Source organism: Ananas comosus, linkage group 4, assembly GCF_001540865.1.
Source record: "Ananas comosus cultivar F153 linkage group 4, ASM154086v1, whole genome shotgun sequence".
NCBI classification, from domain to species: Eukaryota; Viridiplantae; Streptophyta; class Magnoliopsida; order Poales; family Bromeliaceae; genus Ananas; species Ananas comosus.
The window spans coordinates 11,158,613-11,230,701 of NC_033624.1; the positions used below are offsets into that span (position 1 = coordinate 11,158,613).

The 72,089-nt window shown below is 34.0% G+C and overlaps 1 protein-coding gene, 1 long non-coding RNA gene and 1 pseudogene across 2 annotated transcripts in view; 1 reads left to right on the forward strand and 2 right to left on the reverse strand.

Moving 5' to 3' along the window:
• Positions 1-9,370, forward strand: part of LOC109708956 — a 9,548-nt gene extending 178 nt beyond the window's left edge. The window contains exons 1-4 of the mRNA XM_020230931.1: positions 1-82; positions 7,261-7,876; positions 7,962-8,238; positions 9,085-9,370. The exon at positions 1-82 is cut by the window's left edge and continues 178 nt beyond it. Coding sequence (XP_020086520.1) covers positions 1-82; positions 7,261-7,876; positions 7,962-8,238; positions 9,085-9,126 — 1,017 coding nt within the window. The 3' untranslated portion in view covers positions 9,127-9,370. The remainder of the gene's footprint in view (positions 83-7,260; positions 7,877-7,961; positions 8,239-9,084) is intronic.
• Positions 34,971-36,503, reverse strand: LOC109709097 (annotated as a pseudogene).
• The window catches only part of LOC109708607, a 4,132-nt gene continuing 3,949 nt past the window's right edge, over positions 71,907-72,089 (reverse strand). Inside the window, exon 2 of the long non-coding RNA XR_002215788.1 lies at positions 71,907-72,089. This exon is cut by the window's right edge and continues 387 nt beyond it. This is a non-coding gene — a long non-coding RNA (uncharacterized LOC109708607).

Here is a 72,089-nt window from a genome sequence, read left to right on the forward strand (position 1 = left end):
GGGGAGGAGACGGAGATGGGGCTGAACCCCGTGGATCCATTCCTTGTCGAGGCCCTCGAGAACCCTCGCCATCGCCTCACCGGTAAAATTGCGTGCTTGAGCTTATTTGGTAGCTTAATTGTTGGATTAGATGTTTCATTTGATTGTTCTGATTAGGGATTTACCAAGGTTTGATGCATAGGAGGTGGAATTGGTTTGTATGTTTGGGGAATTTGGGCTTTGGGGGTTTGCTGATTTGTGTTTTGAGGCGAATTTGATGGTTTGAGTCCGTTCCGACCTTGTTATGCTTGCTCATGGTGATTTGTGAAGGTTTATGAGGTTAATTTCCGTTAGGTTATTGATATGACGCTGATGTAAAGGGCAACTTGGTTTAATAGTAGGTTTGAGCTGGATTACAAGCTCTGTGTTACCCAAAAGATCGATTTTGTTGGGTAACATCTAACATGGTACTAAACCCAACCCTAAGCTCCTGCCGTTTTATAATGTCATGGGTCTGATCCCCACCTTCAACATCCATTTGATGCATTTATTTAATGAGTTAAATCTCTACTTGCCTCACCTATGATTTCACGTTCCTTTTGTATCCATCATGCACATGGGTGCGAATTTAATTTTTGGAGGGGCCAAAGAAAAATTTATTATAATATTATTTATTTAAAATTAGTAATTAATAGTTGTTTTTTTGGGAAAAAAATGATGTAAAACAAAGTTGGGAGGGGGGCCATGGCCCCTGCCAGCCCCCCTTCTCTCCGTTCCTGCTTGAGTAAAGGCGGTGTGTGTATATATATATATATATATATATATATGAGCCCGGCCGGGATACTATCGATAACACCAAGGATTTGGTGCTATCGAGTTTTCCATTGTTAGATTTAACTCTTTGATTATTTTTACCCGTTAGATTATATTATTCAACCAACCACTCACTCAACCCTAAGGGGCCCACATCATCCTAACCACACATTTCTCAATTCAAGGATTAAAAAACTAATAGCACCAATAGCTTGATGCTATTGATAGTATTCCAGCCTAGTTCTATACAGCCTAGTTCTNAACCACTCACTCATCCCTAGGGGGCCCACATCATCCTATCCACACATTTCTCAATCCAAGAGCTAAAAAACTAATAGCACCAATAGCTTAGTGCTATTGATAATATTCTTCTATATATATATATATATTTGGGCCTGTATCCTATCATATCGATCTTCTGGGTAACATCATGGAGAAGAGATACTGCAGCTAATACTTAGATCAGCTCAACTCTCATTGCTGTCATTGTATCTTGAGTCTATGGTCAAGAAAGATATTTTCAGATATGTCCGAGGAATCATAATTTCATCCCACCATTTACTTATCTATGTTTTAAGATGCTTCGTAGGCTATTTATTGAGTACCTAAGCTAAAACACAATTTCTTAATGACAAAAGTTACAACAATCACTAATAAATGTAGCTATTGTAATTTTTTTTAAAATAAAAATCTAGTTTTAAAGAGGTTTCAAAGGGGCAGTTTCTTCATCTCTCACTTTCCATTCCATTTCCTCTTTGAGAGAAGTTGTCAAGATTTCTAGAATCATATGTCAGGTCAAAACATATATCTTTCTGAAATTTAGGTCAATTCAAAGGCATTTGTATAAACAAAGATTCTTTTAACTGGTTTGCTCCACTCATGCTTGCTTACAGTGGAATAGAATGACAAAATATTTAGAACTTCCTTAGAAAAGCATACTAGCATAGAATTTACAATGGAGTGAAATAATTTTCTTGCCTTGAATAAGAATTTTCTGTTAAAATCAACTTTCTCCACCTTAGTTGCATGAGACTAATCTATGAAAATAGTGGTAAACAAAACTTTCTTCTGTATATTGAATATCAATGCATTCTTACTCGAATTGTTTTCCTTTCAGGAGAAAAAAATACCCCAAACCTTATTCCCTTAAATTTACCCTTTAATTAGAGTTATCTTGATAGTTCTGAATATAAACAAGAAACCTGTTTTGACCCCAAGGACCAACACTCGACATGACATATTGCCAACTCGAATTGACAAAATTTTATTTTCTGTTGGAGTCTAAATACTAAATATATTTATACATTAGCTATCATCTCCATAAATTCACTTCCAATGTGTTGTTCCCATGCTTGAGATCACTTGGTGAATCTTTTTGTCATGAATCTACTGGTTAACCTTTCTGACCTGATGATGCACCAATATTATCCAATAGGTGTGATAACTTGTTACATCCATCGTAATGCCTTCAATTTGATCTGGTAGAGAATACATGCCCAATTGTTTTTGGATAAGCAATTTACTATCTTCTTCATTCTCTACTTCCTCCTATTTTATCTTTTCATTGCATAGTATGGTTCCACACTGTGCGGCAGATTTTCTATCTTGCTGCTCTTCGATATCATTTACTTCAATTCCATCGCTATCATAATCTTTCTCTTTATTTTAAATGCCGTTAATTTGCTTTGTAAATTTATGAATTTTTGCTATTAGGGGTTTGACAGGCATATCTTGTTTGATGCTTTGGCCAGATTATCTAAACATATCTTTGGTTTCTATTTAGTTTTCTTATAATTCGAGATTTTCTAGGTCAAATGTCAAAAGTAGCGAATCATCCTTTACATGTTTCTTTCACAATATAAGATCCTTCATTACAAGTGATGAAGCTTTATCTCCTGATAAAGAGACCTATGCACGAATAATGAATCTGTAGATTATTTGACTCGGACAATACAATTTCTATTGATGCCAAACTGATGCAACCTGATGTATGCAGGATGCTTGTAAGTCATAGCTTTTTTTTTTTTGTGGNGGGGGGGCGGGGGGGAGGCGGGGTAGAAGATATTAGCAAGACATGAACTTTACCATTACTACCTTTTTGTAAATTAGATTTACTGATGTAGATTACAAAAGAATCAAATAGCTTTATGATGGATTTTGATGTTGTTAGTATAAATCTGTAGTATATAAGGCGTTTTCCCAGGTTTCATATAGATTTCTGCTGCAAAAATTAGATTCAATAAGCTGAAATAAAAAATATCTATGATTAACTGAGTCTAAAGAATCAGCCATGCAACAATGAAACTGCAGCAAGAAAATGATTAAATTAGGTCGACTCGAGTAAAAGTTTAATCAAGAAAAGGAGGAAGAAAAAGAGTTGGAGAGAGAAGCTCCACACCTAGGAAACCATCTATATTGTTACCAAACTCTGTTTCCATGCGTCTCAAAGGATAGAAAACCTTTTCCTCTTCGAGATGGTTACTTCTACTGCCTAGGGCTTCTTTTGACGAGTGCAATGGTTTGAGAATCTCTATTTCTCTATTCCAAGTTATCTGAGCAAAATATAAATTAACTAGGACTACTAAAAAGAAAAATTCCATTTGATCCTTGTATACTAAGAATCTCTTTTTCTCTATTCCAAGTTATCCGAGAAAAATTGAAATTAACTAGGACTACTGAAAAGAAAAATCCCATTTGATCCTTGTATACTGGAGTACAACCTACTGACTTTTAAATTGGAGCATCTGAAACCACCATTTATCTTCAAATGGGAGGATATTAAAAGAAACAAAGAAACTAGGAGCCTAGTGGGTTGTGAACCCCGAGCCTTCTGCTCTAATACTATGTGAAACAATCATTTGTCTATGAACGCCACTGTTCTAAATAGCAGCCGTGGTGGCCACCATGGCGTTGCATGCTCGGGCTATCTCTATGGCGTTTTGGAGCAAAGCATGCCGATATTGCGGGTGTCGCCAGCCATGGTGGCCGCCATATAGCGGGAAAAAAGTGGCCGCCATGTGCCAACAAGTTAAATGTTGGTTTTTAATTGGGTTGTAAGGATCCTATTCATAGTTTTCTCTCTTTTCTTCTTTTTCTTCTTTTTGTTCCTTTACTTTTTTTCTTCTTCTCTCTTCTCCTCATCTAAATTTCTTCTGCTTTTTCATCTTCTCTGGTTTTCTGCTTCTTCTTTGTTGCTGTTGTTGCTACTGTTCTTCTTCTTCTTCTTCTCTGTTTTTCTTATTCTCTATTTTATTACTTCTATTACTTCTATTACTTCTTTTCTCCTCATTTTTGTTTAAAGATGATGCCAATTGAAATGTTGAAGTTTAATTACATACTTATATCTTTATTCTTTAAATTTGCATTTTAATACTATATCGAATTTTTATTTTTTTGTGATCTTCATTTAGTCGGAACCTTTTACTATTGCTATTTTAGATCGTATGTTTTATTATTCTACTTTTACCTACTTGATTGACTAGTAAAGTAGTAATAAATTGATTATATATAATATTAAAAAATCAAGTCTGTCATGGGCATATATCATCCACCAAGGGCATATAGCGTCCGCCATGGGCATATAGCGTCCGCCATGTCGCCCACTACCCGCTATCTGCTGTAAAGAACCCTGTAAAACCCCTATCCGCTACATGCCTGCCATGCACCATTTAGAACATTGGTGAACGCTTAGGCCACTGGAGAAGAGTGTTTTAATCACTTATAATTTAAGATCAGCCATTCATATGAGGCTGTTTGAGTAAACTGATTACCACAATGATCCATGTGCATCCAATTTGGTGAATGGAGGACTGAAATTTGCACCACTTTAAATTGATTAATTCAAATTAAATGAGCTTTATACATAAACTAAGCTGGACTAACGATGATCCGTGTCAAAAAAAGCTCTAGGAATCTTTCTATTGATTTCAACTACTACATTTTGAATGGACAAACACCTAGATCATCATGGTTTAGTAGTCCTGGGAATTTGGAATCATCTGGCTCTAGTAACTCTGAATTCTCAGTTGTGTTGTTGTGTTACTTGATCTTTGCTCTATTTGTCCTGCCATGAGTTGGGCTAATTTGAACTAAATAGGCAGTAGTGACACACAGAATTTGCGTTTCAAATTTAGGTAGATTCATTTAAAGTGAATCCTTTTGGGGGTTTAATTTTGATCAGCTATTTATGTTCTTGCAAAACCTTTTAAGCTTAGTTTAAAAGTCACAAGGCACACCAAGGCTTAGGGGCTTCTGAAGCTAGGAGGCAAGAGTGCAAGGTACTCACTCAAGCAAGATGAGGTGCACATTTACACAAATTTTCAGGGACAGAAAATACTCATTAAATGTCGTATATTACCACTATAAACAAATCATAAGTACGGTTACGAAAGTAATATTTATAAAACTGAATTATCCTTATAACAAATCACTAAGATATATATATATATATATATATATATATATATATATATATATATATATATATATATATATATATAGGATTTCTCAAAGCCTACATAGCTTTCAGGAAATTAAGGAACAGAGTGACGACCTTTATTATAATATTATTTATAAATAAAAAGAATAAGGTAAGAAAAGAGAGGAAATCCAAGTTCAAGAGATGGATAGACTTACTCACTGGAAGGATTGTCGTCGCGTTTGTTGATCACTAGGATAAATGCAGTAACTGGTGACAATATAGTATTCTATAGTTAGAGTAGATTAATACACAATCTGTGCAAGAAGCAATTGCTTCTTAATCGTAAAATACTTGCGCAACTCCTTTATTTGATAATCTTATTGGAAATCATGTAAAGACAATTCCATAGTTATAGTATATTAATACACAATCTGTACAAGAAGCAATTGCTTCTTAATTGTAATATAAACAGCTAAATACCCTGCATCTATGGTTTCTCAACCCCTTTGCACTAACATTCTGATTCCACTTATAAAAGTTGAAGTCCATATCTTAGATAGGCGTGTTTGACTGGCATAAAGCACCTAGATGGAGGTGCACACCAAGGCCTTTGGGTCCCAAGGTTGGTTCTGTGAGTCTAGGCACTGAGTTGTGCACTTGTGGCGTGCCTTTTCAACTATTCCTTTTAAGGTGGATATGTGCCCATATTAGAACTGTAGTGGTCAAAGATTTTCGGTCCAGTGTGAATAAGTAAAGAAGCTAGCCCAAAATGTCTCAATGTCATTTCAACTAAATTCTGTTAAAAAAAGGAAGAAGGGTTTTGTTACATGGTGTATATATTATTGCTTCTTCTGATTCTTTGACCGATCCCTTAGGTCATTACAGACAAGGTTGATCAGAGGATTCTATTGTATGATTTGCTCTCATCATGAAAGCTGTTTTGACCAAAGAAGAGGGAAGATATGATTAATTCATTATATTTCTATCAATCTATCTTTATGAATGAGAGGCCGAGGATGGTTTTGAAATACTTGTCGCTGTTACATTAGGTAAAGTAGTGCCGTAATTGAGCTGGGGTGTGGTAGCATTGGCTTAGAATGAATTTCAAATGCAATGTCAAGCCTGTTTTCCAGCTTTTTTTCAGTCACATACTGAGTCTAATCTGTTAGCCTGATATTCTCAAACAACTCAAATATTTCCATGTGAGAAAAGATCAAGCTGGAATCGTTTCTAAACCACACAGTTCTGGTGTTTCATATGAACAAATGCTGACCATGCTTGCCCACGTCAATATCGTTTTGTTTTCTTTAAGGAAATTGCCCATGCCAATGTTGAGATTTGAAAAATGAACTGTTAGCACTATTACATATGTATATACTATTATATAAATATTACATGTATTTGATATGTGTTCAAATTATTCTTCATCTTATTGTGATATATTGTTGTAGCGTACAGCATACTACTTCAACCTTACAAGACTGAGCTTTATGAAACACTGTTTATTTGGGTTTTAAATTATTAAAGGTCCTAACATAAGGATTTATCAGGTTTGTCGCTGTCAAAGAGAGCTGGCTTGTTGAGACTTGTGGAAAGATGTCATTATTGACTTACTTGATTAGATGCTTTGCTGTCGTGTTTCTTCTTTGTGAGCTGAGATCCTATAGATTTGCTGTTTCTCCTTTTTTTTTCTCTTTTTTTATAGAAACCTGTCATCGAATCCTGATAGAATAATTCAAGAAAAACAAGTTAATTCCTCTTTTCTCCCTTATATGTGGTTAAAAATTCTGATTTCTTATCCTTTTTCTTTTCTTAACCTTAATTAATAGTCCAAAAGTCCTCTTACTCTTTGTGAGACATGTTAGGTGAGTTGAGAGCCGGTGGGCTGGAATTAGGCCATTTTATTTATACGTTGAATCTTGAAGCAAATTATTTTCAAATGTATGCATTGGAATAAATAACCGTCTAAAAGATTTAAAGAGTAAATTTGGCTTGTGAGTTTGTTTTGCTTTGAAGTAATTGCTTCTTCTATTGACTCCACAATGTAGTTCTGCGGATGGAGTTGGATATACAGAAGTTCATGCAGAACCCTAATCTCCAGGAATTTGAATTCCAGCACTTCCCTACATCATACCTTCGGTGTGCTGCTCATCGTATTGCCCAACATTATGGTTTAGAGACTACTGTAGCAGATAGCATACTAGACGGTTCAAGTAGCAGAATAATTGCAAGAAAAACATCTGTAAGCAAAATTCGATCTATCTCTTTATCAGAAATCCCTTGTAAGGTGAATGACACCGAGACGAGAGAAAAGTTTAGGATTGCTATTCGTCAAAGACCTAATAAAGTTTCCCAAAGTGACGCAAATGTTTTAGAAACCAAGAAAAATCTATTGAAAACTGTTGAAGAGAGAAAGGAGGAGTATGATAAAGCACGGGCCCGTATATTCAGTGGTACTAGTGTTACTGACCCTGAGATTCCATTGCCTTCAGCTACAGCTGTTGGAAGAAACTTGTCTTTAGAAAGAGAAGAATCAGTTAATTTCAGGCCCTTGGTTGAAGAACATGATAAGATAACCATAAATGATTGTCCCTCTAGAATTGCCATTTTCAGGGACAGGGAAAAGGATCGCAATGACCCGGATTATGATAGGAGTTATGGAAGGTATTACTTTTGTTATTTCAATAGTTGCATTACAATATGTTTCTGTCGATTAACTGACGCAATAACCATTTCTGAACTTTTATAGGTATTTTCAGGGTCTTGCTCCCAACCCTAACTTCTATATAGGGGCTTTTGGTGCCCTTCACCCTCCACTTTTGCAATATGATGGGAGTTTTCTGCAGTTTGGCAACTTCCCAGGAAACCAAACCTCTTTCAACTGTGGTATGGCAGATTCAACTATGAATGCCTTGCCTGCCGTTGGGTATCAACAATCATTCAGTGGAGCTGCATACCAGCAGTGGCCTTCGTCTACTATGATGTACACAAACTGCTATTACCATCCTAGACAAGCCATTGTTCAGGTTAGTAAATTGTCTTCCGATCTGACTAGTGTCTTCTGGGTTTTTGACTTAGCTCTTGATTTTCTTCCTTGGCGTTCCATTTTCTTGGTTGTGCAAATACGGAAGAACTCGGTTTTTCCTTCTGGCCACCCCAGTTTAGGCAATCTTGGTCTCGAAGGAGAACTTTTGGAATCAAATTATAGCAATGTTTAAGTTATATTTTCTTCACCTACTATCAAATCACTATATCCGTCCTCATATGATAAGCAAGATTTTAAGTGCCTATTGGCACGCGCCGTGCCATACCATGCCAATAACTTATCGGCGTGATATGACCTTCATGCTAATGGCATGGCTCAACATCCTCTTTTCTTTTGAAATTAGCAAATAGTTATCTTAATAAAGTGCAAAAGATTTGATTAATATATATAATGAGCAATTGAAATATATAGATGCCAAAGAAAGTAAATATTTCATGTTGTAGTGTGTCGACACATGTATTTTTGTGGCCGACGCACATCGGTATGTCGGGACACCGTGCCATACTAAGCCAGCAAGTTCTCGGCATGATCCCGTGCTTTCATACTCAAATGCTCGATGATAAGTAATTCGTTGTTTCCTTGTGAATTTTCACTTAGTAAATCTTATTTTAAATTGATTGAAATTTGTTTTGTGGGAAGGCTGTTACCTTGCAGCATTACTCATGTTCTATGGAGTTGAGGTTTGAAAAAAAACCTCAGAAATGGAGTTCCATTTATAAATCTTAGTTTTTTTTTTTTTTTTTTTTTTCTTGCTGCACGTAAGTAGTTTCGGGCATAGTGATGGCTAGCAATCTGGGGATGCCATTTAACACTGGTGTTTGTGCAGGTTCCATCCTACCAAAGCTTTGATCATTCGCACAACAGCTAGAAGTTGGAGGGTGCAGATTGTTCATCAGTTTTTATGTTGCCTAAGCTATGGTAAAGTAGAGAAACTGAGAATGATATACTCATATGTATTCTTTTGATTGTAGCAATTACCTAAACTAAAAATGCTTAACATATTATGCTAGTTTGCTCTTGTACACTATTCTATGTTGAAACTCGTTAGTACATGAAAGACATGACTTCCTTATCCTTGTTTGGTGTGAAGTAGATTCTTTTCTCTCATTTAATTTCCTCTAATAAAAAAACAACTGAATGCTTGTAGCACCACTCTGGGCCAACTATGATGATTGTGCGTTTCTATCTGTGAAATCACTAGTCGATATATAATTAAAATTCTCTTCTGGTTTGCTAGATTCATTTTGTTTAGTAAGATGCTTAGAACAAATGTACTTGTGGTAGTCACTTGCCCTTATATTACTCCTAAAATGCTATGTATGATAATAAAGATGGTCCTGTAGGCCTTCGAAAACCCCAAATAGAGAAAAAAAAAAACAACAAAGAGAGTGAAGAATTTTCTTTTAGAATGATTGGAGACCAACTAGCAATGGTTAGTGACTATAATGAGTTTGGTGAATGGCATTGTTCTGTAAGTTCTTACTTGTCAGGCACATTGTTGTGATCTTGTTAAGGAGTTGTATATGCTGCTGTGAAATGACTTCAGGAGGGGCAGTGCTTGTTTGCTCTAGTCTCATACTATATATAAAAGAAAAGAGTAAATTGCACATTTGGTCCTCAAACTATGAGGCAGGACATTTTAGCTGTTCTCAAACTTTAATTTGTTGTGATTTTTTATTTATATTTTTAGAATTATTGCAAATAAGTCTCACTATTCAATTTAATTAACTAAATTTTAGCGCACCGTTGATGTAAGAGTGGTATAGCATTTTAATTGTTAGCTTATCATCAATTACAGTACTATTACATTACTTCAATATTAGTGATATATTAATGTTCAATCAATTAATGGGATTATAGGATTTGATCGTAATAATTCTGAAAGTTCAAGTAAAAAATTATAACAAATTAAAGTTTTAGGATCGAAGTATCACCAAACTTTTAGGATCGAAGTATCACCAAACTCATAGTTTGAGGACCAAAAATGCAATTTATCCTAAAAGAAAAGGGCTTATTTGATCCCGCTTTTCTTTTCATCTTTAGCACTACTTTTAGGCCTTATTTGGTATTATTGTTGTTTTCTTTATTTTTTCATGAATAGAATTATTTGGTAAAATAGTATAGGAGGGGACTAACAATGTCACGCTTCAGATTATTCGTTTTTCCGAACACGCTAACAGACCTGCTGTATACATAGAAATTTTTCCTGTATACGAAGCGAAACAGTAAAAGTATCTGTAATCAAACAATGCTACAAACAGTAGTATAGAGCTGCTAGAAAGCTAAATCATATATAAAAATAGTGGTTCAATACATATATATCATCCTGGATATATAAATACTCGCTCTGGCGAGATGCAACATCTATATGTAAAGGACCAAAAACTACAACTACCTGTAGCTGGTACTACTCTAGCTTTGCGACTCATCTGGAAGGGCTCTAATTCGCAACGCCCTTGCCACGATCAGAAACAGCAGCAGCAGCAGCAGAAGACGATGGCTCTACAAAAATAGGGGTAACACTGGGCGTGAGAACTACTGCAAAAGTAGTCCTCAGTGGGTACCGTCCTCACACCTACTAAGTCTACAGATGAATGCTCAATGATAGAAAGGAAAGCTGGAACAAATCTACAGCTACATGCCACTATACTATCATGATTCGATACTACTATCTGTAGAGTAAAACAAGTTCAGACCCAAACTCACTAGGGACTGTAAACATACCCGTCACAGGGACTGTGAGCACACTCGTTCCGCCTGTCGAAACTATACAGCTACCTCCACACTAAACAATCCGTAGAGAGTAAGTCCAACCAGGGCACAACGACACCAACGCAAACGCACAAAGCCCGACTCCGGAGTGGCATTCGTGGGCGCTACCCAACAGAGTATGCAAGCGTGTCTCTGCCGAGTTCAATCAAGCTCTCACAGGCTATAATCAAGCAAACATGGTCTAACAGGTCTGACAACCCAACTCACGTGTCCTCGGCACAATCTGATGCAAAAACAGCAATTTAGGTTTACCATCAACCACGACGGCAACCGACAGTCTGAAACAGCTTAAACACCGCTGTAAAAATAAGCTCAGCATCTCAGCATGAGCGTAAGTACATTCTAAACTATCCTGGGTATCCACTGCTCCGAAACAGCAGTGATACAAACAACCACGACTCCTAGAGTTAAATCACGTAGTTTAAGTATATGACGGGGTAGAATCGCTGATTTTCTCCTAAGTCAATTTCCAAGTCCAACATGTATAATTTATCTAAATTACTACAGTATGCTTCAAATTCAGATTTCATTTAATATACTAATCCATGAATTCAAGCTAACACAATATATACAAAAGCTGAAACTATACATGTCTACTATGCGATACTTAGGAGTAAAAATCGATGATTAACCCACCTCTCGCGCAACTCCACAACAGCGAGGAGGTCTTGGAATGCTGGGAATCTCAACCGAACACCCTCACAACCAGCAATCAATCATCTCGAAGATTTAACACCAAAATCCATCAAAATTCATCAATTCACATAATTCCAGCACTTAAGTTTAATTTATTTCAACTCCAATGTCAAAACTCACCTAATAATCCCCAATTCAGGTGAGACAAGTCCCAAATCCAGTGAACAAAGATGGAGTATCAGTCTCAGGTCCAAAATCCTGCTCCTTCTAAGAATCGCATTGAAGAACAACCAAAAAGCTCAAAATCAGCTTCAATGTGACAGTCGTCCAGAAAAACAGGAACTCGACCATACTAACTTTAACCAAAATCTATCAAATTGAGCTCCACGGATTCTTCTTGAAGTCTAGAATCCAACAAACCAAGTTTCACTGCAATCCGACCTCCCTACGTTGTACACGATTCAAAACGCCGAAGGTCGTTGCTGGAAATCTACAGAATCGGCAATCCTCAAGCTTGGAATTGTAGAGTTGGAGCAAATTTGGAGAAATTAGAGGGGTTTGGATGCAAAATGAGGTTTCACTGGAAGAACAGGTGAAAAGAGCTCACTATGGTCGAATACCACCTATTTATAGAGTATTAGAGCGGTCCAAAAAGCCCAGGAACACAAGCTGCTTACCTGGTCACTCAGCAGAAAAGGCCGCTTTCGGGCGCCCAGAACCCCTTTCTGGGCGTCCAAAACATCCAGGTTGCACAAATGTTCCCCATCGGTTCCTCTGCCCACGGTGTGCTGTGCCCATATCTGGCCCCGACGGATCTCACCTACCACCAGCCACGTGTTAGCGCAACCGATACGCACGAGGTGAACTTTCAGACCAACATCCGGGCGCTCGAAATCAGGATCCGAATTGGCTTCCAGTTCTGCTCAGTTCTGCACTCAAGTTCTGGGCGACCTAAAACCTATTTTGGGCGCCCGAATCCGGCAAAACTCCAGTTTTGCCTATTTGAGTGCGTCGAGTCTATTTCTGCATCCATTTCTTGCAGAATTGACTCTGACTCAGTCCGACACTCTTCAGGTATGTCGACCAGTCACTAACACTGTAGCCAATTCTATCCAAACCTCAGGAACACTACAAACAAATTGTTTGCAAGGCTTATGAGGTAGCAACTTTTGTTAGCTTCATTATGTTTTTCAAATAAATTATCATTCATCACTTAATCATTATATATTCTTAGCTAATCAATCACGACACTCAAAGAGTTTTTTTTTTTTTTTTTTTTTTTTTTGGCTAGCATATCAAATTACATAAAATGAGTGCTTACAAAAAAAAAAAAAAGGAGAAGAAGAGCAGCTACACCAAGTGAGTCCTTAATTATTAAATTGTTTAATGAATGAAACTAATTTATAGTTTTTCCAGTTGACAAAGTAGCAGAAATAGAAAGCACACGTATGGTTGAACCAAGAATTTAAGTGTCATGGCACAAGATTATGCTGAAAATTTGCTGACATAGTACAGTACGGTGCGTATTAGGCAGTGCCGATACTTGTCGGTCACAAAAATATGTGTATGCCAATACGTAATGACATGAAATATTTATTTTTTTTAGCAACAAAATATGTTAATTATTTATTATGTATTTTTATCAAATTTTTTGAATTTTATTAAAAAAATTACTTACTAATTTAAAAAATAGAGGGTTTTGAGTTATGTCATCGACATGGGAGCTGTATCGTGCCGTTATTTTGCTGGCATAATACGACACAGTGGATACAGTCCGTGCCAACGGGCACTTTGATCTTGAATCGAACAAACCAAGATGTTGAAAAGAAAGTTTCCATAAAAACTGCTGCACTATTAGGTCATTGGGTGGAAAACTCTCGGGTATAAGCAAGAGCTAGTTATTACAGGAATAGGTACAAGTATGGGGATAAGAAAAATATTGTTTGGATGAAAATTGGGTTATTCCCGGGAATGAGAACAATTATAGATAATTTTATATAAAAAATGAAGGTGTTGGTGGGGATAACCGAGAACTACTATTCTCGGGTAAAAAATTAGCGTTTGGGTATAAAGGGGGGATAAGGGCCTATTCCTATCCCTATCCCCTAATCAAACGCTGCCCTAGCTAGAAGATTGAGACAAGATACTAAAATCTCCTACAGGGATTTTATTTGTTGGCTAAATTTTAAAAAACTTCTCTCAGCACTTTTGACAATGTAAATTTTTATCTTATTTTTACATTAATAGACCTAGTTTAGGAACTTTGTGGCTAAAATTATTCACTTTCATATTTTGAAAGCCTAACAAATTCCAAAAGTACTTTTAGATTTTATTTATTTATTTATTTATTGTTTATTTATTTATTTATTATTTTTATAAGACCGAGTCTTCCATTTAGGGGCATGGTGGCCGGGGTGCATTACTAGCACAGCAGTGAGGGCCACCATAGCATCTGTGTCAGTGCTTAGATGCTATGGTGGCGTAATTATTTTATTTTTAGGTATCATTGATATTTGAGATTTTAAGTTTGAAGCATAATTATTTTATTTTTAAGCTAAGTTCATTTTTTTTTAAAAAACAAACAGACAGTATGCTACTGTTCTCTCTCTCTCTCTCTCTCTCTCAAAAAAAAAGAGAAGGTTAAGCAGTCGTTCAGCACATCAAGTAATGAAATCAACTGGTAAAAATGTACATAACTCACTTAAATTATGGATTATTTTGAGTTGACTATCCAATCTTCAAAATTTTGATTTTACTATCCAGCCTTTCAATTTTTTTTGATTTGAATCAGTCAACAGTATTTTGACTTTAAAATTTAAGCTAATTATTTATTTTTAATAAAATTTATAATTATAAAAATTGTATGAAGTAACTAACTAAACTTATAAAGATAAACAATAAATATAATTTTGAAGTCAAAATATTATTGACCGATTCAAATCAAACAAATTAAAGGATTCTGTAGTAAAACCAAAATTTTCAAAAATCAAATAATAAACTCACTAAAATAATTCGTAGTTTAGGTAAGTTTTATATGTTTGGGGTTTTGCACAGATCTCTCCTCACTGCACTGCATCGCCGAGTTCCATGCCCAAAAATAAAGTCTTAAAAGGATCAAAGCAACTAAATTTAGCTAGACCGACCGTCCCTAGAGTAAGTGGCAAAGGATTTGATGGTTGGTATCCGAGACCCAAGTTCGAATCCTAGTTGATTTACATTTCCAGCTAAGTTTATTTCTAAATGAAATAAACAAAGCGGGTAGCACATAACGTATCTCTCTTAAAAAAAAAAAAAAAAACTAAATTGAGCTAGCTTACTCTTTTTTCTTTCTTTCTATTTTTTTTTTTTTAACTGCATTCAATCAAATAAAATAAGTACGGCTGTAAGTGTTGTATTTCAATTACATGTGTTTTTAACTGTACTGTAATATAATTATATCGAATCAAACTATAGCTTAGTATATACCACTTTATTATCATTAGGGAATAATTTAAATTTATATAAAATAAATGATCCACGGTAAAGTGCGGGCGGATCGCTAGTATACACATAATTGAGGTGGACCTTCTTTTCATGTATAACAAGATGCTCTTAATTTCGCTTTCATGTATGCTCAGTGTTGATTAAGAATTGGAAACGTGAAACTTCATGCTTCTAATAATAATATTATTATTTTCTTACCCCCTTCAAAAAAATGTTATTACTATTTTTTTTTTATCAGCACTAATTTTATATAGTTTGATATGTTAGAAAATAATTTGTCTCTTGTTACTAGTATTGGTTAGCTTGTTGTAACCAAGTAATGGAGGATAGTTTATTTCCAAAAATCTTAAAAGAAAAAAATTACTTTCATTTTTTAATTTTATATTGTCCAATAAATCTTTGAATGTAAGGATTATGGGTAATACACCATCTCCTCCTATATTATTTTATATTAAATTTGTATTCAAAAAATAAGAAAAAGACAATAATACCAAACGAAATTAAATATAAAACAAATATATAGATATATTGTGAAAGATGTGAGTTGAACAAAGCATCTAAAAAGAACCACACAAAAAAAGAAAATAATGTACATTAAGAAAGCGCCCGCGCACGGATTTAGACAACAGAATCAAGGTAAATTAAATTTCTTACATCTTATCTTAATAATCCAATTATTAATATATAAAATTATAATAATTACTAGTTAGAACAATTGTTATTATCGTTATTCGAAAATTTGATATTTTTAGCTCGCGCTTATAATTGTACAAATGTTTTAAGAAAGAACTAAAGTATAAAATTAAATATTGCTCATATATGTTGAAATTTGCACAAATATTTTGTATTCAAAATTTAAAAATTATTACAGATATTTTGAAAAATTTACAAAATAATTATATGGTCCACATCTACAAGCCAAAAAAAAAAAAAAAAAAACTGCAACAACATAAACGACAAAAAACTGAAAAAGGGTCCTAGTTCTCCAGAGAATCCAATTCTACGATAGATAAGGACAAAAGATACCAAACGCATTATTACAAATCTGATCTGATTGGAGGTTCAGTTGACTAAGGGGACATTTGCTGATCATTGGCAATAGCATATAAAGTTATTGTTTAATAAAAAATTATGTTTTTAGATAAGTTATCTTTTATTAAAAACCAAATAATAAGTAAAACATAATTTTTCAGTCAGAACATTATTTTTTTTAAAATAATGTTTCAGAGAATCAAACGCTTTCTAAGACTATTTTCATATTCACATCAAATTCTATGAAAAAAGAATTAATTTTATACAGATCCCTGTAAATATAGTGAACTATAAATATATCCCTATAAAATTTAACTTTTATATGCTGTCTTTGTAAAAGCCCTAATATTTTCAAATATGTCTCTCTGAAAGAGGACTTTGAAAATCAGATCCAAGTGCATTTTGCCCTCCCCCTACCTTACAAATAATTGGCGAATAATCATGCATCTCTATTGGCTAAAAAATATCAATCTGTAAGGCGCATGACGCTTTGATATTTAAACTTTAATTTATTATAATTTTTAGTTTAAACTTCGTAAATTATTACAGTTAATTCCTACAATCCATTTTAGTTAATTAAATACTAGTGTCGCTGATTTGAAAGTGATTCTTACTTTCACATTAGCTATACATGAATGTTTTACCAACTAAATTAGATTGTGAAACTAATTTAGAAAGTTCGTATTAAAAAGTGCAATTAATAAATTAAATTCTGAGGAACAAAATATCAAAATCCTTAGTAGTTTGGGAACCAACAAGAGTGCAGTTTAGCCCAAAATATCTCTAATTCCAGTAACTTGTATTTTTCTTCCTGCTGGTGGGTTTCAACATTCAACAGAATGAAGGACCACTTTAGAAAATTACAACTGAAGATAAACTTAAAATGGTATGCTACATGGTCCCAGTTTCTGCAAGGTACATGTTTCTTTCGCCAAAAAGTTCGCGAAGTTTCAAGAGGGCTCATTTGTTGTCAACAATCTTTTTAATGTCATATTCTATAAGAAAAAAAAAAACTTCAAATATTATTGTAGTATCCTTGGAGTTCAACATTTGAGACTTGTTGACATCTCTGAAGAGTATCAGGATAAGTTCGAGTCATGTTGGCGTGAAATAGATGTCAACTGGACTCAGGGGGATGTGAGAGCAGGAAGTTAGCATTAAAATCTACAAACCGCAGGATTTCAGCATTTAGTACCGGTACCACACAGGGGCGTACCGATACCATGTATATATTTTTTTGCACAGACTGCTCTCGGGTTGCACTCTCTGTTGCGAGGTACCGGTACAATATTGGAGTGGTACCGGTACTCCAGGGTAGGTGAGGGGCCTTTTGGTCTTTTGTTGCCTCGTGGACTTCACCCTTATCCTTACCTTGTATATAGTGTTAGAGAGGCAGAGAGGGAGTGTTTTGGGTTGCTGCTCCTCTCTCTCTCTAGGTGGAGCCGTATGCAAGGAGGGGTGGCCTCGGGTGGAGCCGGAGCGACGTCGACGTTGTGCCGCGGTGCCGTTTGAGCGTGCGTTCGTCGTGGTTGAGCCGTGGGGAGGCCGGGCAAGCGTGTGGTTCCGCTTCTTTCGACTTCTCGCCGTTGTTGGATGCGTTTTCGAGGTGGATTAAAGTGATGCTTACCAGATTCTACGGGTTTCCTCCTAATTCTATATGTGTCGACAGCATGTTGTTTTTAGCTTCAGTTGTTGTTTAGCTCGATTCTTGGAATTGCATGTTCTTGAACTTGAATTGGAGCTTAGAAAAATTAGCTAAATTATGCATATTGGACTTGAATTTGACTTAGGAGAAAACTGACGTTTCTATACCGTCATTTGATCAAACTATCAGATTTAGCTCTAGGAGCCGTAGTTTGTTTGTATCGCCACAGTTTGTGGGCGGTGGATACCCAGAATAGTGTAGAATAATTTTACGCTCATGATGAAATGCCGAGTTTATTTTTACAGTATTGTTCAGACTGTTCCGGATTGTTGGGTGCCGTTGGGGTTGACGGTGGACCCAGATTACTGTTTTTGCATTAGATTGTGCCGATAGACCAGTTAGACCCTTCTACTTTGATTATAGCCTGTGAGAGCCTGAATGAACTTGGTAGAGACACTTGTAAACTCGTTTGGGTCGCGCCCACGAATGCCATTCCGGAATGAGGTTTCATTACAATGAGGTCGCAGTTTCTATTTGGTCAGTTCTTGAGCCGGCCACCCCTCCCCGTGGGTGGTGTACGGCGTAGCTGGATACAGGCTGGGTGGGTCTGTTTGGGCAGCCCGGATGAGATAGTTAGTGACACTTTTCTCTACCTTCAGTGAGGTTGTGACGTGAGTGGAGTCACAACCGTTCTATCGGACCTTTTTACTTGGACCGACTACCCTTGAGATACGGTGTAGCCTAGTTAGGCGAGACATGTGTGTTCACAGTCTCTAGAGAGTTTTCTCCACCGGTTATTCTTGAGCTACGGTGTAACCTAGTTAGGCGAGACAGATGTGTTCACAGTCTCTAGAGAGTGTTCTCCATCGGTTACTCTTGAGCTACGGTGTAACCTAATTAGACGGGACGGGTGTATTCACAGTCCTTAGAGAGGTTTCTCCACCGGCTACTTATGGGGTAGTATACGGGTTCGCTTCGACAGGCGGGACGAGTGTGTTCACAGTCCCTAGCGAGATTGGATCAGGATTTACTTTTTCTACATATAGTTGGTGTTAGACTGAGATAGTATAGGTACAAATATCTGTAGATTTATTTCAACTTTCTTACTATACTTGTTTACATCTGTAGACTTAGTGGGTGAGCCGTTGAGGTCGGTAGCGGTATCCACTGAGGACTACTTCTTTTTGCAGTAATTCTCACGCCCAGTTGTTGGAATCTTTTGTAGAGCCTTCTTCTTCGGCTGCTGCTGCTAAGTCTGATCGTGAAAAGGGTGTTGTGAGTTAGAGCCCTTCCTGACGAGTTGTAGAGCTAGAGGAATATCAGCTACAGGTAGTTGTAGTTTTTGAGTTCATATACATAATTTGGTTGTATTTCGCTGGAGCGAGCGTTTTGTATACCTGGATGTATGTATGTATAGTGGACTTTGGTTTTTATATATATTTCATTTCTTTTAGCAGCTCTATACTACTGGTTGTAGTATTGTATGTTTACAGGTACAGCTATCGCTTCGTATACAGGAAAATTTTTTTTGTATACGGCGAATTTGTCGGCGTGCCCGGAAAACGAGTAATCCAGGGCGTGACAGATTAAGTTGGTATTAGAGCTTAGTATTAGGTCGTTGGGACCTAGGAACCCTAAGTTCGGCAAACCTTAGGAAGGCAAGACGCGAGAGGCGTGATTTATCGCGAAAATCAATAATCGAATAGTTTTAACTCCTCCTAGAGTAGAGTGAGTGATTGAAAGAGTGTCTGTTTTGGTCCAGAAAAATTATGTTGGCTGCAGACGACATAATTTTGAGGAGAAACAGGGACCGCCTTCTAGACTTTCGTTTGATTGGGTCGAGAGTGTTTGTGTTTTATCTGACCCTCATTTTTTTTTGTGGCAGCTATGTACCGATGTCGAGGTCGACCGCCGATCCGGGATCGTGCCGCACCACTCAAGATGTCGGAGCAGGCAGGGCCGAGTGCACCGCTGGATCTGAGAGAGCAGTTGACTGCCCTGACTGAGGTAATCAGGCAGCAGAGTGTGTTTTTGCAGAGGATGTGCGAGATTGTTACTCAGCGGTCGGGTGTTGATCCAAGAGCATATGTGTAGCAGACATTTTGGAAGAGAGGTGATGCATTGATCCGTGAGTTGACACAGATATAGGAGTAGGGCCAGGACAGGAAATGCCTGGCTCCAGACGACGGAGGACAGTCGAGCAGCAGGCTTCCGCCGAGACCTCCACGATCACGCTCTCAGGATTGTGGGTCTTCGGGGCGTTAGCATTCTGGAAGACCTCGTCAGGAGAGGCAGTCACAGGGGTCACCGCAATGTGTGATTTGTGGAGGACCACACTGGCCTCAAAAGTGTGAGCAGCGAGAGGGCCGATGCTATGGATGTGGACAGCCAGGCATATGAGGGCAGCTTGTCCCCGAGCAACATCCCCAGCACCATCGACGGCGTCAGCACCGCCGGCACCCCAGCAGGCTTTTGAAGCACTGCCGAGCTACAGACAGGCGGATGAAGTTGCAGTACTACAGCTGAGTGAGCAGCGAAGGTGGGCATCAAGTGGTGGCATGTATGAAGTGCCGATCAAGGATTTCGCGGCCGCAGATCGAGTGATGGCAGATATCATTTTGATTTCTGGTATTTAAGTTTGTGCATTAGGTGATACCTGTGCGTCATATTCTTTTGTTAGCCGAGTATTTGCATTGCTGCATTGTCTAGAGTTAGGGTCATTGTCACAGGCACGAGAGGTGCAGATCCCCGACCATGTTTTACAGGTTGCAAAGTGTTGTTGGTCATGTCCTGTGCAGTTAGATTCGTGGATCATGCCCGCAGACCTGTTGGTTTTAGGGTAGCTGCAAGACTTTGACGTTATGCTCGGCATGGATTGGCTGGCGCGGTACTATGCTACTATCGATTGTGGAGCGAGGATTGTGACGTTCCGCGAACCAAGCCGGGAGAGTTCACTTTTAGAGGCTGCCGGAGTACGCTGTTTGCTACTTAGATTTTGTAGGCGAGGGCTCGACAGCTGATGAGTAGAGGATGCATCGCTTTTCTGGCGACGGTTGTAGAGGTGCCTACGGCGGCGCCGGGACTCGAGGATATCCCTGTAGTCCGCGAGTTTCCGGATGTGTTTCCCCTGGAATTGACGACGATGCCGCCGAAGAGGGAGATTGAGTTTGTGATTGATATAGTTCCTGAAACTGCACCAATCTCGAAGGTACCTTACCGGATGGCACCGGCAGAGCTGAGAGAGCTAAAGGTGCACCTTCAGGATCTGATGGATAAGGGGTATGTTAGACCCAGTGTGTCGCCTTGGGGAGCACCGATGTTATTTGTAAAGAAGAAGGATGGTTTACTTAGGTTGTGTGTGGATTACCGGGAGCTGAATAATATGACCATCAAGAACAAGTATCCTTTGCCACGTATTGATGATCTGTTTGATCAACTGTAAGGATCTTGCATCTTCTCAAAGATTGATCTCCAGTCAGGTTACCACCAGCTGAGGGTGAGAGCCGAGGATGTTCCCAAGACGGCTTTTCGGATTCGGTACGGACATTATGAGTTTACAGTGATGCCTTTTGGATTGACGAATGCCCCTGCCGCATTCATGGATTTGATGAACAGAGTGTTCAAGCCGTTCTTAGATAGATTTGTGGTAATCTTCATTAATGATATCTTGATATACACCCAGAGTGATACCGAGCATGAGGAGTACTTGAGGATTGTGCTACAGCTTCTGCGAGAGAAGAAGTTGTATATCAAGTTGAAGAAGTGCGAGTTCTGGTTACGGGAGATTGCTTTTTTAGGCCATATGATTTCTGCAGTTGGAGTGGCAGTGGACTCAAAGAAGATTGATGCTATTCAGGATTGGCCCAGACTGACGACGGTGACTGAGGTGAGGAGTTTCCTGAGACTAATAGGATATTACCGTCGGTTTGTGGAAGGCTTTGCGAAGCTTTTCACACCCCTCACTCGATTGACTTGAAAGGGGATTAGGTTCATCTGGAGTGAGGACTGTCAGAGAGGTTTTGATGAGTTGAGACAGGGGTTGATGTCAACTCCTATCCTTGCCCTTCCAGTGATGGGGTAAGGATTTGTGATCTACAGTGATGCATCGCACAGTGATTTGGGCAGTGTGCTTATGCAGTATGGTAGGGTAATTGTTTATACTTCACGGTAATTGAAGGATTACGAGAAGAATTACCGTACACATGACTCGGAGCTTGCCACGGTAGTCTTTGCTTCGAAGTTGTGGCGGCATTATTTGTATGGCGAGCATTGTGAGGTTTTTACCGATCATAAAATTCTCAAATATCTGCTCACCCAAAGGGAGTTGAATTTGAGACAACGCCGGTGGTTGGAGTTATTGAAGGACTATAATGTTAGTATTTAATATCATCCCGACAAGGCGAATATGGTGGCAGATACGTTGAGCATGAAGGCAGTGCAGAGCTTGAGCATATCTGAATGGTATATGAAGTTTACCCAAAAAAATATAGTACATATCTGAATGGAAAAATTTCTTCACCACCATTCCAAATAAGTCTAATATCGTAAATGCCCTTATAAAAATTAAAATATCATAAATAATCTTCCAAAAGAGAGAAATTTTTAAAAATAACCTTTACATTAATTTATCATCAATTTTGAATAAACGACAAATAAAATTTCAACTTTACCCCTGTTGTCATTACCATCTTAAAATATTCAATTGGCTATAAAATCAGTTATAACTTTATAAACATCCCATTAAATTTATAAATAACCTACATTTGGAGATAAGTTTTTGTCAATATATATATATATATATAACCCTGACAAGTTAAGCTAAAAAATAAAAAAAATTAAGCAAAAAATTAAGCAAAAAATTGTTTAAAGTATCAACTTAACTCATTAAAATAAGGTTAAACAGTATATTCAAAATATAACTTAAATATATATGCATGATATGAACTAAGTTATTTGAACTAGCATAAATTTTTGTGCTTTAACATCTCGAATTTCAAAATAAATGATGTAAAGTATCTTATTTCACAAACCATACAGTAGTAAAATAATGTATTTTACTCTTTATTTTAATATTTTAAGATAAATGTTATCATGTTAAAATATTTTTGTAAAAGATTTTAGAAGTTAAGGGCAAAATAAACATTTCGACCACATTTATGATAATCTAAATATTTTAACATTCTATAAAGGATGGAAAGTAATGATAAGAGTATATTTGAAAGATGTAAGCTTGTGTAGGGGTATTTATGATATAATCAAATTTATAGAGGCATCTATGATATTTTTGAAGTTTAAAGGGGCACCAATGAAATTGAACCCTATCTAAATTATAGGCCGGTTTGAATTCGCCGTCTAATCTTTCAAACATTTTATTTACCGTCCAACCATTCAACTTATTTGATCTAAATTAAACAACGATACTTTAATTTTAAAGTTGAAATGCGTTATTTATCTTTACAAATTTAATTAGTAAAATTTCATGCAATTCTCACAACTAAAATTCATTAAAGTAAGTGATAGCTTTAATTTTTACGTTAAAATGTTGTTAATTAACTCATGTCAAACAAATTAAAAGGATCGATGGGTAGTAAAATCAAAATTATGAAAGGTTGAGTAAACGATTCAAAATGGTTTATAGTTCAAATAAATTTTGTATGTTTTTACAGATTTAGTTAATATATTTTATGCAATTTTGGCAACTATAAATGAATTAAAGTAGGTAGCTTAAATTTTTAGATTAAAGTGTTGTCGACTGCTCAAATCAAACAAATTAAAGGTTGAGTAGTTAAATTGAAATTATAAAGAGTTAAGGAATCGATTCAAAATGGTTTACAGTTTAGATAATTCTTGCATGTTTTTACTTTCGTAAATTTTCATGAGGGTTTTCTTATTGCCAACAATCTTTTTAATGTTATATTCTACAAGTAAAAACGTACAAAATTTGTCTGAACTATGGATCATTTTTAATCAACTGTCCAATCTTTCAAACTTTTGATTTACTACCCAACCATTCAATTTGTTTGATTTGAATTAGTCAACTGCATTTTGATTTCAAAATTTAAATTACTTGCTTTAATAAATTTATAGTTGTCAGAATTGCTTGAAATATACTAACTAAACTTGTAAACATAACCGTTGATTTCAAATTTGACATTAAAGTGTTGTTAATTGATTCAAATCAAACAAATTGAAAGATTATATAGTAAAATTAAATTTTTAAAAGATTGGGTAGTCAATTTAAAATGATTTATTATTCAGATAAGTTCTATATATTTTTGCCTATTATAAAAGGAATAAGGAGACAGATAAAACTGTATGAAACTTACCCAAAATATGTGATCTGGTTTTGATTAAACTAATTAATCTTCAAAAGGTTTTGATATTGATACCTAACTTTTCAATTTGTTTACTCCATGCCATTTGATAGCTCTTTTATTACAGCATTTACAAAGACCTCACATGTTTTATTGTGAATATAATCACTTAAATCACATAAACAAGTTTGCTAAAATAAACAGCGCATCCGAATTTTAAAGCAAATGAGCCATCAAATGATAACTTAAAAGTTTAGATACCAAAATTAAAGCTTTTAAAGATTAAGCAATCAAATCAAAAGGTCATAGTTCACACAAATAACATCCTTTTTTTTTTTTTTTTCTGAGATATGTTATGACACTGTTAGTAAGAAATTTTTTTTAACAGAACTTTACATATGATTTATACACAATTAATTTTATTGTTACTCGCATAGTGACTATCTATATATTACTCGCTTAAAATTCGGTACGAAGATCGGGCATGGGTACTCCTATAGATATCTATGGCATAAAATATAAATATTTATTAATACATGATAAGTTCAAATAAAAAATATAAAATTTGCAATAGTTATACATGTATTAATTAATCTAAAACACAAACAATCACTATCCTAAACACATAATTGTATAATATCCAAATACATGTATTAACCTATATGAATCCTCAATATTAGTTGCCACGTGGTAAGTTTTTCTTCACATTTACCAGCACGTGATCCTTACCTTTCTCTCCATCAAATTTTTAATTAACGTATTTAATTAATACATCTAAATGGCCTACTGCTAAACTTTCAATTAATGTATTTAAATAGTACCACAGTCATTCATAATCCTCACTTTTTAATTTCTAATTAGTTTATCACGATTCTTCCTCTTTTCTCCACTAGACTTTCAATTTATCCATCTAAACGCCCCGTTGCCATCTACAATTTTCACCTCTCCATCTCTGATCTTTTCTTCTAAACCATCGCTTCCCTCCCTCTCTCTCACTAATGCGCGCCTACCTCCTCTCTCCGAACACACAAGAAAATATTTGATATTATCTTATTATTAATTATTTCTACAGCATCTATCCACTGCGAAGCGCAAGTTCTTTACTAGTAAACATAATTGTATATTACACAGACAACTAGCATATACTATACGTTCAAAACACATACACCTACTACAACATAGTTAAAACATATGTATGAAAATTCCGAAGCATTACAGTAAAAAAAATAAGTAACAAACTTTTCAATCTTCATAAGTTTTTCAATTTTTTCTCTTTGCTTTAACTTTTGAGTTTTGACGGTGAGGTATTTTATCAGGTCTAGGTCCGAATCTGAATATAAAAATTGTTCCGAGCCCTACCGACCAAAGGATCATATTTGTATTGGGTGTGGATATAAAGTAACCGGATCCATACTCAAAACTTTGATGGGTAGTTATTCTTATTCATATACTACCTAATCAGGTCTAGTTCAAATCCGGATCGGATCCAAATAGGATCCAAATCGTACATGAGATATCAGGTATTTTGGACATCTCTAACTATTCTACTATTACTAGCACCATTGCTTAACTTCAACGATCAAGATAGTTACATTTCCTAGCATAATTAACCATCATTAAAACATAAATACCTTTATAAAAATTTGAACTTTTATATAATGTCCTTCAAATTCTAAATTTCACACAATTTCTTCATCCGACATTCATTGCATGCGCCATAAACTTTTAAAATTTTTTGAACGAACTCACAATATCTCATGTGGTTTTAACGCATTTGCACCTCACTACCCGATAATTTTATTTATTGTACTTAAACTCTCGCTGATTATTAATTTGTTACACCGCAAGAGCCACTCATGTCGATAAACTTGAGAGTGCCTAAATATAAAAACTTCAAAAAAAGAGGGGAAAAAAAGAAGAAGATATGGTATGGTGCATATTTACATTGGAGCCCTCTTGTTTCTTTCGTATTACTTATTTTAGTTTTCTGTAAGAACTTGTATGCTAACTCCGCACCAATTAAATTTTGAGTTCGAGTGGGAATTTTACCTACAAATTCTTTCTAAGTTTTAAGCCGAATTTAGATCAAAACCCAACCCAAAATGAAAAAAAAACTAATAAGAACTCTAATTCTAATAGAGCTGAAACAAAGGTCATTATAAGAAAAATAAAATAATAGCATCAAAATGTCTAAGTAATAGGAAGTAAACCAACCAATATAAAAATAGGGACACTATAGCATATTTTCCTTTTTTGTATGGCTAAATTACACTTTTGGTCCTCAAACTACGACGCTCATGACACTTTTCTCAACTTTTAATTTATTATAATTGCTGATTCGAACTTTATAAATTATTATAACTAAATCTCTCAACATAATTTAATGGACTAAATTGATAGATCTGAAAAACGATATAGTGTTCTAATTACTATCACTTTATGTATCATAATACTATTACATTACTTCAGCATCAACAACACCTCAATATTTAATCAACTAAATTAGATTATAAAATTTAATTATAATAATTTAAAACTTTTGAATAAGAAATGAAAAAATAAAACTTGAGAACCAAAATATCTAGTGCTTTGTAGTTTGGAGACCAAAAGTGTAATTTAGCCTTTTTGTTTTATTACACAAATTTCACTCAGAAAATATTATCAGACTCCGCAATCAAGCCATCAATATCAAGGCTTAAATACCTCCAAAAACTGAGAGAGAGAGAGAGAGAGAGAGAGAGAGAGAGAGAGAGAGAGAGAGAGATTTGGATCTGCATCAGTTAAAACTTAAAAATGCTGTTCCACCCACTAAACACCTGATTATGATATTTAAAAGTGACTTAACAAGTCTGCAACGCTTCGCCATTGGTCGATCGATAAATCGACCCACAAATTAAAAATTACTTAGATTCACATCCAAAATGGAGTATCAGCTAAGTTGACCGAATTTAAAAAAGAAAAAAAGATAGGTCAACTAAAGCACAAATCAACTCATATTCTAATTAAGAAAAGAAAGAAAAAAAAAAGTAAAAATGCAATCAAATTCATATTCACACTTCCAGAACCTACCAAAAGTAAAGTTTGTTGGCCCAACGAAAGTTTACTTTGATCATGCAGAAGATACCTCCCCAGTTCTCTACCCCTTTTAGCAGTTGCTTGTGTTTCCATGAAATCACAAGATATATATATATATATATATATATAGAGTCCGGCTACTATACTATCGGTAGCACGGAGCGCTCCGTGCTACCAAGTTGTTTTCGATGATGCGGCTTCCAAATCGATGATCGGCTCCGTTAGACTTGATCTACACTATTGAAAGTATTTGGAAACTAAATTTCAAATTTTTTCGACATCATTTGACTAGTGATCAAAAGATTTCAAAATTGACAATTTTAATGGTCGATGTGGTGTGTTTGTGAGTTTAACGGTGTAAAACAATCCAAATGCGATGAAAATTTTATAGAAAATTCTTTTCACTATTTAGAGTAAGATCAGTNGAAAAGAAAGAAAAAAAAAAGTAAAAATGCAATCAAATTCATATTCACACTTCCAGAACCTACCAAAAGTAAAGTTTGTTGGCCCAACGAAAGTTTACTTTGATCATGCAGAAGATACCTCCCCAGTTCTCTACCCCTTTTAGCAGTTGCTTGTGTTTCCATGAAATCACAAGATATATATATATATATATATATATATATATATATATATATAGAGAGAGAGAGAGAGAGAGAGAGAGAGAGAGAGAGAGAGAGAGAGAGAGAGAGTTGAGCTAGAATACTATGGTAGCAAATGGGTTCCGTTGCCACCCATTTGTTTTCGATGATGGGGCATCCAAATCGACGATCGACAATATTGAACATGATCTATACCACTTGAAGTATCTAGAAATCAAATTTTATACATTTCCGATATTGTTTTATTGTCCATCAAGTGGGCGTAAAAATGAATTGCTGAAAATGAATATCCTCTAAAAAGTGATAATAGAAATTTTGTAATCATGATCGAGAGTATAGATCTTGTTCTAAATAGTTTAAAGAATTTTTTAACCAAAATTCAATTGATTTGGATAGCTTTACACCGTTAAACGAGAAAACCCCTCATATCAACCATTAAAATTACTAATTTTGAAACGCTTTGATCATTAGGTAAATGATGTCGAAAAGATTTGAAATTTGATTTCTAGATACTTCAAGTGATATAGATCATTTTTAACGGTGTCGATCGTCGATTTGAAAGCTCCATCATCGAAAACAAATGGATGGCAACGGAGCCCGTTTACTACTGATAGTATTCCAGCTCAACTATATATATATATATATATATATATATATATATATATATATATATATAGAGTCCGGCTATCGTGCTTGTAAAAGTACCAAGCATTTGGTGCTTGTAAATTTTTTACCATTAGATCGACGCCTTTGATCATTTTTATCCGTTAGATTATACTATTCAACCAACTACCCACTCAATTCTAGGGTCCCCACATTATCCTAACCGCACATCTCTTAATCCAAGGGTCAAAAACTTATAAGTACCAATGACTTGGTACTCTTAAAAGCATAGGAGCTAAATTCTATATATATATATATATATATATATATATATAGGCTGGGGTTATTATACTTATATGAGTATAGAACCCTTTGTACTTATAACTTTTCGTCAGTTCAGATGAAAAAATGTGCGGTTAGGATGAGAATAATTACGGTTAGGTTGATGGTGGGCCCTCTAGGGTTGAGTAGGTGGTCGGTCGAATAGTATAATCTACCAGGTAAAAATGATTAAAGGGTAGATCAAACGGCCAAAAATTTATAAGTACAAGAGGCTCTATACTCATAACAGTATAATAGCCGGACTCTAAATATCTATATTATATATAAAAGCACGTATTTCAAATTTCGGTTGACCCATTTTTTGGCGGGAATTGAAAAAAAATTTATTCCTCTTTTGTTACGCAAAATAAATAATAGAATTGAACAAACTTTTAATTCCTCTTAATTTCTACAACAGAAAATTTTTTTTTGTCTATAACAGAAAAAAATTTATGCTTATCTAAATCTTTACCAACCGGAAAATATCTACTGTAAATCTATATTTTAATTCAAAATTTGTTTAATTCTTTTTTATCTCTATCTATAACATAATATCTATACTATCTATACTATATATAAAATCACGTACTTTAAAATAATAAAAAAATATACTTCTCCAAATTTTTGCCGACCGAAAAATATCTACTATGAATCTATATTTTAATTAGAAATTTGTTTATTTTTTTTTATCTCTAAAATAGAAAAAAATTATGCTTATCCAAATTCTTGCTTGAATATCTACTGTAAATCTATATTTCAATTCAAAATATAAAATTAATTTAAAGTTTGGGACTATCAACATATTACAAAGGAAATAATTTAAAAGATAGATTAGTTAATAAATTTGTAAATCATATTTTTTAATTAATATAATGTACAAATTTATGATCAATTTATAAAATATTATGATAAATTGGTTAAAACTATTTGAAATAAAAATAAACGATTATAATCAATCTGTTAAAAAATGGCACTTTTATCTATCTATTTTACATTAAAATTTAAATTTAAGTTTAAATTATGAATTAAATTTAATTTTTAATTTTTAATATCAAATCTATTCATCTATTTTACATTAAAATTTAAATTCGAGTTAAATCGTGAATTAAATTTAATTTTTAATTTTTGATATCAAAATTGAATTTAATTATATAATGTACAAAAATTAAATTTTAAATAAATGTCAATTAAATTTTGATGCTTTTAGTTTAAAAGACTTATTTAAATTTTAGATTTATTAAAAATTAAAAAATATATAAAAATATCTAATGTATATAAAAAAGAACATATTGCAGATATTTTCTAATAAAATATAACATATAAATTTACAAAATGTTTTTATTCTAAATTCTTAAATCAATATGATTTAATATTTTTTATTAATTTAAAATAAATTAAAATAATTATTACGTGCATTTGTACGTACACTCAACTAGTATCTATTAACATATATAATTTCTCAATAATCTTGTTGATGTGGCACAACCACATTACTTTAGAAGTTTTTTTTTTTTTTTTAACTCAGCCCATGTTCCATTGTCTTTACTCCCACCCCTCCATCTTCTCCTTGCAACGTATACCTTACCTTCCTCCTCTCTTAAGCATAAACTTCCATCCCTCCATCTTCTTCGTATAATAAATCTATTAATTTCACAAACTTTTATTAATTAATTAATATATATGATTTCTTTCCCTTGGCTTAACTCCTACCCCTGCATCTTCTCCTTGCAACGTGTAACTTACCTTCCTCCTCTCTTAAGCATAAACTTCCATCCCTCCATCTTCTTCTTGCACCAAATCTATTAATTTCACAAACTTATTATTTTATCAAGTTAGAGCATATCAACACAACCAGGGTTAGCAACTTCCTAATAAAATATTTTTAAAGAGTTAATTTTATATTAGAGGACCGGAGGGCGATAGGAGATGCGGGGCCGGGGGGGCTGGGCGGCATCGAGGTTGAGGGCGGTGCTACTGCCGACAATGACTATAGCGACAGCGACCGCGTCCTCGGTGGTGGCGGTGCCCGAGGTGGTGATTTTATTTATTTATTTATTTACTTATTTATTTTGAGCTTTTTAGAATTTGATGGCTCTTTCCAACTAGAATTTTCGTGCTCAAAATATGATAAGAATTTGATCATTTTTTTGGCCCATTATTTGTAACTGGCAATAGTTATTTACAGACTGATTGGAGCTAACAAACGAATAATTTGAATAACTAATTTATATATATTTTTAATTTGATATAAAATATATGTAAAATTCAAAATATATAAATATGAAAAAATATCAAGCTAGCCCAAATTAGATGGTGCTTTTCTCTTCCATTCTCTTTGTAGGTTCTGAGTATACATCTAATTTATCTTTAAGAAAAAAAAATATTAAAAGCATTTCCTAAGACTGATATGACGCAATCTACTTACGCCTCTACTTTTTATTTATTTTATAATGTGAATAGAGCATTTCATATAATTCACATTGATGTCCGTAAGTTTCCTAAGCCACAGAAGCTCAAACCCTTGAATTTGTGATTTCAAGTTAAGTATTTTATCCACCTATCATAAGGTGTATTAGTAGCTCAATTAATTTGTTTAAAAATTAGATCAAAAGTGGTCTAATTTCATGCTGTAACTTTACCTTCTTGATATAATAAAATTCTTTTCATTGTGTCTACTTCAGTTAATAAATTACTCACTTTTTTTTAGGATACAGAAAAAAAAAAAGTATGAACCACCTCACCAAGAAAGCAACGAGTCAGGTAATGGTTTGTTGGAAATGCTATTGCAGTAGTTATAGTAGCTTTGTATTATTGTTGCTCTTTTACCAATTTGATTCTTTCTGATTATTTAAATTAATATTCTTTATTTTATAGTTAGAGTAATATTTTTTACATATTTGATGAATTGTATATTTCAGGTTTATTTTTTCAGGCTATCATCGATAATCAATAATAATAAATAAAATAATTATTTCGATAATACCTACCCGCTGCATCGTGCGGGTAACTACACTAATATACATATATACTTATATACATTTTTAGTCAAATCACACTTCTGGTTCTCAAACCTTAATTTATTGTAATTTCTAATTTGAACTCTTCTAGATTGTTGTAACTAAGTATCACAGTCTAATTTAGTCGACTGAATAATAATGTGTTGTTGATATAACTGTGACATGCTATCTTATAACTGCCATGTCATCGATCACAGTAGAACCATGTTAAAAATATGTTTAGTCCACTAAATTGAACTGCAAGACTTAATTGCAACAAATCTAAAAAGTTTCGAGCCAGAAATTACAGTAAATTAATGTTTGAGTACTAAAGTATCATAAGCCTCATAATTTGAGTACTAAAAGTATAATTTAGCCTAGAGTGAAGTCAAAAATAAAGAGGAGACCCAAAGCTTCTCAATAGATAATTCCAACTACAGACAAGTTCCAGATTCCGCATCCATCTGAATGGTTTTTTCGCCAAAAAATAAAAAAATAGAAATAAAACTAAAAAAGGGCATGATTTTAAACATAGGATGACCTATTTTACATGATTCTATTTCCTACATTCCCACTCTAAGGCCTGCTACCATGTAATGTAAACATATTAATGAGTTATATAATGCATCAATAGATTGGCTAATGTAGATAGCTATGTTGTCTGAATACACTCAACCAGATTGGAAAGAGATGTTCATGGATGATGAGATAAGATGCTACTCACCACACAAGATGATCCTTACTTAGATATCAAAAGTTAGATTAATGCTTTGACCTCTCATTTGAAAGCAATAAATAAAGGGTGAAACAAAACTACAAACCACTGCAATCAAGTTCTAACTTTTACAGATCTAACCATGCGAAAATGCAATAGAAAGCGAGTGCGCTATTGTTGATAATGAGATGTCATTAAACAAGAATAATTACTACTTTCCAAGTTTATTACAGCTTAGAGAACTGATCTAATTCGAAAATAGTTTTAAGCCAAAATTACTGGGCGAATTTGGATTTCAGATCAATGCAATCCAACAGAGAAATACCCGGCTTCGCTTTCGAGAACTTCCCTTCATTAATCAATGTCAACTAACTAGAAAAAGAGCACTCACAGATATATGCACTAATAAGGAAATTATTCTATATTTAAAAGATAGGTTTTATATACAAATGCACGTATGTACAGACCTAAAAACAGTGCTGATGCTTAAATCACATTTCTTGCAAAATATCTACAAAAATAGGAACCCTGACTATCGACATCGCTTTTAACTTCTTGGTATCAATTCTCATGCTTTCTTTTGTCGACTCCCTTGTTCTGTGTTAAAAGATAAACGGCAATCCTCATCCTTTCTACGATTTACTATTTTAATGATAAACTAGAGTTGGCATGTCTCCAATAAAATGATTAACCTTTGCATTTAGAGACAAAGATGAATCTAGTATTGCACTAGCAACAAAATATAGTTTCTAATTTACAACAAACATTTTAGGAAGCATTTAATAGTAATCGCATAATAGGTGAAACTGACACGTTGTAGAACTCATGTAAATGTTAGAGACATAAAATTATGATGTAGAACAAACAATACTGATGACAACAAAAGTAAGGAAATGAATCACAGCCATCACTATCTAGGAGTTGAAGCATCCATTCTATGCAACATGGCAGCTTAGGAAGTTAATAGACAAAACAATAAAAGAAAAGGCAATCATTCGTTTCCTCGTGATTGCGACAAATTAATTTCAAGCAAACCCATTCTGCAATACAGTTAGCAATTTCAGAGATAGCAATAAACTAGCTTATGTATGCCAATGATGAGCAGAAGTTCAAACTGTACAGTGTATCTCATAACAGTACATAATCAGCAATACAAAATCCTCCATCATGATGCAAAATCTAATGCTATTGCTGATGAAGTAGCAAATATAATAATGTTTACACGCTAACTGCAGCTAGTCGTTGCAAAAATTTTATGTACAACATTTTCGAAACAATCATAAATTTTGGTCTAATATTCACTAAAAATTTAGCTAGAACAGAAGGTAATTTGCATCTTCTTTAGCAAGACAATAAAGAACAAACTTCCATCTTTGTTTCATAAAATCATCGCAAGCAACAATATGGATAACGACAAAGACCATAAGCAATTGTTAGGAATCCAATTTACAACCATCTATAACAGAGTATACCTTTCTATTTAAGTCCAAGTGAACTATAACCAAATATGAGTATTCTTATATATCCATCTTAACTGAAGTTGGCGCATCAAGAACATTAAGAGAAAGAAACCAAAATAATGATCTCCAATGAAATATCTCAATTAGTCATTCATATAGCAGCACTTTGCATTAACAGAAAAGGAACGACAAATCGATAGAATTTCAGAAAGGTACATTTTGAGTTCAACAAAGTTTTGATGTACACAAAGGAGTCCGACGCAGCAATACTATACCAACATAACTCAACAATGCCTTGAACGACAAACAACATAAGTTTCCAGTCGCGGGATTTACAAGGATCACTACACTACACCAAGAGATCGTCGACGACTAAACCCATCTCATAACACAAAAGTAAAGAGAAAGAAGAGAGAAAATTAAGCCCTAGAGACTCATCCTTAGTGATGAAAAGAAGGAAAGAAAGGTTAAAAGTAAGCGAAGAATCTCTACAATCTCTCATAGAGGAATTCCCTTTTGCGGAAGCAGAGGCCTAACGACCGATTACAATGCAACCACTTACCCCTGGAAATCTCTCATGCCTCAAAACCCCTAATTCTTTTATTTCCCAATTCAACTAGGCAATCGATAGTAGGAGAGTGCAAACAAATTCCCGACCCTGGTAACTTTCTGAAACTTGCTCGATGCGGAATTTATCGCATCATAGCAGTTCCCCTCCTCTAATAGCCTCTACAATAAGGTAACATGTAAACATAGGTTCAATGACAGGAACAAGAACATAGACAAAGACGGTGGCGAAGATCGAAATGAACGGAGAAAACCCTAACGGAGGAGATAAAGCTACCCCGAATTCCCTAATACGCTCAGAGCGCTATAATCCTCAGATTTGTGCTTCCAACAGAAACGCGGCGTAATTAATTAAGCACGATAATTACAATAGCAAAGAGGGGGATTGATATTGCAATAAGAGTTGTGTATACCGAGAAGATCAATCCTCGCCAGTGGGACAGGGTGAGCTCTCTCCTCCGCCGGATCCGGCCCTGGCGCCGGATTCCAAATCATCGGCGTACGACGACGGGGGCGGCGGCGGCGGCGGCTGCGCGGGGCGGGACGAGGGGGACCATCCGGTGCGGGTGCATTCGGCAGCGGCACCGCGCGGTCAAGAAGCCGTGCTCGAACCCCGCGGCGCCGTTGGCGGGGAGCGGCGCGGAGGCGCCGTAGTGGCCGAGATGCCGCTGCTGGTGCTGGTGTGGTGGTGGTGGTGGGGTGGGGGTGGGGGTGGGGGTAGAACTGCTGGTGGCTGTGGTGGTGCAGGGCGGTGAGCTGCTGGTGGTGCTGGAGGGTGGCGGCGCCGGCGGGAAGGGATGAAGGGATCGGGGCGGGGGGGGCGGCGGCGGCGGCGGAGGAGAGGCGAGGGGGGCGAGGAAGTGGGGGGACGGGGGCGGTGGCGAAGAGGTGGTCGTGGCGGGGTCGACGACGCGGCGGCGGCGGCGGGGACGCCGTGGGCGGCGGCGGCGGAGGCGCGCGAGGAGAGAGGAGGAGGAGGTGAGGCCCTGCATGCGCTTGAGGTAGAGGCGGTACTTCTGGAGGTGGCTGGCGAGTTCTCGCGGGTGAGCCGTCCACGCTCATCAGCTGCATTATCGTCTTCGGCACCGCGTTCTTGATCCCCAGGTGCGCCACCGCGTCCACGAACCGCTTGTGCAGCTGCGGCGTCCCACCAGCCGCGGCCGCTTCAGCGTCGCGCCGGCTCCTCCCCGCCCCCGCGCCCCCGCCCCCGCCCCCCGCCCCGTTCAGATCCGACCCCGCCGCCCCGTCGCACTCCGCCGGACTCTGCGCCGCCGCCGCCGCGCGAGGCCGTGGGCGTGTGGGGTGGCGTGGGAATGCGCGCCGGCGGCGGCGGCGGCGGCGGCGGAGGGATCGTGGTGGAGGCTCGTAGGGTTTGTAGGGGATGGGGAGGGGGAGGAGGTGGGGATGTCGAAGGCGAGGGCGAGGTCGGGAGTGATCAGCGTCTGGGAGAGCGGGGTCAGCTCATCCGGCCTCGGGAGCTGCTCCTCCCACCGCGCGAACCAGCTCGGCTCCTCCTCCTCCCTCATACTTAATACTACTCTTATTATTATTATTATTATTATTATTCAACTTCTACACACCCAACCAAAAAAAAATAAAAATAAAAATAAAAATCTCTCCCTTATCTTATCTCCTACAGAAATTGAAATAGAAATAGAGAAGGAGAAGAAGATTGATGATTTAAAGAGGAGGAGGAGTTAAGAGAAGGAGAGGAGAGAGTGGATGGGGGTGGAGACTGGAGAGAGGTTCGAGGTGGATCTTTCTCTTTTGTTTTTGGTGTTTTCTGATGATGCTCTCTTTCTCTATATCTTTCTCTTTTTTTTTTTCTTTTCTCTCTCTATCCCTGTCTCTTATTTTTATCTTTCCTCTCTCCTTCTCTCTCTTACTAATATTCTCTTTCTGAGGAAGGAGAGGAGAGGAGGACTCGGGATTGTTTAATTTACTGCAGAGGTAGAGAGAGAGAGAGAGAGAGAGAGAGAGAGGGGTGTGTGTTGGGGGTGGGGAGAAGGGAGAGAGAGAGGGCGGAGGGACTAAATTTGTGCAATCTCTTTTGTTTGTTTGTTTGCTTCCTGGGAGGCTATTCTTTGCTTTCTGGGGGATTGGGTGTTGCTATGCGTACCTCAAATTGTACCCCCAAGGGTGGTGTTTAATGTAGGTACCTTATGAAGTACCCTTAAATACAGGAAAGAATTTTTTAGTGTCCTTAAATACAGTTAAAAAAAGATTTAGTAAGTATAATGGTTTAACCCTTTTTGTGATTGAGATATGCTCACCCAAAAATTTAGGTATCCTTTTGGGTCTTTGATATTAAAAATAAAAATTACTAACGCCAACGTAAATATATTAGCGCTTGGACGAATAGAGTGCAAAATTTATATTTATTTTTGGAAGGTATAGATAACCGCCTTCCTTTTTCTGATTAATTTAATTTCTATGTATAAATTTTGTGGAGCAAATGAAATATTACGCTAGCGCAAAATATAGTTGATTCGAGCTACTTTGTGATGGTTTATGGAGTTCATATCCTATCATGTTTCATAACAAATATTTCAAAACTGTATGTTGTTGGTTTGATCTTGCTTTTCTTAATAGTCATCTTCAGTAGGATATTTAGCGGTTGAAAATTCTAGTCTACTGCAATAAAAATAAAAACAAATGAGATCTTGAGGCGTAAAAACAAAAGTCTAACTTGATGCTCCCACTTTTATTATAGAGAAAAAAATCTTAATATAATGTTTCTTCAAATAGTATCATTCAGACAATATATTTTTTCTATGAATGTCATAGAATGATGTTTAATATTAAATATTCAACACTCCTCTTCACGTCACGGCTAGTGAAATTCAAACTCACAATCTTATACTTCGACACCATTTGAAATTATGATTTTTCTTTTAAAATTTAAATTGATAGAGAAGTATGTTTTAATATCATATATTCAATAATTCACACAAACTTATCTATGCAGACCTAAGATATAAATATTCTTTATTATCAAATTACCAACCAAATGTGTAATATATATATATTATCCGATAAACATCATTCTCTGATACCTTAAGCTTCTGGAAGATAGCAATTAGTTCATTTAATTTAACATGGTGTTTGAGCAGGAGTTCATGAGTTCGAATTCCGCCAGATTTCTAATATGTTATATCTTTGTAATTAAAAGTTGGCGAGAGAAAGTACAAATGGAATGAGTCCGCCTACTATACTCTTATAAGTATAGACTCCGTCGTACTCATAATTAATATTTCGGTTTAGAGCAAGTGACAAAAAGTTTGGTGGTTGGTACCCGAGGTCCCAAGTTCGAATCCTAATTAATTCACATTTCTAGCTAAGTTTATTTCTAAATAAAATAAACAAAACGGGTAGCGTGCTACTTATTTCTCAAAAAAAAGTATTTCGGCCATTAGATCTACCCTCCACTATCATCCTAATAGCACATTACTTTATCCAAACGGTCAAAAATTTATAAGTAGAAAAAAAAAATTATACTCATAAATAAGAGTATAGCAGCACTAGTCCATATGGAATTATCTCTAATAGTATTCAGGGTTCATTTTGAGATACCCATAGTACATAGGAGAAAGAAGAAGGGGTGCATCTTTAAACACTCTCTCTCTCTCTCTCTCTCTCTCTCTCTCTTCCTCTTTTATTTTATTTTATTTTATTTTATTTTATTTTATTTTAATTTTTCCGGGTTTTGGGGGTGTGAGGTAGTGGTTAGAGCTTGCTCGCGAGGGGTGTGTGTGTGTGTGTGTGTATGTGCGTGTGGGCAGATCTCGTGGGAGCCATCAAAAGAAAGGGGTCTGGGTTGGCGTTAATTACGGAAATGGGACTCTGAGATTTGGGATCTCGCTGGCGCCCTCCTTGTCGCCATGTGCCCTGTCCCGTTTTTGTAGTTCGTATTATTTTTTCTTTTTTTTAATTTTTTTTTTTAGGAAATAAAAAACGTGAGGTTTGTTGTTATTAGGGATGCAAATGGTTCCGGTTCCGGGTTCCGGGTTCCGGATTGGTAGAGCTCCCATCCAGATCCGTCCAGAATGGGACGGTAAGTAGATCTAGCAATTTCTATTCGTATCGGTGGATATTTGTGGGTTATCCACAAATTTGTGGGTATGGATATTAAATTTTTTAGAAAAAACTTCAAATATTATTTCTGTAATTTCGTACTTTCTCATTTTAATACTTTATGGTTTAAAATGTATCACTTTCGTACCCGATGATTTTATTTTTCTCTTTTTATTATCCCCTCCTCTAAATTTTTTTTTAAAATTAAAACAAAAAGGTACGAAAGTGAATATTCGATAAACTACAGGTGGGATACCTGAAATTTTTTTGGCATATAATTTAACAAAAAATTAATGGAGGGACTGACGAACAGAAAAAAATGAAACCATAGGGTACTAAATTGATAGACTTTAAAGCACATGGTACTAAAGTGAGAAAGTGCGAAACCATATGGATGATATTTGAAGTTTACTCTTTTTATATCCAAAAAATTATGGATAAAACTGATGGTACCCCGTTAAGTTGTGGGTATTTTTGGTAATTCGCGGATACGCATAAATACCCGCGTATATATTTTTAATTAAAAATATGTAATTTTTATGATATTGACTCTATAATCATAAAAAAATTATTAATTTTATATCACCACAAAATTGGGATAATAAAATATTTTTATAGTATGTAATTTAAGTGTTTTAATATTTTATATTGCTTATTTTATGTTGTGCTATTTCAAATAATAAGTTAGGTTATATTTTTAAAAATTAAATATATACTAGTACAATAACTCGTGTGATGCAACGGATAGATAATTGGAAAAAAAAAGAAGAAAACAACGACAAGAGAAGAGAAAACGGCGATAGAAGAAGCGATGCTGAGGGGTGGAATTCATCTTACTGATGAACGAAGGCAACAGCCAAAGGAAGAGAAAGAGGAATAGTTCGGCCTAATACAAAAGTGTGATTCGGTTCGGTTCAAGCTAAAAAAAAAAAAAGAAAACCCGGTTCAGTTCAAGCAAAGAAAGAAAAAAAAACTTCAATCGGTTCGAGGTGAAGCCCACACTTGATAGTGATCAGTTCGATTCAAGCAAAAAAAGAAAAAATTTCAATTCAAAGATAAAAATATATGGAGTAGTTGGGTCGGTTAGTCCCAATGTAATAGGTTGACCTGGTTCAGTTCAAGCAAAGAAAGAGAGAAACCAGATTCGGTTTAAGTAAAGAAAGAGAAATACATGTGGAAGACTTGAACTGGTTCGGGGGAGCCCACACTCAACAATGATCGATTCGGTTCAAGCAAATAAAGAGAAAGGACTTGAGCCGGTTTAGGATGGAGCCCACACTCAATAATAAAGAGAATGTTGCCATGTGGCAAATTTAGGAGAAATAATGTATAGGTATAGATAAATATAGATATAGATGTGTTTTGCATTTGTAACAGGAGCAAAAAAAGATAAAAAAAATCTTGCAGGTAACTTGCATGCCCACCCGCGCTCCCGCCAACGGGTATGGCTATTCAAAAACTTGTGGGTAAAATTTTATCCATGCTCATGTGATCTGCGGGTAGAATGATCCATCCGTGGGTTATCCAATCCACTCGTTTGCCAAGTCTAGTGATAAGTAAAAACAAAAAATATAAAAAAAAATATTATCCATTTCCAATCCGCCCTATTCTGCCAAGTAAATGAAACGGTAAGTACAAGATCCCCTTTTTTTTTATCTGTTCTGATTCGCTAAAAATCAACTTTTCAGGCTCCCGATCCAATCATTCCCGAATGAGGCAGTAAGTGAAGGGCAAAAATAAGATTAAAATTATTCTACTTTGAATCTGTTCCGACTTGACAAAAAAATAGAGTAGAATGTGAGGACTCTTGTTATTAGGGACTGTGTTGCTTTTGTATCGATTTGTTGCAAATTGCGCAAGGAATAAAATTGAGTTATGAACTATTATCCCCCATAGAATTTGAAAATTATATTATATATATATTAGGTTTAAATATGGAATAAAATTAGGATACTGCTTCTGCATTGTTTTCAGGATATTTAAATTAACGAGCTATGCAGTTAAATTTGATTTGGACTGTTTGAACTTTCTAGTTTTTGAATTTTACAATTATAAAGTTATAAAACGTCAGTTATCTAGTGATTAAGTGATCTCAAATTACCGACTGTCTCTGACACAAGTGACAAAGGGCTTGATGGTTGATACCTGAGATCCCCAGTTCGAATCCTAGGTGATTCGCATTCCCAGCTAATTTTATTTTTAAAAGAAATAAACGAAGCGGGTAGCATGTTACCTGTCTCTCTTAGAAAAAAAAGTGATCTCAAATTTATTTTATATTAGTCACTAAAAATTATTAATTTACCTATCTCTTTCGAGAAAAAAAAAAAAGGAAGTGATCTCAAATTTATTTTATATTAGTTACTAAAAATTATTAATTTTGAACTATTTGAAAATTAGGTACATGATATCGTAAAATCATAGAATTCAAACTTAAGAAGTTTATATAGCCTAAATTAAATTTAATGACTCTGATGCATTAATGCAAAATAAAAGCTGAGCAGCAAAATTTTTTAAGTATTAAGACTTTAATATTTCCACATTTCCTTTTATGATTGAACATTCAAATTGATGATTGATACCATTGTCTATGATCTAAGGTTTTAATTTAGTTGAGTAGTAACCAAATTTTATTAATTCTAAAAATTATTTTTTAACTAATCAAGTGGTTTCAAAAGTGAATAGTCAAAGCTGAACAATCTTTTAAAAATAGAGAATAGAATCTTTCCATTCAAAATGGGAATTGTAAATTTTGATATAGATAGTTAATTAAAAGCGTTTACAGTAAAAAAAAAAATTTAGGCATTTGAATTATTTTACACCGTTAAGCGAGTTATTTTATACCGTTAAACGAAAAACACCTGATTTAAATAGCAAAAACACCTGATTTAGGTGACATGATATCAGAGCTAACTTTAAACCACTTTATTTTCTTTAATCGTAAGTTTGGTTGCATGGAATGAACGATTTCAGCGATTTTCATTCGGACATCATTTTAAGCTAAAACTTTTAATTTCATGTTGGAATGAGAATTTTCAACAATGCTATTTTAAGCCTATAAGTTTCCGATCTGTTATCGTAAATAGCAATGCTCCTGTACTCTTAAAAATATTGGTGTAAAACTTATATTTTACTCCCGTAAAGATCAATATTTTCATACTAATCTTATCAATATTTTTTTAATATTAAAAAATTTATCTGGATAGATGTACATCTTAAACTCTATCATTCAAGAGTTTAAAATTTATTTATTTATCTTTTAATAAATAACGTGCTATCGCTTTATTCAGTGAAAAAATGATAGGATTGAGACAACTATATACATGTCCAATGACCTAAAAAGTTACACAAAACAACAAAAGAATGCTACCAAACAATGTTCCCAAAAGATTTTACTTAACCTTATATTCTTTCCAAAACCTCCTGAGATATCTAAGTACAACAATTGTCCCAAGTTATTTTTCCTTTTAGATTTATAGCATTAAATTAAAAAAAAGGGTTGATAATACAAGTAGATAAAAATATGAATATAGACAATAACTTATAAGTAGCACTGCTCTATTAAAAATTTGGATAAACTTTAAATACCACCTCTGTGATTTCGTATTTTTTTACTTTAGTATCATATAGTTTAAAGTGTATCAATTTAATATTCTGTAATTTTATTTTTCTCTTTTCGTCAGCGCCTTCATTAACTTTTCATTAAATCATATGCAAAAAACTTCAGATACCCCTCTAATAGTTTATTGAATATTTACTTTAATACCCTTTAGTTTTAACTTTATCACTGATTTAACGAAAATAATTAATAAAAAGGATAACAAAAAGAGAAAAATAAAACTATATGATACAAAAGTAATACACTTTAAATCACAGGCTATTAAAATGAGAAAGTACGAAATCACAGAAGTAATATTTAAAATTTTTTCTAAAAATTTAAAAGAATTGTCGAAATTCTTGGATGGATAGCAAAAAAAAGTTTACATTTTTTTTTTTTTGAAATGTACTAATAGCATTTCTCTATCGTAAATTACTTTATGTTTAGTTTAATATTAAATGCTAACTTTTACACGTACTTGTGGATGGAATTATCATAGCAGAAAAAATAAAACGATAGAAACTTGCTAACCACTGATTAGACAATGTTGGAAAACGTTACTTTATAAGTAGAAAAAGTGTTATCCCTTACATGTAATTTATTAGTTTGCACTCAAAGTGCCTTTTTTTTAACTGAATTTTGGATTAGTTATTCTTTTTGGCGAGCTTTAAAAGGGGCTATTTGGTTCTCCGAAAAAGTGTAAAATTTTTTTTTTCTGAGATATAGGAAATTTTTTTCGTAGTTCTTCGCCGGCTTTGTTGAAAGAAAAATAGCTTTTGTGGTGTTTTCGTTTTTAAAAAAAAAAAATGAAAAGGAAAACTCTAGTTTCTTGTATAAGTCGGAATTTTCTTTTTTTCAAAAATACTAGTTTTTCTTCAAACCAAATGGACGAAAACTTAAAACGAAGTTTTCCATGAAATTTTTTTTTTTTGAAAAATTTTTTCCATACCTTTTTTGTGAGATCAACAAGTCCATTTGGTTCAACAGAAAACTTTGAAAAATAATTATTTGTGAAAAAAAATTCAGTGAAAAAAGATATTATGTTTATAGTGTTTGGTTTGTAGGAAAAAAAAGTAATTTTTCATTAACATTTATTTGGTTGAAAGAAAAAAATTCATATTTATTTGGTTTGGTGGAAAAAATTGAATAAAAAAAATTTTAGGCAACTTGTGTTTTCGTTGTTCATCGAAAAATGGTGGAAAATAAAAACTTCAATTTTTCTCCAAATCTGTAAAAGTATTTTTATAATTTTTTGTAATGCAAAACAAAACAAGCAGAAAAATATTTTCATATCAAAATAACTTTTCAGTTCATTTTACGCAGAACTAGATGCCCCCTGAGCGAAAAATCAGTAGTTGCACCGAATTTCTCTAAAAGAAGCAATTTAATCACACACAATTATGAGTACACTATACTTTTAGATGTATATATATTCAAATATGCTGTTTGATTTTATATATTTGTGTCTATAGTTAGAAATTTAGAATTGTGAGTAGAGATGACAATTTTTTCTGTAGACCTCGTCAAAATCGAATGTGGATAAAAATGCTACTCTCCGTCCTGCAAAATCTATGATCCCCGTAAAATATATAATATATGATTACATAGGTAGATTGCTAATTTTGATCCTTTTAGTATATATTTAATTTATTCAGATATTTTTAACATATTTAATATTTCATACAATATATTAGCTAAATAATATTTGATTGTTATATATTTTTAATAATTCAATTTGTTATACTTAATAGTTTAAAATAAATAAAAAAATAATATTAATAATTGAACAAAATTTAAATTAATTTGAATTAAATTTAATTAAATTTTAAATAAAAAATAATTTAATTTTTTTTAATATGCAGGGTTCCAATAGGGACCGGGACAAATTAAGACCCTATTTACCTATAGGGACGGGACGAAAAATAGTCTCCATTCTTAATTATAATCAATTTTGAGCGTAATTTTAACTGTTGCTGTAACGTCCCTAATAATCCCACATCGGATGGGATACTGATTCCAATCAGTTTATATGAGACCTACACGCTAATAATAATAACCGGACTTAAGCATTTTGGGCCGGTGGTTTCGCCCAACGAGTTATTATTGCTAGCGGGTAGGGTCGTTGCAATTGGTATCAGAGCCGAATACCGGCCGGAAGTATGAGAGCTTGTCTGTGATCTGATTGACGTCAGGGTCTAAACAAGTGGTTTGGGCCCAACGAGTTATTGTTGCTTGCGGGGAGTTTGACGTCAGGGTCTAAACAAGGGGAGTTTGTAAGCCGGTGGTTTGGGCCCAACGAGTTGTTGTTGCTAGCGGGTCGGGTCGTTGCAGCTGCACATCATATTAATGTAGATATATTTTTTATATAGTTGAGTAGAACATCAAACAAGGGGAGTTTGTAAGCCGGTGGTTTGGGCCCAACGAGTTATTGTTGCTAGCGGGTCGGGTCGTTGCAGCTGCACATCATATTAATGTAGATATATTTTTTATATAGTTGAGTAGAACATCAATACTACTAAGATGATAATAGCTAGAGAGAGAGAGACATAGTTTCTTAGCTACTTTTTTCTTGTTGAATGATCACTATAATGCAATAATAGTGATATAGTTATTATTACTATTATTATTATCATCATCATTAATTCACAAAAAATCTTGAGATAAAATTTTAATATGTTGGATGTTATCTACAAATTAAATATGATTTTCGCATAAGTGATCATAAGATTTAAAAATCTACTATTAAAACATTAATAGTCACAAAAATTAACAGTGCTAAAATGCTTATCGTTGTTTAAATAATTAAAATAACTATGAAACATGAAAAGTTTTTAGTCTAAACTTTAATTAGGGGAATTGATAATTTCAGAACAAAGTTTGATATTGTCAGAGCAAAAAATCTAAATATGATTAGAAACGTATTTACTCTGGCAATATCAAATTTAGCTCTGAAAATATTAATTTTTTTTAATTAGCCCCTATATTTGTCTATATTACACTTTATTATCTTGTGATATAAAAAAATTTTCTATGGTTTTATATTTATTCATTATAAAAAACCTTTCATTAAAGTCGGTGGCAAAGTGTTTTATATTACAATATAGTAAAGTACAGAACAAATTATAAGTTACTAAAATACTATAGACTAAAATATAGAAAATTTTCTATAAATCTTCACTTTTGCACTTTTTCCCCTTACCTTTTAAAAATCTCTATTTTACATTTTTAAAAGTTAAAATTATAGTACTTAATCTCGCATTGTTACTATTTCGTCACCTATCCATTATATATTGCTATAATTTCTAAGGATATATATAGTTGGTATCCGAGTAAGTCAGTTGTAGTACACAATTTATTCACAGAGAAATGAGAAAATAGTAATGGTACTAAGTTAAGTGCTTCCATTTAAAAATTTAAGGAGCAAAATAGAGATTTTGAAAAAAAAAAAAAAACAAAATAAAGTGCAAAAATACATATTTATAAAAATATTTTCTGTATTTTAGAAAATATATTGGTAAAATGTATTGTTTTATTATTCTTTAATTTGCAAATCATATCATTTTCACACCAAATCTAGTAATAGGCCTTTATAATAAATTATAAATAAAACTATATGATAATAAAGTAAAATATTTCAAACATAGGGTGACCAAATAAAAGAAAATTACTCTAAACATAAATACTCTAAACATCTGGAGACAATATATTTATCTCTCAAAGTATTGTAAATCACGTTTAATAATTTTAAATTTCAACTTAAGAACTTTCAAATTTGTCACCTATCTATAGAACATGGTCTACGCAATAATTTCTCAAAATAAGGGTCTGCTTCGATATCTTGTAATTTTATTGTAGAGTAATTATATACATAGTATATGTTCGATAAATTCGGACACTACAACATTTAATAAATATAGAGGTCTACAGATTTGAGCTCTTTTTATTTTACGACAAATTCATAATATTATTTGAATATTTTTGTTTTTCAATATCCAAAAAAGCATTCAAACATTCCTTTATAATTATAAATATTATTTTTAATAATATAATAAAAATACTCTAAATTTTTAGTGACGAACGCACAATTACAAAAAAAAAAAAGAAAAAGAGGTCCCATTCTTTGTCTCTTCTAGGAGATTCTACTCATGCTAATTACAAATAAAATAAAAAAAAAATCAGAGTCCATTTTTTAAAATAATCGTGGTAATTTAAATCCCAATTGGGTCACTTATTACACTTGATTTTTTAAAAAAAAATTTCTACGAAACCTAACTGTAGTGTCCCTGATGTTTGGTTGTCTGTGAGTTTTCAGCATCTAAGTCTTGTCGACACATCTGAAGAGTGTCGGGACAAGTTAGAATCATTTTGGCGCGAAATAGATGCAAAACGGACTCAACGCGAGGCGAGAGTGGAGTTCTAACATTGAAATCCGCAAAGTGCAGAATTTCAGTGTTAAGTATCGGTACCAGAGAGAGGTACCGGTACCCCAGTGGAATTACAGAACAGGATGCTCTCGGGTTTGCGTATCGGTACCAGAGAGGGGTACTGGTACCCCAGTGGAATTACAGAATAGCATGCTCTCGGGTTTGCGTGAGGGGATACTGAGTACCATCTGACCTGTCGAGTACCAGTATCGAGCCCGGGTACCGGTACTGTATCGGGTTGGTACCGATACCCAGTGTGCGAGATTGCGGGCTGAAGGCCCGAGTACCGGTATTCCGGTGGATTACCAGTACTCCAGCTGGATTTTTGAGTTGGTGAGGGCAGTTTGGTCTTTCGAATTGACGATCAACCCAATATTTATCCTTAGCCCTTATATAGGTGTAGAGAGCTCAGAGAGGAAGACTTTTATTCTACTCCCTCTCTCTCTCTAGTTTTGGACGTAACTCGTGGTGAAGGTTGCGGCTCGAGCTCAGGTGATTTTCGACGTCGATACGGAAGGTCGTTCGAGCGTGTGTGCGTAGCAGTTGCGCCATTGGAGGCCGGGCAAGCCCGTGGATTTCCTCCTTTCGACTTCTCGCCGTGGTTGGACGAGCTTTTTGAGGTGGATTGAAGTTTACCGAAATCATCGGATTTCCTCCTAAGTCGAGTTTTTGTCAGCATGTGTATTTCTTGTGTAGTATCATGTTAGTAGTTCAATTCACCGATTTGCATAATTTTTTATGAAATATGAGCTGGAGCTTTAAATTCTAAATTCGTTTTACATGTTGGACTTGGAATTGATTTAGGAGAAAATTATTGAACCCTACACTGTCATTTTCTAAATATCAGAAATATTTTGGAATGTTCCCTTTTAGTGAAAATCTATAAACATTTGTTGCATTCATTCTATAATTATACTTTTACCACCTAATAAAATAAAAACTTATGCTGTTTATTATCAGAAAAATAATTTTCATAATTTTAACAAAATTTTTAAATTGAAGAATAAAACAACAAAAGTGATAGATCACACATACTTAATAAGAAATTATAAAAAAACGAAAGAATTACCTACAAAATTAAAAGCTATCTAAATCATGAAAGAAATAAAAAAATAATATGTACTAATATATTGTTCTACAAGGAAGAGAGAAGAGTCAAAGTTATTATTTTATTAATTTAACTGGTATTTAACTCCCTTTTAACACAGCCTAATTTAGTGTTTATTAACAAATTTAACAATAGGAGCATTTATAGTAAATTTATATATTTAGAGATATATGCATAATGTTTATAAAATTTTAAAAGGTTAAAAATTCTAGAAATTTGCTGTAAATTTCTTTTCTTTTTTTTTTTCATCCCGACATTTAAAAACCTACCTTTTGTAAGTTCAAAATTTTAAATAAAATGATCAAATTGCCCATATGTCTGTCATAAAGGAAAAAAAAATAAAATTTTAATATATTTCTATTATTTTAATAAATATTTCTTGTATAAATTATATTAAATAGATAAAACAGTGACGAAATCCTGACGAACGTAAGATAAGTGCATCAACTTAAAATTTGGCCAATTTGCATAAAAAATCCACTTATTTTGGGCTTTTGCAAAACCGGGCCACCTTTTTCGTTTTTGCAGATTCGGTCCGCTTTTTCAGCAAACTAACCAAAATACCTTTTTTACTTTTTCTCTTTCCTCTTTCTCTCTCCTCTTCGTTTCTCTCGTTCTTTTTTTTTTTCTCGCCGGCAGAGCGGCGGCGGAAACGGTCCGTCTTGCCTCTCACCCTCATTCTCTCGCCCTCGCCCTCGCCCTTGCCCTCGTCCACGCACCCCTCACCTTCCTCGCCTCCAACCCCGCCAAGGCCGCGCAACGACTTTTTTTTTTTTTGCTTTTTTCTTTTCTTTTCTTCTCCGACTCTTCTCCACCGTCTCCGACGACGACGCCTCTCTCGTCCTTCCCCGCCCTTCTCATCTCTCCCTCTCCCTCATTCTCTGCGCCTTCCGACGACGGCATCTTCGCCGCGCCGACGTCGACGTCGACGTCGACACCGTGGAGGTCACTGCGGCGCTATAGCGTCGGAGCGGGGTCCTTAGCGGCGTCGTTGCAGCACCGTGGCTGTTGGCAGAAAGGGTAACAAAAAAAATTATAGAAAAAATAGAAAAAAAAAAATAAGATAAAAAATTATAAAAAAGAAGGTGAACATAAATTGCATCGCTTAACTGTAAAAAAATTATAAGTTGCACTACTTAAGATGTAAACTGCAGCTTTAAGATGAAAACTACACTATTTAAACGAAAATTACACTCTTTGAGAAATATTTACACTGTTTTTCTTCTTATTACACTCTTTTAGATGTAAACTGCATCCATTAAAATGAAAGTTACACTCTTTAAACAAAAAGTTGGCACAGTTTCTCCTCTTGTTCACCATTTCTTCTCTTGTTACACTATTTTTTATCTTAAACTGCGCACCGTTAAGGATATTTATACTATTTCTCCTCTGTTTGTTTTGCATGTCTCCTCTTGTTGCACCATTTCTGTGTAAACAGAGAAGAAATAGTGCAATAAGAGGAAAACAGTGCAACAAGGGAGAAACTGCACTGTTTTAAAAGATATATATACTGTTCTCTCCTTGTTGCACCATTTCTGTGTAAACAAGAGAAAAAATAGTGCAACAAGAGGAGAAACTGTACTGTTTTAAATATATATCTATCTGTTCTTCTCTGTTTGCACTGTTTCTCCTCTTGTTGCACCATTTCTGTGTAAACAATAGGAGAAATAGTACAACAAGCGGAGAAACAATGCAAATGAGAGGAAAAACTGCACATTTTTAAAGATATTTATACTGTTTCTCCTTTTGTTGCCACTGTTTCTCCTCTTGTTGCACCATTCTGGTGTAAACAAGGGAGCAAATAGTACAACAAGAGGAGAAACAGTGCAACAAGAGGAGACACAGTATAATATATTAAAAGGTGCAGTTTAGGATAAAAAATAGTAAAATTTTCGTATCAAGAGTATAATTTTATCTTAAAGCAGCCAGTTTAATCTTAAAAGTGCAACTTTATAATTTTTTTTGTAATTAACGATACAATTTCATCTTCATCCTTTTTTTATATAATTTTTTATCTTTATTTTTTTCTGTTTTTTTTATAATTTTTTTTGTCACCTTCTCTGCCAACAGCTACGGCGCCTGTGACGACGCCGCTAAGGACCCCCTGCTCCGAGGCTGTAGCGCCGCAGTGACCTCTACGGTATTGACGTCGGCGCCGGCGAAGATAAATCGTCGTTGGAGGCGGCAGAAAATGAGGGAGAGGGAGAGATGAGAAGGGCGGGGAAGGGCGAGAGGCTTCGTCGTCGGAGACGGTGGAGAAGAGTCGGAGAAGAAAAGAAAAGGAAAAAGCAAAAAAGAAAAGTCGCGTCGCGGCCTTGGTGGGGTCGGAGGCGAGGAAGGTGGGGGGTGCACGGACGAGGGCAAGGGCGAGGGCGAGAGCATGAGGGTGAGAGGCGAAACGGACCGTTTTTGCCTCCGCTCCGCCTACGCTCTGCCGGCGAGAAAAAAAAAAAACGAGAGAAACGAAGAAGAGAGAAAGAGGAAAGAGAAAAAGTAATAAGTGTATTTTGGTCAGTTTGCTAAAAAAACGGACCGAATCTGCAAAAACGAAAAAGGTGGCCCAGTTTTGCAAAAGTCCAAAATAAGTGAATTTTGTATGCAAATTGGCCTTAAAATTTTTAGGGATAAAATAAAAATTTTTAAAACTCAAAGAAGAAAAATAAAAAAGTGAATATTTATTTTCTAAAAAATATTTCAATAGGCCTACAATTGCTCCCAAAACAAATATTAAAAAAAGGGTTAATTTCACATAGGTCTTTGGAAATATAGTAAATTCAAATATATTTCTACAAAATTCAACTTTCATATATTATCCCTATAAAAGTTCTAATATTTTCAAATATGTTCTCTCTGGTTTGTTATTGTCAAAATACAATTTTTTTTATAAGTGAAATGATCTTTTTGCCATCATAAATATATTCCTCCAAAAGTCTCAACTATTAACTGAAAAGTGGTAAAAAGGTTAATTCACCTCATTAACTAACTATGGTTAAGTATTTTATCTATGGTTAATAAATTTTTTCTAACAGATTCTAACTGCATGAACATATTTGAAAATATCAGGACTTTTAGAGTGACAATATATAAAAATTAAAATTTATAGGAATATATTTATAATTCACTATATTTGGAAGGATCAGTATGAAATTAACCCTTAACATAACATACAGGGACATGATTGGGGCTGGGAGCAATTTCGTAAATAAAACTATATTTAGGGACAATGTTGAAAACAGGGGTACTTATGAGATTTTGGGGCATTGCCCGGTTGCCCCTAGAATCGTGGGGTCAACCCCAGAGTTTAAGTTGTACCCGCACCACACGACCTATGTGTGATTTCACAAGTGGGCGATCCGAGGTGAATTAATGCCCGAAATGACTGAAATTACTAAATTACCCCTCAATTCTGGCTTATATCTAGGGACAAAAATTTGCTGGGCATCGTCCCAAACTATTTAGTTTGTGAACGATGCGGATGGGTGCCACGTAGCCCATCTGACGGCACCGATAAAAGAAAAGAAAAAAAAAATTGATGCCCTATGTTTATAAAGAGAGAGAGAGAGAGAGAAAAAGCAGCAGAAAGAGAGGAGGGCGACCGTCAGATGGGCCACGTGGCGCCCATCCGCATGGTCCCCAAACTAATAGTTTCGGGGCGCTGCCCTTTTGTCCCATATTTAGGAACTATGTGGTCTAAGATAAAAAAAGATTAAAAAAATTTGATTGCTACGAAATTAAATTGTGTTTAGAAGAATTGATTTTGCTTGAAACTGTAGAGTGTTTAGCTAAATCTAGCAGAACACGACTTTTTTGAAACGATTTTATAAAGCAATTTAGCAATTTTTTTTATTCTTTACAATAATAATTATTTGGCTGAATTTTATTTTAAAATCTGAATTAAAAATTTTAATTTGCCATTTGAATTTTAAAAATTTAAATTTAAAATCTAAATTACAATTTAAAATGACATTGATAGTTAAAATCTAAATTTTAAATTTTAAATTTTAAAATTTTAAAATTTTATTTTAAATTTTAAATTTGAAAAATATGATTTTAAATTTTAAATTTCAAATATTGAAATTTAGATATTAAATTTCAATATTTACAATTTTATAATTTTAATTTTTTATTTTAAAATTTGAAACTTAAATTTAGATTTTAAATTTTAAAATTTTAAAATTTAAATCTAAATTTTAAATTTCAAAACTTTAAAACTAAAAAAATTTAAAATTTTCATTTTAAGCTTCAAACTTAAATTTTATATTTAGATTTTAAATTTCATGTTTTGAATTTTAAATTTTAAGCTTTCAAATTTAAAATTTATATTTTAAATTTAACATCAAATTTTAAATTTTGGTTTATTTTAAAATTCAAAATTTTTACTTTTTATGTCAAATTTTAATTTGAATTTAAATTTTAAAACAAAATTCAACAAGAAAAGTTATTATTTGCCAGCAGCAAAAAGATTTTGCCAATCAACTCTATAAAATTATATTAAAAATATCGGTTTCATGTTAAACTCAGTCAAAGGCTCTACAGTTTTTACTTAAAATTAATTCTTCAAACTAAAATAAATTCTACAGATATTATTTTTTCAGATTTAGGCCAAATAACTCCTAAATCTTATACCCTAGCCTTCTAATGATCCATACTAACTAACTTGTCTTATCATTTTTTATGTTTAACTAAAACATCAAGGGTACGTTTGGTTCATCTTTTTTCACTTAAAATTTGAAATTGGAATAGATGATTCCATTTTGTAGGTGTTTAGTTTAAGGAGGTTAGTTGGATCGAGATTTTTTCAATCACTCCTTTTTTTAATCCAACCTCAGAGGCACGATTGGAAATTGAATCCAAAAATGAATACTTGCTCCAGAATTATCTAAATTCAATTTTTTAACTTAATTGTTAATTAAAATATAAGTTTAAATTCAAAATTGAATTTTTAATTTTGATTTGGTACATAAATTAAAATTTAAATTCAATCAAGCAATTTGAATTTGATCTATAAATTTAAATTTTACGTTCAAATTGAAAATTTCAAATTTTATTTTAATTTTATATTAAATTTATGGATTTAGATTGGAATTTAAATTATAATTTTTAAGTTTGAATTTGGATCAAATCATAAATTTGTATTACGTTTTGAATTGTCAACTCAATTTTAAATTTTAAATTTTTAAAAATTTACATTTATGTCACGTCCCAGATTGCCACGTTTCTCCGGGCACGCTAACAGACTCGCCGTATAAACAGGAATTTTTCGTGTATACGAAGCGATAGCTGTACCTATATAAAGAATATAGCTGCACATGAGGTAAAGAGCTGCTATAACTAAAACATGTATATAAAACATAGAGGATCCAATGTACATACAAAAGCTCCGAATCAACCTCACTCCAGCGAGTACACAATCCAACAGTATGTACATGAACCTCAAAACTATCTTTGATGGGCGCTTCTCTAGCAAACGACCAGGGCTGGTAGGAGTTTAGCTCGCGATTCTCTTACCACGGTCGGAAACAGCAACAGCAGTAGCCGCAGATAAAGGCTCTACAAAAAGGTGGTAACAACTGGATGTGAGAACTACTGCAAAATAGAGTAGTTCTTAGTGGGTACCGTCACCGACCTCAACGGCCCACCCACTAAGTCTACAGCAACAATATGTACAGGATAGTAAGGAAAGTTGGAAAGAACTCTACAGCTACATGCCCCTATACTATCGCTACCAAAATAAGCTATCTGTAGACATAAACAAGCATCACTAGCTACCACTGACCCAATCTCACACGAGCTGCCCAAACAGACCCACCCTGCCTATAATCAAGCTATACCGCACGCCACCCACAGGGATGGCCGGTTCAAGTAAACTATCCAAACAGGACTGCTGCGATATCAACGCAAGTCAAAGGCTCACTCCGGAGCGACACTCGTGGGCGCGACCCAACTAAGTATGCAAGCGTGTCTCTGCCGAGCTCAAACAGCCTCACACAGGCTATAGTCAATGCAAATGGGTTAAACTGGTCTAACAAATAAAGCTCACGTACCCTTGGCACAACCTGATACAAAATACAAAAATCTGGGTCCACCGTCGGTCCCGACGGCATCCGACAGTCTAATACAGTCTAACTCTACTGTAAAAACATACTCGGCCCCTCAGCACGAGCGTAATCTTAACCTGCACTAGTCTGGATATCCACCTCACACTAACAGCAGTGATACAAAAGAACAACAGCTCCTAAAGCTAAATTCGGTTACTTTTCGAAAAGTAACAGTGTAGGTTTAGCAAATTTTCTCCGAAGTCAATTCCAGGTTCAGCATATAATTTAACTAAATTCTAGATTATGCTCCCAAAACTCATATTTCATAAAACATGCAAATTCTGAATTTGAGCTACTATCATGATAACCGAAACAAGAACTACATGCCAACAACGCTACGACTTAGGAGGAAATCCGACGATTTCGATAAATATCAACCCACCTCGAACGCTCATCCAATGTCAGCTACAAGTTGAAAGGAGAAACTCTGCATGCTCGCTCAACCTCCAACGGCCTCAACTGCGATGACCCACGCGCACGAACGGTTTCCTAGAAAGTAAAGAGTCCAAATGAGCTCGATCCTCGACTTCCCAACGAACGGCGTATACAAGCTAGAGAGAGAGAGGAGAAGAGGGGAAGTATGCTGGTTCTCTAAGCTTCTCAGGTGGATAAATAGGCTAGGGGTGGTTGGCGATACAATCGACAACCAAAAAAGATCAAAATACCCCTTACCAACTCAAATCCGCCTTAGGGGTATCGGTACTCAACTTGGGTATCGGTATTCGCCACGCCAGTTAGCAAAGTTCGCGCGCTGGGTACCGGTACTAGCCCGATACAGTACCGGTACTTAGTCCCAGTACCGGTACTCAGCATCAAATTGCACAAACTCGAGAGCTCCCAGTTCTGAAATCCCTCTGGGGTTCCAGTATTTCTCTCCGGTATCGATACTCAACACTGAAATCCTATACTTTGCAGATTTCAGTATCAGAGCTCTACTTTTGCACTGCGCCGAGTCCGATTTGCGTCTAATTCGCACCAAAACGACTCCGACTTGTCCCAACACCCACTAGACGTGTCGACAAGCAACAGATGCTGAAGTCTCTCAGACCGCTAAACCCCAGGAACACTACAATTTAAAAGTTTGATATAAAATTTTAAGATTTAAATTTTAGTTTGAATTTAATTAATAAATTTAATTCTATATTCTGAGTTGTGAACTCATTTTTAAATTTAATCTTATAGTTTTATATTTTAATTTATTTTTTATTTTCGATATTTTTCTAATAATTATTTTTTTTTTCATCTCAACCAAACAATGAAGATAGGAATCAATTACTCCGATTTCAATTGTTATTATAAACCAAACATATTAAAAAATTTACCATTCTGTTTCTGATTCCAGTCTATTATCATTTCCATCCCGATTCCAATTACTATTATGAATCAAATGCGCCCCAAAAGAGTTTTCTCAACCCTTAAATCTAAAGGTGTAAGACGCGCCCCAAATGGCATTTTTCTAAGTATCAACTCTGTTAGATATGCCTCAAATTTTGGTTATTAAGTTCAATTTTGTACATCTAATATGCCAACATTTTCGCGGTGCGACAAATCTGAGAAAATAATTTGTAGAGGAAAAAAAAGAATATTTGTGGTGGAAGTAGAGGGCTCGGGCCAATGAGAACTACTTTCTTCTTTTTGCCCTAGAAGTAGTACAAAGTATTATATTTTTACAACAGATAATTTCATCAATACCCCTCTAGGAGACAGTAATTTCATAAATACCTCTCTAAATTAAAAAAATATCAATAATACCCCTCTAAAAAGCAAAAATATTCACAATTACCCTTAAGACTAACATTCCGTTAAAAGGTCATCTAAAATTCTATAAATACCAATTTTACCCTTATTACTAATTTAATTTAATGTTGAATAATTCAACATTCTCTTTAAAATTTTACAATTAAAGATCTACAGTCTATTAAGTATAATAATTAAATCTTGTTATGATTTTTCGCTTTCAAATTATATAATAGTTGTAATGCAATTGTCCATTGTAGTATTATTCAACATTAAATATTTCAAGATTTTTTTTTGAATTTTATTTAAATAACTTTCATAAGTCATATTAAAAACATTTTGATATCAAAATTCTTGATATTAAAGTATTTTTCATATGACCGGCTTAAGCAACAGTTTTCTAATTGAACATTTATTGTCAACAAAAGAAGTAACATTGTATGAAGACCCTCTCAACTATTAGTCCACTTCAGCATGGTCTTAACTTTGAATTTTATATATATATATATATAATATTATATATATATATATAATAATTATTAATATATATAGTGGACTGCATGCCGGAAGCAGAGCCCTCCGTGCTTCAAATTGTTTTCGATGTTCGGACTTTCGATCGACGATCGTCCATAGAGTTGATTAGCAGTATTTGAATACGCATAAAAAATAAATTTATACAATTTGCATATCATTTTGACTAGTGATCGAAGGGGCTCAAAATCAATATTTTAATGTGTTGGTTATCGCCTTTCAATTACGGGTAGAAAAAAATCCAAATCACACTGATTTGAAAGAAATTCTTATATCATATAAAACAGATCAATAACTTTGATCTAAAATTTTTAATGATCAGTATATCATATTTTGTAAATTTATTTCAGCCGTTATTTTGAGCCCTTCGAACTAGCAAATGAATAGACAAAATCTGCAAAATTTTATTTCAGATAGTTAAGCTATCAGATCAACTCTAACGGATGCCGATCGTCGATTCGAAATCCGAACAATTAAAAGCAACTGCAACACGAAGTGCTCCGTGCTCCATGAAGCCATACAGAATCGATGCTAATATAATATATATATAACGTCCGGCTCTACTAGCTATAATACAGCAAGACACTTGGTGCACAGTTTTCCCGCAGTTAGATTACCCATCTCATAACATTCACATACGCCTAGATCATACATATTTCAACCAAGAACCACTCAACCCTAGCCAGCATACCTAACCGCACATTCTTAATCCAATGCAAAAAACTTGTAACACAGGCTCGTGCAATTAAGCATAGACCGACTCAGAGAACAGCTACTATGCTCATATAGACAAATCATTGGCTCACATTTTTCATTGGATAAGAGAATGTCGGTTAGGATATTGGCCCCTAGGGTTGATGGGATGTTTTGTTTTTTAGAATAGTATGATACGGTGCAGTGAAAGGTAGATCTAACGCGGATACTCTGTACACAAGTGCTCGTGCTATATAGCAATAGTATCCATTCCATAATATATTAGAGTATATATAAAGGGCTCAATACTCTTTATAATATATGAGCCTCTATACCATGAAGTATGCTTACGATAATGGAGCTTCCGAATTGACGATCCACTCCGTTAAATATGATCTAGAGTATTTGAAACTTTTAAAAAATAAATTTTGTAATTTTTCGAAATCATAATAACGTCCATCAAGTGGGCATAAAATGAACAGTCAAAATTTCTATTTTGATCTTTATCTAGATAGTGAATAAAATTTTCTATCAAAAATTCAATCGATTCCAATTTTTTTACACCATTAAAATAGCAAGTATTCCATATCGACCATTAAAAATTGTCAATTTTTAGATCTTTTGATTGTAATGATACAAAAAAATTATAAAATTTGATTTCTTGAAGTTTTTAAATATTCTAGATAATATTTAACGGTATGGATCGTCGATTCGGAAGCTTTATTATTGAAAACGACTTATGAGTACGAAGGCGATCGCACTCATAAGAGTATAGTAGCCTGACTCTCTCTCTCTCTATATATATACATCCTCTCAACCTTAGTGATTCTTTACTTTTGCAATTGAGTGTTTTTTTTTTCCAACTAAGTTAAAAATTTTATCAAATTCATGTATGAGGGATCTCAATTGAAAAACTTTTAACTAAGTAAAACGCAAAAACAAAACAAAAACTAAAAGTTCAAGGGTCCTAAATGTTAAAAAATTGAAGTTAAGGGGGTCTATTTCAAAATGACCTATAGGTGAGGGGTTTCCACATATTTTATCCACCAATAACTAGTGTTAGAAATGTTATTTTTTAAAAGTTAGAAGGGTATTCATGAAATTACTCCTTTATTATTTGTTATCTAAAGAACAATCCAACCAACTTTTTAAGCGGTAAATTAGTCATTTTATAACTTTACCCTAACGCCAGTTAGAAGAAAGGATAGCTGTGATAATTTTCTACATTTGAAGGGGTATATATAATATTTTTAATTTATAGGGGTATTTGCGATTATTTCATGTTTAAGAGGGCTAGTGATGAAATTGCCCCTTTTTACAATATTATACTACCATTTTTGTGTAGTAAAATTTTCTCCTACTTCGCCCCTCGTTTTCTTTACTTGTGATAAGTTTATTTTACAGATTGTTATTTTTTATTTTTAATTGTGCGCTCGTCGTAATAAACTCAAAAATACATCAAACAGAATTCACAATAATAGGTTTTAATAGCTTTATATATATGGGCTGTTCAAGGCCCTCTCTCTCTCTCTCTCTCTCTCTATCTCTCTCTCTCCCTCTCTAAATCACACCTAATTAATCAAGCTGGTTCCTTTTGGACTACATGTGGGTTGAAATGGTGCAGAGCCTATGGGGCTAGAGATGGTTTGGCATTTGTGGTAGCATTACTTGAAAGGGAAAAAGAAGAGTCCTGTCCACAATCCCCAGGTCATAAATTTGTCACATCAACCATATGGGGTTTAGCACTTGGCCTCTATCATGTCCCTTACCAATTGGCCTACAAAGGAATCATTTTCATAATCATAATAATTAATTATTATCACCCCTGCCAAAATATATGCAAAATTAATTGTACAGAAGGTTATATCGGTGATACCACTGGTTGGAAGCGTGATTTTTTCTAATACGAATTATTGAAACTGGTATTTATGCTGATGCCGATTATGTAACCCGCGATTTAAAAGAAAATAAAATAATATGGAGAAAGAATATTGGAGCAAGAAGAAGATAATTAAATTAATACTTTATCAATAAAAGATGATTAATTACATTCTGTGCAACACCTATATATGCAACCATATTTATTATAGCTTATTTATCTAACTAATCCATGCCTAACTATATATAGCCATCAAATCATAACAGATGATAAATCTAATTTTATTTTGGATAATTACATATCCTAATCATAATCAAATAAAAGATTTAAACTTATCTCTAATTATATTTTAATTAAGCTTATTGAATAAACCCTTTGCAAACTTTTACTTGTTTGGCATGTAATTCTCAATTTTGGGGTCATTTGAATCCTACAACCTAATTTTCGAATATTTTGATTTTTACCATCCAATCTTCTTTTTGTTTTGATTCAGATCGTGCGTCTAATGGTTCTAAAAAACTATTGGCCAAATACGTTTCATTGAAAAATTTAATCTCCGCTGTTTAATGAGGTAGGTGTGGAGAATGGCTGAACCGATGCACCGAACACAAGAAATAATTAACTTTTAAAAATAAATTAAATAATTTATAATTTTAGTAAATAAATGAAAATTTTTAAAAGTTATGTGGTAATTTTGAAACACTTCAGTGTTTAGATAAGTTCCATATATTTGTACCCAATATTTTTGGAGTAAAGAATATCTGCAAGTGATTAATCCTTTTATTATACTCTTGTAAATACCAACTTTATAGGAATATTTATATTTTTTAAAACACAGAATATTGGTACAATTTTACATGCATTCTTTGCTTTTGATTTGTGAGCATCTTCCTTGCTGAGATCTCCCAGTGAATCAAAACAAAGATATTTTTCATTTGTTGCTTTTGTTTGGACGTGGCAAACGAACGGAATGGATAAATCGTGGATAGGTTATTGTACGTACCTACAGATTATATGGATATGAATAAAATTTAAGAAAAACTTCAAAAACTCCCTTTGTGGTTTCACTTTTTTTTTCACTTTAGTACCTTGTGGTTTAAAGTGTATCAAGTTAGTACCCTGTAGTTTATCACTTTATCACTTTAGTACCATGTGGTTTAAAGTGTATCAAGTTAGTACCATGTGGTTTTGCACTTTATCACTTTAGTACCCTGTGATTTCGCACTTTATCACTTTAGTACCCTGTGGTACCCTGTGGTTTTTAAACCACAGGGTACTAAAGTAATAAAGTACGAAACCACAGGGTACTAAAGTGATAAAGTGCAAAACCACAGGGTACTAACTTGATACACTTTAAACCACAGGATACTAAAGTGATAAAGTGAGAAACCACAGGGTACTAACTTGATACATTTTAAACCACAGGGTACTAAAGTGAGAAAGTATGAAACCATATGGGGGATTTTTAAAGTTTTTTCTAAAATTTATCTGTTAATTTTTGGATAGTCTACATGTTTATTCATACCAGTCTATAGACGAGGTGGAATGCGGGTTATCTATAAGATATTCTTCCTTTTTTTTAGCTCCTATACTTTTCAGGTGCTAAATACATATGCATTATTTTTAAAAAACTATAACATAACTTATTGTTTCACTACAACATAATTAGGCTATAGAGACACATGTTTGGGACACTTTTGAGTAAGTGTCCCATTTATACTAAAACTTTAAAAAATATCTGCTAGTGCCTAAATATAAAGCACAATCCAACCAAAAATAAAAGATTACTCTACTCAACCCACCACACCCAATTCATTTGGCCCGATTACAAACAAAAAAGAAAAAAAAAAAAAAAAAAAAATCAATTGCCATCTTTTCTTCTCTCTTCACTCAATCCACTGAAATTCTAGACGAAGAGCCTTTCCTGTCGTCCTCCTCCGCCACCGCAACCAATGAGATATAGTTTCGGCGGTTGCTAAATGCTTAAATAAGTGTTTGTAAATTAGCAGCACTCCTTTAGGTTATAGCGACACTCTTTAACTGTCACTATATACCTAGCGATCCCACATATAGCAACACTTTTTAAAAGTGTCGGTAATTTTAGCTAGCAACACTTTTTTGACATGTACCTATATTTAAAAGTGTCGCTATAGACCGTTTTTGTTGTAGTGTTTGAAATATCACAACATACAGTAAATAATATAAAGCCTTAAAATACATAAATTAATGTAAAAATATTTTACATGTAAGCCGAGCCCCTGGAGGATGATAGAGCAAATGCGTGCGAGGGAGGCAGTGCGGTAGGAAAAGATTGCCACAATGTTAGTTTAAGTTCTATAACACGAATAAAAATGTCGTGAGAATCATTACTACAACGAGATCGTCAAATTAACCATCTATTCGTGGAACACTGGATTTTTAAATCGGTTATGAACAATCGATACGAGAATTTTTTTCCCTTTACTTTGTTTATAATTTTTAAATTTAAATATAATTTTTTTAAAAAAAAAATTGAGATTTCACGGTAATCTAAATGCACCTCCAAAAAAAAAAAAATAACAAGAAGAAAAAGAAAGAAACATTTGCTGATAAATATGCATTAGATCAACTTTGTGGATTAGTACTAGTCATTCTTTTATAGGAGTTAAGCATAAAAGGTCATGCATTTTTGTATATATAAAAAATAAAACCATAAATAAAAAAAAAAAAAGAGCTTTGAACCATGCAAAGATGATAAGTTAATTAGTAATATCAAATTGCCCAATTGGCTTTGAGGAATTAATATAATAAAAAAAATTTTATTATGCTTGGGGAGTACAAGGTATCCATTGTTGAGAATATTAATTAAAAGAGTTTGCGTCAGCTTTTATAATTAATTAAAGTATATATAAGGAGCATTTGCAAGTAATGGTTCTTCGAAATAAATTTTATAAAAGTTAAAAAGGATTATATATGAATAAATAAATTATTATTATAATAACTCTACTGATCCTAGGATAAGGTTTAATTGGGGGGCCATGATGTTGACCACACCAACGAATCTGGGTTTGGGTCGAATAAAAACAAAACTTGGCACTGGTGAAAATAAGAGGAGGTGATCCCACACAGGAATGTCTGTGGATATGCCAAATTTTATTCGAATTCGAATTTGAGCGTAACGAATTTATTCAATACTAAACAGATATAATTTTGGATATGCGTATAAAAAATAAAAAGTCTGACGAATTTGGATTCGAATATGATTTTGTTTGTACCTAACCCGTACTCATAGTTAGTTAATTTGGATTCGGCAAAAATTCGGTACGGATATAATACGCATAAAATTCATTTTTTAATTTGGATTCGGTATAAAATATAAAATATAAGATAATTTATATTTAAAAATAAAAATTTATAAGTTTTAATTTATATTTTTAATAATTCGGAAATAATTCGCGAATAATTCGGCTAGCCCAAAAATTCACGAATAATTCACTTTCTTTGCGAAAAATTCGTAAACGGACCGTTTAATTCGGATTTTCAATAATTCACGAATAATTTGCGAATTAACTAACTAGGCCCGTACTCTGATTGATTTTACATTATATAATGGGATAATATCTAATATGCTTCTGAAAATTTCTAAAATATCTAATATACTCTTTTTTTATTTCAAATATACTCCTTCTATATTTCTCTATTATTTAAATACCCTGCTTTTAGTACCCGGTCGTGGGTTAAATCTGAATTAAATTTGTACCAGAGTTTAAAAAACATTTGAAATACTTTTTTGCCTTAACTCAAGAGCAAATAAGAAAAATAAGAAAAATTGAGGATAGTAAAAAAGTATATTTAAAAAATTAAAAAATAAAATTGTCACACCCCAATAATTTCATATCGGATAGGAATGGGAATGTGAGTATGTATATAAGAGACTTAGACATTAGTAATAATAACTGGGCTTAAGCATTTTAGGCTTGTAGTTGGGCCCAACGAATTATTGTTGCTAGTGGGCTGGATCGTTACATTTGGTATCAGAGCCAATCACCAGCCGAAAATATGTGGCTAGTCTCGACTGAGTCAGGGTCTGAAAGACAAGGTGATAGGTTATGCCGGAGTCTGTATGACAAGATGACCGGCCCGGTGATCTTGGGCTGGCCTGATGATCTTGGGCTGTGTGTGTGATTGGACTGACGAGGATGTCAGGGTCTTAACGGGAAGAGTGTGTCACACCCCAATAATCCCACATCGGGTAATCTTGTGCTGTGTGTGTGATTGGACTGACAAGGACGTCAGGGCCTTAACGGGCCTAATAATCCCACATTAGATAGGAATGGAGATGTGAGTGGGTATATAAGAGACTTAGACACTAGTAATAATAACTGAGTTTAAGCATTTTGGACTGATGGTTGGGCCCAACGAATTATTGTTGCTAGTGGGTTGGATCGATACAAAAATACTTCTTTCACCCCTAACTATAGAGTAATAAAAAAAATTGATACAGTAGAAGGATATTTTTGAAAGGGCAAAATAGTAATTTCATCAAGATAACAGCTATTGCTAATAGTTCACTAACAAAATTTAACTCTGGGAATATATTTGAAGTAACTTACAACATTAATAAGATATTTTTAATATTAGCCTTCTAAGAGAAATAAATCAAAAGTCGGAAACATTTTAGAGATATATAAGCAATTGCCCATTATATAATATATACATGTATATATAAATAAATATTTGATATTATATTTGAATTTATATTTTAAAATTTTATTTTTAATATAATATGGTTTGAAATATGGTTAAGAGAAATAATTATTTCATGTTCGAATTTTTCGGGTTCAGCTTCGGTTTTCAGATTTTTGGTTGGATTCGAATTTGACTATGGATTTTTAAAATTCATCGGATTAAAGTTTCAATTTTGGGTTTAGTTGTGAGACCCCAGATAGTCCTATATATAAAGATATAATAGAGCTAAACTCTTAACCCGGCTTAAGCATTTTGGGTGGTGGCTAGACCCAAGAGGTTAAGAGAGTTAAGCGTGCTAGGACGGGAGTAGTCCTAGGATGGGTGACCCCCTGGGAAGTCGGGGCGTCACATTAGTACTTGTGATCAGATTCGGCTTTTCGGAGATATATCCCGAATCCGACTTGTTGACATCCCTAATCACATAGTAAAAAAATAATAATAATAAATAAATAATAAAATGGTCGGGATTATTTATACCGTGAGATCCGTCTATCCGTTGTTCATGTCTGTTGTTCATGTAGCTTTTATATTTGTGAGGACTATATGAACAACGACGGATAGAGCAGTTTTATTTGGTGACCAGTGACCACCCCACCGATATCCCTTTTTTTTTCGCACCGCATGTTTACAGAGAACTGTACTGAAAAAAAATATAACAATTTTAGATAAAGACGCACATAACTTATCTAAACTATAGACCATTTTGAATCAGTTATTCAATCTTTTAAAATTTTAATCTAACTATCTAATCTTTCAATTTGTTTGATTTCAAGGTAATTCAACGACTTAAAAAATCATAAGCATGTAAGCTCCTGTGCTTTTAGGGAAGGAGGAGCTCTAACCTACAAAATTATTCCTTTTTTAAATACTTAATAAATTCTCATATTATATTCTAATAGTTAAATACCCATCAGTTTTCTATTAAGTCTATCTAGGATAATGGATCCAATAATTAAAATTTATAATTAAGTTTAAATTTAAACTTTGAATCTAAAATTAAAAACTTGAAGTTTGAGTTCAAAATCAGAATCAAATTTCAAAAAGTAAGTTTTACGTGCTTCTGATTTTGGGTCTCAAAAAGTAAAAAACTGATTCTAAAAGTCAGAATCAGATTCTAAAACCGGAATAACCAAACACTCTATCGAGCTAAAAATCACTTTTGAATCCAAAATCACTTTTTTTTTTGGACCGACTATCCCTAGAGCAAGTGGCAAAGTGCTTGATGATTTGTACCCGAGGTTTCAAGTTCGAATCCTAGTTGATTTACATTTTCAGCTAAGTTTAATAAAATAAACGAAGCGAGTAGCGTGCTGCTACCCATCTCTCAAAAAAAAAAAAAAATCCAAAATCACTTTTCAAAGGGTAAGCCAAACACCAACTAAATAAGACAGCAGCAATGATGATTTCAAAAGGAAATCCTTTCCCCAGAAGGCTTCTATTATTGGCTGAGCATCCAACCTCTGAATCTGCTTCCTAGTACAGCTAGTTCACACAAACAAAACACACAAACACACACTAACACACACATGCACAGAAACAGAGGAAATTTCTCACCATCTACATTGAATCCCCTCACCTGCCCATTCCCCCATGCTGTAGCTTTCTTGTACCAAACATGCTGTCCCACACTTAGCTAAACCAGCTCATATACAAGCCATAAACTTGTTAGGGTAAAAATTGTGTGGACACCCCCTCTACAATAAGCCATTCTGAAATATCTCCCTTAATTATTATGATTATTATTCTTCTTCTTTTATGATTGAGACCTTCTAAACTTTAAAATCCTTTTATTCGAGTTATAATTAAATTCGATGGAACCATCAATATATTTGATAAAACTCTCAATTTCTTTTACTGTAAGATCATAAAATAAGAAGCGCGGTCAGAGAAAGTTGAAAGAATTTCTTCTATTTTTAATTTGTGCTTTTTTATTTAGTTAAGTGAGAACTCGAGGGGGCTATTTCAGAACGGCGTATAGTTGAGGCGGTCGCCATACATATTTGCCTAAATTAACCTAAACATATCTAGGACTCCCAAATAATTAAATTCTCTTTTAATCTTTTAATGCTTCATTGGTGAACAAGATCTCTCACTCTAATAAGGGTGCTATTTAATGGCAAAGATACTATGATATGATGGGGGGAATTGTTAATTAATAATGGTGGGATATGATTGGGAAAAGAAAAACTGGTACTACCACAAATGTGTTGCATGCTCAGCATGTACATGACTTATGGGAGAATCTGATTGCCTCTTGTAGCTATCTAGCTTAAAAAAGTTTGCAGGTTCATGCACTTGTGGCCAATTTTAAAAAGTAATCAATGTGTAGAAAAGTTATGGGGTTAAATGGTTTTAATTAATATTTTTTGCTTGGATGTGGTGGCATCATGCATTCACTATTTAACTATGCTACTACTAGTTTTATTTTATAGGGCATCAAATTGTGAGCTTAGAATGTGTCATCTACTAAAAACTTAGGCCCAAGATTAATGGTATATTATTATTATTATTATTATTATGCTATTTAACTAATGTGATATCTTTTATTTATATTATTGTTTATATTAAAGAGTATAAAAGAATTAGAATAGCTTGTTGTCCAAAAGGAATACAAATCAAAAGGTGCCAGTGAGTTACGGGACTTGGACAACGGAGCGTTTGACAAGTGAAATATCCGAAATTTTAAACAAAAATAAAAATTCGATCGTCAAAAGTAAAAGGTTCAATCTGAAGCTTTTATAATGATGTCCAATATTACTTATACCATACATTTATTGATTTTTTTTTTTGTTTTGTTTTTTGGATACTCATGTTTCAACTCTATCGTCGATTGAATTTTGAATTGAGCTTATATGCTTTTAAAAGTTTTAAGTCATTGGTCCTTATATGTTTTCGGACTTTGGATTAAGAAATGTGCAGTTAGGATGAGAGTGGTCCACTAAAATTGAGTAAGCGGTTGGTTGAATAGTATGATCTAACAGGTAAAAATGATTACGGGGGTGGATCTAATGGTGGAAAACTTGTGAGCACCAAGTACTTGGTGCTTTTAAAAGCACCATAGCCGGACTCTCGAAATTTTTTAATATAAACTTATGCAGCTGAATTGAAAACTTATAGTGCACGAACAAATAGGTGCACTAGGTAAGAAATAATTTTCTATTTTATGATGAGGAGGAAATGCAACATGGTTGAAATGAAAATTTACAAAAAGTTAAAGGTTTCGAATATTAAAATCAAAAAAAAAAAAAAAAAAAAAAAAAAAAAAACTGACTCAAATTCAAGGACTAGTAAAATTCTAAAATTTGGATTAGCTAAATAGGGCTGAAACGTGAAGCCTTCGTATTGTTTAATTAGGCCTGGCCCATTCTGGTGGGCCGAAAAGGATCTTGGCACTTTTTCAGTTCAGCCTGCTGGCCTGACCCATTTGCAGTTTATAGATTTGGATTCAAAAAATTAAACAGCGGTATTTGTCACTTCCCGCGCATCTTAGGCGCCGTTTGGTTTGATGTAATTACAAACACAGTGTAGTTAGAAATGCGTGTAGTTGAAAATGCAGCAGTTACAACTACATGCATTCTGTTTGATTGGATGTAGTAGAAAGTACGGTAACTATAAAACATTTGTTTGGTTATATGTGATTGAGAAATGATTTTTAAAATTTTATCAGTTTATATATATGATGGTGAGATTATTTTCAATATAAAAAATTTGCTTAAAAAGTAATTAGGGAGGTAAACTTTTTTTTTGCTTAAATTTACTCTCTCCAACTGCTATAATTGGAACTGCGGTCAATTTGAGCGTAGTTTCAACTGCTGCAGTTGGGCCGCCTCCTGCAGTTTCTATTGCAGCAGTTGGAATTAAATATATCAAATCAAATATTGAATTTGTATTTACATACAATTACAACTGCACTGTAGTTGCAACTATATGCAACCAAACGGTCTCTTGGGCTGGATATACTTGTTTTGTTGAAAAAATTTTTTCAAAATTTGATATTTATTGCAATTAAATTATAGTACTAATATAACAATAATTAAACTGTCATATCACCATCACGTTAGAAATAAATTAGCTTCTAATCAGCTAAATTAAAAGACTAAATTGTCACAATCTAAAAAAAATCGCAATATTATAAAATTTGAGTTAATTGTGTCCCACCTCTTAGGTTGAGGATAAATTTATCCTATTCTTATTTTATTATTAGCAGGATAACTATTGTCTACACCCGATGCATCTCTGTATTCAAGCACCAAGCATTTAATCATTTATTGATTATTTTTATTTTTCGTCTTTTAGTTTAATCCTGTCTACTGCTGAATTAGTCTTTAATTTCTATTTTTAGATCTAGAAATTAGATGGTTAGACTAAAAGTATCCTGCGTAGATATAAAAATAAACTTAGAACAACTTTTCCAATAACAAAAGAATTAAAGTGGAAGAATTTTGAGAAGCTAAGTTTTTGAAATATCAAAATGGAATTTAATGAATAATTTTTAATGCCTCGTTGGGCTTTTTTTTTTTTTTATTAACATGAGTTTTATATAATTTGTTATATTGATGAGAAATCTTTTTTCTTATTGTCATACTTAGCTAGCTTGTGCGAATTCAAATGGTACTAGTGCAGTAACCAGCGCGATGCGGCGGGTAGGTAATATTCGATATTTAGCTTATAATAGTTGATTATCTTCGTTATAATGTAAATAACATATCATACTTGCAACATAGAGAACAAAAAAAGAATAAGAAAAATAAAACTGTAAGAGAATAAAATTTGATGCATAGTTAAACTGAAGAAATATTTGAGATTTTATAAAAAAAAGCTAAAGAAAGACGAAATAGTAAATACATAAAAGAATTAAAAAAATTTTGAATAACAAACAAATAAAAGTATAAGCAATTAATGCAACAGCAGCAGGAGTGACCATAAATACAATAAAATTGAGAGTTGTAGAAGTCGAGGAAAGAGTGTAAGAGTTGGCTAAAAGAAAAGACAATAGTCAGTAAAGAATTAAAGAAAGAATGAAATAGGACTAATAGGAAAAGTTGGTTAAGAAATGTTACTAACCTGCTGTCCCAAAAATATGCGATTGCAGTAGTACAAAAATCAAGTGAAGTAGCAATTTACAAAATTAATTAGAATATATAAGTTGTAGAACTTATAGTCAAATAATTTTAAATAGGAATAGTAAGAAAACATCATCACAACAATCGAAAAAATTAATATACAGAACACACTGGTTGCAATTATTTCACAATTTCCATCCTAGTTAATTTACTTTGTAAAATATGAGTTAAGCCGATAGATAAGTTAAGCTGACAGATAGGGCGGCCACAAATACCATACAAACCCAGAATTAAGCAAAATAGTTAAACTGGCAAGTATTTCATACAAAAGCCCAAATATAAGAAAATACTGACATGTCGACAAAAGGAAATAGAATATAATCAGAAAGTATACCTGCCTAAATTAAGGAAATACCTCCACGTGGACTAAAGAAAACCTGATTTCATCAAGAATAATATGTAAATAAATGGAAGGTAATGAAAGTATTTGGTATACAAAAGAAGGAAAGAATGAATTAAAACTAATAGTAAAATTGCAATATCTTTTTTTCAATCCACATATACAGTAGATGAAACAATAGTAGCAAAAGATCAAGTAAAGCAGCAACTTCGAAAATTGATTATAAAAGTAAAAAAAATATCATCACAACAATCGAAAAAATATAAAGTGAAATAAAATGAAGGAGCAGCACCTAAGGTTAAGTAGAAGCTAGAAAAATATCAGCAAGAACTTGTAGTAAGAAACGATACAGAAAAAAAAGGAAAAAAAAATGCAAACCTAAACTAATGGTAAAATATACATCATAAGGAGTATAAGCAGTAGTAGTAGAAATTTGAGCAAATCGAAAAAGATCAACAGGTAGTAAAATTCTATTTTTACTATAGGCTCAGACATGTAATGAGTATTATCAATAGTCAACAATAGTATTTTTCTCATTTCAGAAGTCTTCGAGAAAATGTGCCACGTATAGTTATATGTTCTCAATAGCTTATGTATTTCTTGTAGGGAGTAATCACCGGTTACATTTATTTAGTAACTGTCATCCTAGTTGATACCCAACCATCAGAGAAATAGAGGTTTTTTTGCCGCAAATAAAATTTTTATGAAAGCATATTATATAGTCGGCAAGAAGGGACTGCAGAGAATAGATCCGAACCATTTTCATGACCGGAGGGGATCAATAAGCCGAAACGAAGTGTCGCTAATGGGAACGGCGCGACAGGAATAAGGGCCGACCATGAATTCGGCCCAATATTCCGTCCAGAGAGGGCACGGGCGTCGGAGCGGCATCGAGGGGGGCAAACGAAATGAAGCGTCGCTAATGGGAACAGGCGCAACGGGAAGAAGGCCCGACGATGAACTCAGCCCAACGTTCCGTCCAGAGAGGGAACAGGAGTCAGGGCGTCATCTAGAAGGGCGAGCGAAGGAGCCGGAGGTGGAAGACGAAGTTAATTAGAAGCAGGGAAAATTAAATGGGAAGCATAGTAGGGAGGAAAAAAAATTTGGTTGGATGGGCCCCGTCCACTAATTAATTAATAGAGTACTTAAGATGACAGGTAGGGCCCACAAAAAATTAAATTAAGCTAATATTGCCACGTGGACAAAGAGAACGGACTTTCATAAGGGTTATAGATAGATAGATTTGCTATAAGCTCAGACATGTAATGAGTATTATTAGCAAGCAGCAATAATATTTTTCTCATTTCAAAAGTCTTTGAGAAAAAACGTTGCGTAAGAGAAGAAACTGATTTGTCTGAACCAATTAAATTGGAAAAAACAAAATCCACACAAATCCACAATTAAGCAAGCTAGTTTAAGATGACAGGTAGGTCACACAAAAGGCCAAATTAAGCAAATATCGTCATGTGTACAAAAGAAAACGGATTTTCATAGAAGTTTATAGATGCATCCCTTGTCAAGGGGAATAACTGGTTGCAATTATTTTATAATTGCCATCCAAATTAATTTACTGTGTAAAATCTTCATTGATATTCAACCGTAGTTTTTTTTAGTTTTGTTATAATTGCCAAATATATAAGTAATTACAAATGTAAACTATCTCAATCTTTGCTTCATCACTTGTTAAGCGAAATCCTTGATCGCAACGGTTGCATAACTGCCATCCAAATTGCCTTACCAGGTGTATACTCTTTTCATATTATTCATAAGATTATTCATTTTGTTATCATCGCCAATGCCAACAAATAAAAAACTTAATATTACGTTTATAGAACTTATTAGAAAGTATCTGAAATCATCAAGTAGCAAAAAATAATAGAGATGCAACAACAAAGTAAAAAGTGAACTACCTCAAGATTGATAAGAGGAACCGATTCAATGGAAATATACACTATATATATATATATATATATATATATATATATATATAACATCTTTGTTGGTTAGAAGCTACCAACATTAATTTAAAATATACTANGGAGTAAAAAGAGTAAGAAAATAAAAAAATTGAAAACATGATAGAATACAACATATTAGATAAGAAGACATAAACCATATCAGATAAAATAAAAGGCATAAACCATATCAGATAAGAAGACAACATGATAGAATACAACATGGCTGCATTTATGGTTCCAAATCCTCAGTTCAGCTTTAGAAGTTTAGACATGAATATTAAAACACGATAGAAGACAATATACATGAATTTATTGTACAGCGTAAGCATACAGATTTAGTTTATTTCCTAGCAAATATTTTTTTATTCGGATATAAATAAAATATAGACATAAGGAATAATAAGGATGAACTCACATGTATACACGGTCAAGCTAAATTATTCTTTTTAAAAAAAAGAACAAATGGATACTCAATTTTAATATTTACTTACACTAAACTATGCAGTAAGAAATTGTTAGATAGAAACAACATTATGATTCAATTTAGTAAGTCATTTACCCTACCCATTATTTTCAGGGACAAATGATAATCATAATAAGGTTTTTATCAAGTTATTTTAGTGACGCTACTTCCATAATTGATGTCTACAGTTCACTCAGTATTTTGCAAAAGCATCTTTTAGATTCAAGGAAACATGTACGGAGATACAAAATAAATTAAATATTCACTGATGATTCGTAACAGAAAAAAAAATTTACAATCACATTAAGATTACTATTGAAGTTACTATACAGATGCTGTCTTCCATAAATGATGCTTAAGGTTTACTCAGTGTTTTCTATTTTAGCCATCCCAAAATAACTATTTAGAAACAGGGAGAAAGAGAAGGAAAGAAGGGAAAAGACAACAAACATCCCATTTTTATAGTCTCTTTAATTTCCTTACATGTGATGTAAACCTCTATTGCTGGAATTCATAATAACACATGTTAATGTTAAGTTAGAAGAGAAAACATACAGTAATTTGGTTTTAATTACATATGGATTCAATTATCTACTGGAGTTACTCTGATCCTAAAGATGTCATAACTACAAAGCTTTGTCAAGGTAACATGACCATTCAATAAAGTGTGCAAGCATGATTAAATACTAATACTTCATTGAAACAGTTTAACTTCATAAAAAGAAGTACATATAGATTGAACGAGGCATTGCAAGAATACCAGACACACAGAAGCCTTGCCAATTTATGACTATGCCGCCTTCGGCTTCAATCCTCACTTGTTCGTCCTCTCTATTAGGCTGAAGCATAAAATAGGAAA